The following is a 65,684-nucleotide window of genomic DNA, read 5'->3' on the forward strand; positions in this document are numbered from 1 at the left end:
GGCCAGGTTCTCTGATGACAGAGAGTGGAGTAGTTCCCCTAGAGTCAGTGGACTTACTCTGGCTGACAATCTGACCTATTGAATTTCTAGTTCCTTTTGTGGGAACAACTCAGTGTGTGATTTGATCTGAATTTCTGGGGCAGGGCAAGCCAGGAAGATTTCAGACTTCTAATTGGCATTAGAATGTCTTTAGAAATTCAGCCTTTGCCATTTTACCTTCTGATCATCTTTCAGGCTGTACAGCTGTCTCTTGCTTTGACTCCTGTACAAAATCCACAGCCTCCATTACAGCAGTCCTTCCCTGGTTGACTGTTTAGAGCCCACCCTAGCACCACAAAGGAAGAGCTGGCAATTTCCTTTTGGGACGGGCAGTGTGAGCTCCAGAAGAGGAGGTGGCTCTGCTTGAAAGCAGGGAAGCTTCTTATTGCTGTAGTACTCCCAGAGGAGGAGGGAAAGGGGAAAAGATAGGGACCAGCAACCAGGAACAGCTCCCTGTGTCAGGTTCACATTCAGTGCCAGTATGGACACCGCATATAGTGGCAAAAGAGATTTGGCAAGCATGTGTCATAGGCCACTGTGAAGACTGGGAAAAAAAAAAAAAGAGGCAACCCTACACTTCCCCAAAACAGAGAAAACATTGTGGGTTCATACCAGGTTCCTGTCAGAAGCTGCAGAAAATGAAAGAGGAACTATTGGTGGTAGCTCTGCTACCCATTCCTTTGGGTCACATGGGAAATGTAACCCATTGCCATGGGGCTGGATAAACAGGAAGCCAAAATAAGCCCATTCACACTCCTAGCTGTACCGGGCAACGACTCCCACGTGTTTCTGCAGCATCTGGATGTACACCAACTGCAAACTGGAAGAACCCCATACAAAATCCTAGAAATGTCTCAGAAGCATTTCCAGTCCTCAGAAAAATGACACATAGAGAAGGTGTCTGTCCCACAGTTGTGTAATCAAGAAGCTGGAGAAACAATAGATTGGTATGCTGCCAAACTGTGCAGAAAATGGCTGACTCATGAGAGTATGCAATCTTAAAACCTGAAGTAATTAGTGGTAGATTCATAAGTGGGAAAAAAAAAAAAGTGCAATGAGATTGCTGAAAGAAAAGCTCTCCTCACTGCTAGGAAACTACAAGGCTGTCTAAAGCTGTTGCAAAAGCACCCAGCCAAAAGCAGAGCATAGGTGGGGTGGACCCAGTTAGCTCAGAAGGCAGAGCTGAAAAGCATAAAGTAGCACGAAAAACAAATGCGTAAATATGAATCAGAGAACATTAGGGAAGACCTTTGGTGTTGTGAGAAAAATGTGCACAGGATAGGACAGTTTGCACAGTGATGACGTTAATATGGTGCAAAAGGGCAAAAATAAAACTCTGAGCTATGTGCCAAGAGACAGCAGCAGCACTTAGTCAGGAGAATGAATGCTAGGGAGACAGTAGGACATTACTAAATGTGTTAGGTTGCAAAGGCTTCCTCAGAGCTATGCCAAGGAGGGAAAGGAATTATAACTACGCAAAGCCAAATTAAAGCAATGCAATGACCGCGTGCCATTTGGAAGAGTAAATGGCAAGTCAAATCATTGTTGCTGGCAACACTGAATCCTCTGCTTTCAGCTGAACCCAGTGAATTCACCACCACACACGAGCTCTAAGTTTGAAGCAAACAATCCACGCAGGCAATGCAAGCAGAACAAATTGAAAAAAAAATATTAAATGTGCTGAGCTGGCAATATTCTCTATCATCCCTGCAATGAAGCTGTTAGGAGGCATATCAAGAAGTTTTTGAAGGGGAGGCTGTCTTCCAGGCATACAGTTGCCTTCATCTATTTCCATCTTTACAACTTGTGCCTCCAGGAATGACTACAATATAGAAGGAAAAAAATAATTGGAGCAGTAGAGGGAACGGAAAAGGAAGACATCTTTAACTAATGTTAGGGGCTAGCATAAGTCACATAAGCAGTATGGATGCTGAGAAGCCAGACCCTACCCCTTTCTGAAGACTGAAGTAACTTCAATGAGCACTAAAAGAGTGTTCAACTGAATGGCTACAAGCCAGGAAATATCCAGCTTGGCGAGGACAAACACATTCATGGTACATGGGGTATTGACAAGAACTGTTGGATAAGAAGAGAAACTACCTCACCACATCCAGGAAAAGAGCAGATGAAAAAGCTTGAGAGCACCACTGGGATCAGATGTGAGGTGGGAGAGCATCAGTGCTGTCAGCAAGATGTATTAAAAGGACTCTGAGGATCAGTGTAATGGCTGCTGATGTTCTAGGGATGGAGGCAGAGATCGTGTGGCAGAAGCTGTGATACATCATGATCCCATCTTCATCTGTCAGTTAGAAAGAGCCAGGGAATAGATCTAGAGCGAAATAAAACCATAATGGTGCTAAGATTGTTTGCAATACCCTGCATGAGACATCTATTGATCTCCCAAGGGCTGTGACCGACCTCAGCAATCTAGAGCAATGCAGCAGCTTCCTACTCACCCTCAAATGCACAAACACCATCCAGAGTCTGTTGGGATTTGTAACCTATCCGACAACTTTTCTTCCACAGTTTTCACACATGTGCAAGTCATTGATATAGCTCCTGAATAAAGATGCAATATGGACAATGAATATCATCATAGGATGCAACTATCACACGTGTAAAAGAGCAGACACCTAGTTATCTCACTTTTAATAAAGAGGTAGGTATATAACATATGGCTAATGAGGAGTGCGACCCCTTAGAAAAAGACATGTTCCACTTGATAACCTACAGCTTGATTTTAATATCTCTAGCAGAACAGAGAGAGACATCCAAACAGAAAAGCTAAATCTTTCAATAATATCTACAAGTGGAAGGTATTGTCAGTGTAACCATGAATAGGAAACCACTTGAGCAGCCAGAGACTATAAACTACTGGGAGCATTTTAGATTGCTGCTGGTAGCCCCACATCACCTTCAGCACATGCCTCTGAAGCATTCATGCTAAGTTTGGGAGGGAGAAATGTCCCTGTTTTCAAGAGTACTGGATCTACTGAGACAGGTTGAACGTACAGGAAATCACAATACCTGGATTGTGGGAAATGGACACTTTCTTTGGGAATTGCCCAGCTTTTCTCTGGAGCTGCAGTCTATGCAGAGGAAGCCAGTAATACTGTGTCCTGGCCAAATACAACAGAGGCTAGCCAACATCTGATGGTCTGTTGTGGCATGCATAGATCAACCAGCAAAGAAGAAGTGGAAACACACTGCTCTTCCCACCATCCGCAGGGAGAACAGGAATGCACCTTCCCACCCCAAATCTGGCTATTTGGGCTGCTACTCAGACTTCTGGGCAGTGGAATGAGTTTAAAGCAATGAAGTACTTTAGCAGGCAGAATATCCCATGCAGTGGGAACACAGATCTGTTTGCTTGCAGTCCATCCTCAAATTTACTCGCTTCAATCATCACCAAAGCATCGCCACCAAATGGCAAAGCCAAATTAGCACTTAAAATGCCTGAAATTTTATTAATGCTGAAAAACACAAAGGAAATACGTGGCATCTCTGTTCTTGAGTGGAGAAACAATCTCACAGAAAGCCCGGTTCAATCTGCTTCCATCTTCTGATGCCTTAAGCAGGGGCATCATTGATGTGACTAGCAGCGATGAAAGGAATCACAGACAAACAGAAGAAACATGTGAAAACCAAAGCCTCCCATGAGTGATGAAATAAAGACCTCCCAGAACTACCAGCAGGAGAAGGTATTCCTATCAGACTATTTCCTCTGGACATATCATGTTCTGGGTTGCAAACTATTTTCTTGGGCACATAAGTTCTCACTCATGTAATACAGCATTTGTAAACATACTTCCATGAAGCCTCAAATACATTAACCTGCTGTGTACAGAAGACACAGAGATAGCAGTGAATTACGCACTCTGCAGATCTGATTAACAGGGCACAGGCTGAAGCAGAAGAAAAAAGAGCAGTGACTCTGGGAATAGATGCAATACCCCAGAAAACACAGTGCTGAAGAACTCAAGCAGAATGCAGTCATCTGCACGAAGGAAGAGCCCCTTCAGATACTGAGGAAAATAGCCTTGCTCCCAAAAGAAGTGAACAGAAAAAAGGGGAAAAAAAAGCATAACATTGTCTATAAAATGACACAGATGTTAAGCATGTACAGTGGTACATTAAAGGTTCACCTAAGTTGTGCTATTCTTGTTTAATGCTGTGGTCTCCAATGTGACCAAAGCTGCAAAACTGAAGTGCCCAAGTGGGACTTGTCATGGACTTGGATAGTCGGGCAGAGGATAATGTCACCTTAGCAAGCATTGGAGGAGAAGCACGGGAGGCACAGAGGAAGGGAGAAATCCACAGCGCTAAGAGGCTGAGCTGCAGGTAGCAGGCAGGTGGCAGCCTGCGTGGGAGGCAGAGGGGAGACAGGGAGCGGCAGGACCCCAGTACATCAAGGAACGCAGCTGTAGCCAGTGAGGTTCCCCCACCTGCTGCAAAGGCCAGGAGGAGCGAAGTGCCTGGTGATCCAGGGAGACCTCAGAAGTGCACCTTATAAATCCATCCTTTTAGGGAACTGCACCTTATAAATCCATTTTTTTTTAGGGAACTGCACAGGAATAAGCCGCCACTGTTCATCTCCGAAGGCAGTAAAAGACAGTGTGCCGATGGCAGGGTTTTCAAGCTTGAGCAGTGGGCATCCACCGGCTATGGCCACCAAGTCTGCAAAAACTCCCAACTAAAATAAGCCCTCTTAGAGTCACTGAGCAGGAGATCCATGCCCAGAACAGAAAAATGATAGGAGATCCACTGTTCAAAAAAGAGCCTAAGCTCCCATCAGTTTTATTTTCAGCCTGCTGTAATAAAATAAGCCTAGTTGTTAGAAAACTATTTGGAAAATGTATTTTTATGGGCTTTCTGCTAAGGCCCAGGAGTGTTTGTGGTGCTTGTGGGACAGCAGATTTAGGTGCCAAATGGATGAGTAGGAAGAGGTGTGTCATACTGATACTTCAGACCTACCTCGTGTCACCCAGTCCTTCTGCAGAGCACTGTGAAGCGGGGTTCCCCATTGCCAGCTTTTCTGTCCTGGTATTTCTGAAGCCCATTCTAATTACTGAAAGTGCCACCAAAATTGCAGTAGCACTGATACTGGTTTTTATGTAATAGTTGATCCTTTACAGAGAAAAATCAGGGTGCCTTTGATCTGGATCATCTCTCAGGTGTTTAATGTCTACCTTGATATGGCATAAGCCAGACGTAGAAGTTAGAGAAAGAGAGAATATTTAAAGAATGAACCAGATAAAACAAGATGTCAGCCCCCAGTCGTACATTTCTTAGGATTACAGCAGACATATTGCTGGATTCCAGGTCTTCGCTGGCACTCATGACAGGAAGCTGCTGCAGACAGAGAGCTCTGCAGGGTCTTGTCACTCAGCGAGCAAATACGGTCTGAAAAGCGTAATGTCTTCTCTTCTTGTTACAGCTTTGTGTAATGCAGATATGATCTTCAGCTACCAGCTGAACAATAAATCAAAATGCTTGCAAAATAAAACCACCCCCCCAAAAAAAAGTAAGACAGATAAAATGCACTCCCTCCCCAACCACAATTAGTCACGAAATAAAAGCAGCCACCAGCATTTTTATTAGTTAAGTAATTTTTTTTTACTGTCATTGATGTCAATTGGCTTTAAAACAAAGCCTCAGCTTCACAGTTAAAAAGAATGCATTTGCCATGTTAGTCAAAATCAGTCTCATACGATTTCACCTAAATTTTTGGACACAAAATGCATAGTCGAAACAATTCTGGTCCTATTTTTGTTTTAAACACTTACATTGCGTTACGAGTAATAAGACAGTGACTTCCTTTAAGGGCTAATGTCCATAACTGAAGCAAAATGACAAGAGCACTCCTTTAGCACTGTGGTCTCCTTCCACCATCTGCTGGGTGTCCTCTGTTATTGCAGGAGTTAAAAGTCTGAGGTTCTTTTTTAAGAACATGATTACTTATTTTAATCTTCTCCCTTTCCTGCATCTCTCAGTTACATTTTTTCACTTATGAAATCCTGAGCAAAGAAGTATTGTTAATCCTTACTGAAATGTCATATCTTACCAAATTTATTGCCAGATATGAGAGTATTTTTTAAGAGAAAGGAATGATTTATTTTGGTTTTTTGAGTATAAAAAAAATCATTTTTTGTTTTTTTTTTTTTCCTAAAGTGAAAGAACATTTTACTGACAAAAGTAGGTTGTTTCCTGTCTCTAACTGACTCTTTCTTAACTCTGTATTGCTCCATACTGGCATGAGCAGAATTTTGGCTTCAATTTCATATCATAAGTCATGACTAACAAAGTATCTCTCGCAACATTTTATTAACAGTGATCCACAAATTAGGAGCTACACAAATGTTTCTTTTCTTAGGAGTCCAGGACGAATCTGCCTCAATGCTATTTAGGTGGAGAAAGTATTTATATAATATAAAATGAGTATATTTACATAGAATTATCAAGAGATGAGAAATGCTGAATTCCCCTTCCACACACAAAGTCAAACATGCACACCCCTCAATGCTATTTTTACACTTGTTTTTCCTAGTAGCAGCACATTTTAGGATGCCTTACAGTCCAGAATATGGAACTAGTTAGCATTTATGCATTTAGTGTCAAAAACTGTGTATCAGCATGGATGTTTAGGACCTTTCTGGTATGTGACAGGACCGAATCAGAAAGTAAGGAAGGAACATGCATTTGGGACTGGTAATGCTGGTGAGTCTAGAACAGGCTTTTACAATAGTTCGTCTGCGATCTTCCTCGCAGAGCTAACCAAAAACTGTGAGTTTTCTCTCTGCCTTTTGCTTTCCAAATGTTTTCATGAGGAAAAATCTGCACCACGATCTATAAACACCATTTTTTTTAAAGCACAGATGGACAGAGATCGCTAGACTAGGCTTACAAATGTAACTCCAATACGAGCACATATTATAAAACTGATTTCCCATGAAAAGGATTACAAGATCTCCAAAGAAACAGCTTTGCTCAGTGTTCATATACACATTAATTTCAATGGAAACCAGAAGGGGTCTAGGCTAAGGTCAAATGCTTCTGGAAAGTGCCATCTCTTTTTTTTTTTTGAAGAAAGCAATTTTTTTTTTACAATATAGTGTTATGCCTCTACAGTGGGAAGTTTCAAGAATTATGCAATGCTGAATAAGAAAGAGAACAAATTAGATGCAGTGACAGGAGGTGGAGGTTGAAGAAAACATCTTGATGTCAAGGTTCTTGAAGATGGAGAGTTATTTTGGATGCCTCCATTTCTGGGCAGCTGCTAGAGGATAGCTATACTTTCAGAAAATGAGTCAGCTTCTGAATGCTGGTTCCATCAAAGTGTTTCTATTTCCCCAAACCTGATGACTGGTTATTGTGGTCTTCAAGCTGTGTGATTGTTGTGATACATTTTCCTAAGTGTAAAAATATGGTAATAAATAACTTAGCAGTGTGCTTTGAGGCTTCATACGTTACTGTCTATAAAATGCTTTGAATGGACTTTAATGGAAGACCTCATAAATGTGTAAAAGACTACTATTATCATTTTTTACGAGATTGAGATTTAAGGGGTAAAGCTAAAAAGAAATGTTGTGGCAATATTATAAATGCCCCTTTTTTACTACTCCTGTATGGACAGTAGGAAGAGAACCCAAGGTAGACCCGCAAGGCCAAGGTAAATTTATTAATTAATAATTTTAAAATATTTTTTAAAAACCACCCACTGTATTTATAACTAAATTGTAAAAGCAAGGTATTTCTAAAAATTAGCTGATCCGGGGGTTCGTCCTTTGATCCCACTATCTTTGAACTACACTACAAAAACTGAAGAGATCGTAACCTCTTGGAAAACCTTTCACAGCATCAAACAAGAGCCCTGCTCTGACTTTGAAGATATCCTGCAATCAATTAAGAAGGCTCTAAATGATGTCAGAATGAGTCAGGAGTTTTGCAGAATAATTGGCAGGCTTCCACTTAAAGAGAATCACTGGGAATATGAGAAAACAGGGAAGATAAGCCATCCCCATTAAAGACAACAGCATTAGGAGCTGTTTTCAAAACACTAGAGCTTCTTCTTGCCTAATGCTTTCAAAGCTGCTGCTCTCAGCTAAACTGATGAGTTGTTCTGTGTCTTTTAGTACAGGAAATTCAAAATAAACTTGGAAGAAGTTATTTGAAGTCAAATGCACAGGTCAAAATGTGAAAACTACATCTTGACACAACTGACTCCTGTTTTTTCCCTTGTGGGGTTAGTTAAACCAGCGTAACATAAAGTACCATGGAAGGTGAAGGAGAATATTTTAAACCTGTTTTCCCTTGCTTTATGTTGATGCAAAAAACTACAAGAGATGGAAGGCAGAAGTGATTTGGGCCTTTCATATCCTGACTTCTCACTGAGGAAACAATCTTGCTCTCAACCAGTACCTAACCAGTTCCTCCACTGATCTGAAAACCAAAGATAACTTCTCCCTACCTAGCAGGCTACCTCTATGCTCCCAGAAGGGACAGCAGATTAATTTCAGCTCATCCCTGAAAAGCCACTCACCTATGCTGCATTTTCTGAAGCTGAGGAGCTACAAAGTTCTTCAAAAGATGCTGAGTTGCAAACCTTCACATTTGCAAAGAAAAATACCTAGGAGTTGGAAACAAAGTGAAAGCTTCCTCCATGCCTCCTGCCCTCTCTTCTTTCCTTCTTTCCTCCCTCCCCAAAATAAAGTGGCATTTTGCTCTATTCCCATGGAAGTAAGCGAAAACCGGATTGGCCCTTGTGGTTTGCTTTTGTTATATTTGGGAATTTTTAAAATCTGTCTTCCTGTAGTGTTACTCCCAGTAATAACACCAGGGCTTTAAAAAGACTAAAGGCTCCCAGGATTGCAGCTGGTAAATTTTCATGCAGAAGCTACAGAGTATTTTCTCCACTACAGTAGATCCTCTTATCTGGTTCATTATCAGTAGAATCCCCTGTAGACTAAAATCCAGAGGCAGCAAAATACTCAGGCATGAGCTTAGAGATAAGCTCGTGTTTACATGATTTGCTAGATGAAGACCTATAGACAAAAGCTGTTTCAGAGAAACTGTGATACCATATGGACATTTTCTCATTTGTCACATTTCTTCCAGATCTATATATTCTTTTCAGACTGAAGGTTGGAGAAGCATGGACTACGTACATTTTAACAGCTCTTTCCCTCCCCTGAAGAGCCAATGGTAAAATCTATTTAAGCTTTACCAGCCGGCTCTCAGTCCTAGTGAAGGAGAGAGGTCAAAAGTGAACGATCCAGCCTATGGCTGAATGGAAAGTCCTAAATTTATTTTAAAAAGGTAAGCAAATGGGGTCAACAAATGGGGAAGTCGACTGTTACTGGGAAGCTCTTTAATTCCAGTCTGTACAGCAAATGCCCTTCAGCTACATGAAGCAGATAAAAAATGACTGCAGATTTCAGTAGTGTCCTGTCAAGTAGGTTAGCAAAATAAAGACAGATGGCAAAGGATTATATCTAATTCTTTTTCCTAATTCATCTTTTCCTGACCATTCCACTGCACTAAGTCTCACTAGAGATTTAGCAGCTTAACTTCCCCTCTATAGCTCACAGTGACAAACCGCATAGTGTAGATTTGCGACTTCCCATCATTAGGAATGTTTAATTGGACACAACTGCTTTTCATCAGCTGCCTTTAAATGCTGCTTCTGGACAACGGATGTTTACAGTGTTACAACAGTAGAACTCTAGCTTCATTTTTAAGGCAAACATCCTAAAAAGCCCAGGAATATCAGTGTTTCTGGTGAATGTAGCTGTCTCAGTCAAGGAAGAATTTCAGGCTGGAATCTCTTAACCAGACATGGGTAATCTCACAGCACAACGCTAACAGTGCTGTCCTAAAGTTACCTTACTGTTTCTTTCCTGCACTCATTTTTCCTGTGCAGATAAAGAAAGGAAGCCGTGTAGCACAGCCCTGGTAATGCGGAAAGCATGCAGTCCGTGGTTCAGTGCAAGAGGGCCCATTCTGCAGTCACAGCTTCTCATTGCCTGTCTGATTCTGATTATTTAAAGGTGTTTTTTAAAAAAAACTCCTACTGTTTTTTTTGATGTCTCTGTCCTGGCTTGAGACACACTGAGCCTGATCTTCCCAGGTGCTGATGATCAATAATAGCTCCTTACAGAGTCCATGGGGAACTGATAGTATTCAGCACCTTCCTAAGCCTAGTTTACAGTATCTTCAGGGCAACAGGGAGAAATGCATCCAGCATATGGTCTGTGCTGCCTTTCTGCTTCTCCTCATTGCTTTTGCACCTCTCTCTACTAACACCTCTTGAAACTTCATAATCTGGGCTGTCTTTTGGATAATCCTTTTGGTTTTCTGTGCATTTATCATTCTTCTCCTTGAGTTTCTAAATTTCTCCAGTAAAAAAAAAAAATTGGGAAATGGCAGTTACCTTTCTTCCTGTATCTTTCCTTTCACTTTCCTCTCCTCTCTTTTTCTCCACTATCACTTGCTTTCTTTTCACCAGAAAGAACCTGGAAAGCACATGTCAGTGGCAACAGCACCATCTTCTGTTCTGCAGAGATTACGAAGGCTTCACCCAGGTTTCTGAGAGTCTTTTGGAGACGTGTCTGGTTGAAGAATTTGGAGCTAGAGCTGGATCTGAAGTAACTCATTTGTAAGTTTCAATGTCTGAATAAGTCTGAATGTATGTGGGGAAGTATGGGTGTATAAAAGGCTACAAAATCTTTGGCTGTCACAGCACTTATCTCAGTGAGCCACCTTTACATTTATCTTTTATTCTCCTCCTCATAAAAAGCTCAGTTGCAAAACTTAGGCTACTTTTGTTTTCCTTCCCTGTGGCTTTACACATTGCAAGTTTCTGATTTTACTTATTTATTTGTTTATTTATCACAATTAGTGTTATCCTTATTCCCTACAGATAGTACTGCACTGATTGTCACTGGGGGAAATATGCAGCCGAAACAGATGACGAGATACGCACAGACAGGGGATCAGCTTATCAGTCCACACAGAAGGCCATAGACCACAGAAGATCATAGACCATGTGCTGGCTAAAATTTGTGTCAGTGTGCCAACAAAGGGATGTTTGGGGTACAAAAGAGGAAAACGAGGTGGGAGTTAGCACGAGAAAAAGCATGAAGCTTGAAGTCTTACTTGAAAGTCTAACATATGGACAATTAAGACTGGCAGCCTGGGTAGGTCAGTGTGGAAGTCAATGTCTTGGTATTAAATAAGAGACTGGGGAAGGAAAGACTAATGGGTCTGGAAAGGGAAAGGGAAAAGCAGCAGCATGTGTTTGATGTAGCACAGAGGAGGAAGCCAGCAGAGGGACATAAAGGGAAAGGTGGCAAGGTCAAACCAGCTGGCTAAGAAACAAATCTTCACAAAGGCAAGATCTAATTATGGTAAGATTGCTTTTGTTAAGCCAGGGAAGGGGATGTGGATGTGGCATGATGGCTGCCCAGACAATAATTTTAAGTACGTGGGTAGATAGTAATGGGCCTGGTTTGGGGAAATTCTGCAGAGAGATTGCAAGATACAGGGTCGGATCATATCTCACAATGGAGTTTGGTGACAGAAATGTGGAGCTAGCTACTCAACAGGTAGACTGTGGGCAGTGATAGCTGACATACTGTAACAACAATAGAGATACTGTTAGTCAGGTTGGGATGTAAGAGTCAGATTGGGATGCAAGTGTTGGAATTAACACTGAAATGGAGCCGGAGAGGACAAATTCCAGGCTCACTGTAAGTGGGCAGTAAGTTCAGAAATTAAAGGGAGGAGAGAGAGAAGGTGATAGCTGGAAGTACAAGCTGAACCTCATTTTAAGATTGTAAAGATTAAGACATCCTTGTGTTGTGACATGAAAGAGCCAGAAGAAAGCTCTAGAAACAATGGCGGGGGGGGGGGGGGGGCGCTGAAGGAAACAAGTATAAGAGGATCAGGAGATAACAGCACAGAAATGTTGTGACCAGCTCTCCTGGCTGCCTATTGATTATTTCCTCTTTCACTTTGAACATCTCTGCTTCTATCCCTCTTAGCAAGGGCGTTCAAGGACTTGAGGGCAAACAGAAAAAAATGAGGTGACTTTATTCTTTCCCTTTCTCACTTCTTGTAACTCTCTTTTTCATTATCCCCTGTCAGAGAACAGAAGTTTCTCAGTAACTGCCCCTTTCTAGTCCATCCACTTCCACCTATCTTGTCCAGTTTCATCTGAACCTAGAAGAATCATATGTCTGTACTTGGGTATGAATCTTCACTGTATGACCCAGTCCCCTTTTCCCATGTATGCTCCTTACTGCAAGTGCTCTCGCAAAGTCAGATACATGTAAAAGGCATGAGCACTGATGTTTTTTTTGCACAATAGCACTGAGGAAATCTAAAAGAGGGTGTGAATATACCTAACTATCTGGTAAAGTTTATTGTATGGAGCACATCTGTGCTTTACATTCCATTCTTCCATTTTATTGTGGGATAGGGATGTGGTGGGAAATTTTCTGCATGATTCTTTTTCAGAAGTCTCCCATCTACTTCTTCTGCACACAATGGGAGAGGAGAGAAAAGGCTGTGTTATGTACTTGGTCCTACTAGAGATCTTACACTATACAGACAAGTTTCCATGGACTCCAACAAGGAAAGAAAATCATGCTGCGGGGTCAGCTAAGCCCTCATCCTTCTGAGTTGTGCAGAATTACCTGTAAATGTGCAGGTGGCAGTACGGAACTGTAATAGTTTTCATGAGAAGTAAGGTATTTTGTGTGATCCAAAACCACAATCAACATGAAACTTTTTAAAGACATAAATTTGACCTGGGCTCCAATAATCTATGTGGTGGCTCAGTTCAGCAGTGGCTTTATGGCAATGGCATAATATGTGCTTCCAAAATTGTAAGTGAAGATTTCCAAGATGTATAATTAATTGTCTGTAGTTTATACTGTAGTTTTGTCCATGATCCTTTTCCAATACAACCAACTGCTGGAATGACCATCCACAGATTGTTCCTAGTACAGAATTGCCCTATTGTGTGATCATAGGAGAAAACATCTACATCAGAACAAGTATACATTTCTCCAAAGGAGTATGCAGTTAAACTAAGGCACTGATTTTTTAACTAGAGGTGTGAGGAAGGAACCTCAGTCTTCTTGTATTGCTAAATTGGTGTAGCGTTATGTGTCCTGATGAAAACCAATAAACTATTATTGTTAAGTATCTGAGTTGTAAAATTAGCCCCAACTTGGTGAGTTCGTTATCATGTGCTGGAAATCCAAATAATCAGCAAAGGTGCTGTTATAAAGTTCAGATAAGAATCAACAACGATATTTGCTTCTCATCTCTGTCCTGTTACTGTCCCTTAGGCTCAGTAACAGTATTAAATGGCCCAGAGAGACTCTGGTTAAGGGAGAGGAGTGGGTAGTAGGCCCTACATCTGTTAGAGGGGGTTGATAAGCATTTTGTGGCCCACAGTTAGTAGTGGTCTGTGAAGAGGACATGTCCAGACTGACCACTTATTTCAGCACTGTCTGCAGTTGTGGTGGATTGGTTTTGACGTTTCAGGTAATTCGTCTTAGTAATAGGTTTCTAAAACAGAATAATCTGATTGAGGGACAATATCTCATATGGCAGAAAAAAAAGCAAGCAGCTGCAGGCTGTCCTCTCCAAAAAAAAAAAAAAAAACAAACCCAAACTATTTAAACCTTTGATCTAGGCCATATGCTGAGGTTGGAGGGGACCCGGATAGGTCAGGGAATACAGAATATTTTCTAAACAGGTGTGCAGAGTATACGAGAGATTGGCAGATGTGGAGTGCTCTGGGTGCTGAGGCTGGTGCAGTAGGCCTAGGCCGAAAGCGCTTTGGAAGCCTCGAGGTGGCTGCAGCTGGCAGGCTGGTGGCCTGCAAGCAGGGCTGACTTGGGAAGAAGGCAGGGAAGGACTGGGATGAGCTCAAAAAGTGGAGAAAACAGAACAAGACACGGTCTTTGGTGAGGCAGGGGTATGTGTTGGAAGTGTAGAGCTGGAAAGGACAAATTTGGGTTCTCAGCATAAGGACACTTAATGGGTATGGCAAAAGGGTGTGAATGCTGTGGTTCTTGCCATTTGCAAATTACAAAATGCTGCTTCTTGCTCCTTTTATCTATCTCAACTCCATAACCATCTTTCTAGGTTTTGGTTTGTTTTTTTTTCTGTCGTCTTTCTGCATCACATTCCACTCAGAAGCTCCCCAGCCTAATCTCCTGAGGGCTTAATTTCTCACCCACTTCTTGTCTGAGAGGACGATCTGCAGTGGAACAGTTCAAATTGTAAATGCTGATGTTTAGCTTGATGTAATAAGACTTTCGATTTGACACCCCACTGTGATAAAAATAAAGGCAAAGCAGAATTCAGACAATAATGGAGAAACAGCACAGCACGTAGTATTTTATTCCATTTCGATTATTTACTTCTTGTGCTGGCCTTTAGCACTTCATTTAGTGAAGTCTTATAGGTGCCTGGAAGGGAACAGTAAGATTGTAACAAAGAAGGGCTACCCTGCTTGGCACGTTTTCAAGTGTTTATCAAAAGAAACAGCCACAAGTCATCAGACTGCGTGCTGTAAGTAAGAAATGGAAGAATTACTAAAGACATCAGAGCAAATGGAAAAACAACAAAAAAACCACATTATTGCATAAAAGAGATTTCAACTGTGAACACCTTAACACACATTATACTCATTCCTCCTCTGAAAAAATGTTTTTCTGCATGTGAAACAAAGAAGTAGGTTTTACTTTACAGTTAAGTAAGTGCATCAGTTTGAGCTGTTCTCTTGAGCTTTTTCTAGATTCTGTATTTTATATGTAACTGAACACAGGCTGAGTGGTAAGGCATACAGAAACCGTGTTAGCTAGAGGGTTTAAAATAATTCCTTTCAGCCTTCTTTTTATACACTATATCACATATATAGTCACACTATAAGTCTACTTCTAATAAGAAGTTTCAGCCATTTCGCAATCAGTAGGCCCTCAAAGATAAGAAATTTATTTAAAAGCTTGGGGGAAATGGATAGCCAGGAAAAGGAGAGACTGTACTGATATGGTTTGGAGAAAAAGACTGAGTGGGAGCTCACAATGAAAAATTTCAGTCTTTCTTCTTCATTAGATGCCTTAGCAACTACGGCTTAGCCAAGGAACCTCCCACACCTGTTAGCAACCGTGTTGTGTCTATGCTGCTGTGCAGGGAACCTGCTGCCCATTGCTTCTGCAGGAACAGGAGGTTCCAGGTTTGCCTTTTCCTACTATCACACCTTTCAGGAGAGCGGTGCGCAACCATTTTTGGTGTGCCAATCTCTAGGGTTTTTTTCCGTGGGAATTGTAATCTTGTATAGCGAATTCATAGTTACTGGAAATCTGCTGGCTTTTCCTGGCTACACTTTGGCTGCGCTGGTAGGTTAAACTGCTCGGGAGCTGCTCTCTAGCCGCAGCGCCAGTCGGCTTGATGGTTGTAACAAGCCAACAGCACCGGAGCCAGCGCCCAGGAATGCCTCCTGCTTTTTCAGGCAGACACAGGGCATTCAGGCAGACTTCTGGGATGCTGTGATGGCAACGTAGGCTGCTTTCAACAACGTGTATCGGCATAAATGGTAACGAGCAGCACGGCAAATGGGAAACTGAGCATTCTGTGTATTACTGCTGGCTGACCTTGCCTTGCAATGTGCCTGAAGGACAAAGAGAGTTTCTAAGAGACACAATGTAGAACTTCACCCCCTCACGCACGGCTGTAACACCTGAGATATCTCTCTGAGGCCTTCCTGTGCTCAGCCTGTGAGAAGACAGAAGAGGACCGGGCTTCCCTTAGCAGCCCAGACTGGAAACACTCACACGGGCACACACGGCTGTGCGCGGCCAGGCCTGCGTGGGGCACATGGCGCCACACCACCTCAGAAACCACAGCCTTCCAGGCGCCTTCTCCCCAGCCCTTCCTCGACGCCCACAAACCTCGCCCAGCTTCGTCTACCACCGACCCACGGGATGCTGCCCTCCCTTCACCCGCCGCGCTTCCCGCCTCCCGCCGCCCCTCAGCGCCGCTACGGGCCGGGCCCCGCCCACCCCCGTTTGCGCAGGCGCGGCGCTGCCCGGCCCGCTCGCCCGCCGCGGCAGGATGGAGGTGGTGCTGGCTGACGCGCTGCTGTCCCGCGGCGGGGACCCCTGCGCGCTGCTGCGGGCCGTCAGCACGCCGCTCTCCGCCGAGCGGGCGGAGGCGCTACGCCTCCTGCTCCAGCGCCTGGCCGCGGGCGGGCCGCCGCCGGCGGGCGAGGCGGAGGCGCTGCGGCGGGCCGCCTGGGAGGTGGCGCTGGAGCGGTGCCGGCCGCTGCTGCGCGGAGGAGAGGCGGCGGCGGCGGGGTGCGGGGAGCGGCTGCGGCTGGCGCGGGCGGTGCGGGGGGCGCTGCGCCACTGCGTGCAGCTGTGCGGGGCGCCGCTGGCGGCGCAGCTGGCCCGCGACGCCCTGGCCGAACTGGCGGCGGTGGGCGGCGGGGCGGGCGCGGAGGCGGCGGTGGAGGCGCTGGCGGCGGCGGCGCCGCGGCTGGAGGAGCCGGCGCTGGTGGGGCGGTGCGTGGCGGCGGCGCTGGCGCTGGTGCGGGAGGAAGGCGAGGGAGAGGAGGCGGCGGCGACGGCGGCTTTGGTGGCCGGGCGGCTGCTGCCGGCGCTGGGCGGCAACGAGGCGGCCCTGCGGGGGGTCTGGGACGGGCTGCTGGGCGCCGGGGGGCCGCCGCGGGCCGGGCGGGCGCTGCTGGCGTTGAGCGCCCTGGCCGACGCGCTGCTGCCGCGGGGGCCGCCGGGGTCGGGGTCGGGGTCGGGGCTGGACGCGCGGCTGTGCCCGCGGTTCTGGCGGGTGGTGCAGGAGGGCCTGACGGAGCGGGACGGGCTGTGCCGAAAGCGGGCCCGCTACCTGCTGAAGCGAGCCCTGGACCTCAGCGGCGCGCAGGGTGCCGAGCTGCGCTGCCCCCCGGACGGCGGAGACGGTACGGCGGGGCCGGGGGTGGGGGGGAAAGAGGGGGAGCGGGGGTGCGGGCCCAGCAGCAACCTCTCCTTTTTCTGCTGTAGAGTCGAGCCTGTTTTGGTGGTCCGCGAAGAAGAATGAGAAACTCCTGCAGTTTTGGGAAACTTACCTTTTGATAATGGAAACTCTGGAAGGAAACCAGGTGGGAGCACCGTATGATCTGTGCTCGTCCAAGCTGTGTGCGGTACCTTTCTTCTGGGTCACTGGGTAAAATATTTACAGTTTGGTGACTGAGGGTGCCTAAGAAAGCATTAACAGGAATATTTTGATTTTGAATTTTAAATACTTAAAACACACGTGTAATTCGTTTGGAATAAATTCAGAACTCGCCTCGTCTTTGGAGTAATTCTCGTTAAAGCAGAGGGTTGAACTGAGAAAGAGAACCCTGGCTTGCAGTTTATTGCAAGACCACGTGTAACTTGTTTCTTGGTGAAAATCAAGCTGTTGTGACCTAGTAACCTCCTGCCAGTAGAGGTGACTGTATCTGTATAGAAAAGCACTTGCACCCTTGGATGAAAATTATTGAGTTTGATGCAGCATGCAGGGTGCTTGGCAGAAAGATTCCTGTTGACTCGAGGCTTCTGTAATTGCATGGTATTATGTGGTAGTTGTGTGACTACTTCTTTGTAGTTATTTTATTTGTACATAATTGTCCTGTAACTGAGAGAAATAGTATTTACCAAAATATTTAATTTTAGAGATTTGTGCTGTTTTATTATACTTTTGATTAATGGGATGGTTGGTTATGAGGAAGTATTCTTATGATACAGTAGCACAGAAGTATCAGTTTTTCTTCAATGCTAACCTAGGATTGAGTGTTACATACCAAGTGCCAGGGTCAGTTCCACAGGCATTGCTGGTTTATTTAAACACAGTTATATTGTTAATTACTACATTAATGCTGTTGATAGTAAAATCTTGCCCATGACTAAGTGCCAGTTCTTAAGTTCGAGATATAAATTGACTACTTGTATTATATCTGATTTGTGTTTCAGATCCATGTCATAAAGCCAGTATTGCCAAAACTGAACAGTTTATATGAGCATGCCGTATCAGGGGAAAAAGGTAAGACACAAGTTTTCTAACACATCCTCTAAATAGTACGTCGTTAAGTCACACTTTTTGCTTTACAATTTTAGTAGCAGATTTTTATTATGTTTTGTTTCTCAGATTAGCTGTTTTCTGGGTGTCTATTCCGGTTTTTGTGGGTCTGCTATATGCATAGGTTGCTTGGCGAACGTGCACAGGCAGTGCCACTCAGCTCTGTGTTGCAACAAGAAGACATCCTAGCATATGCTTATTACTTGCTGTGTTACCATGAAATATTTTTTTCTGGCAGCAAACCCAACTAAATGGTCCTTTTACTCTATCTTTTGCTTTACCTAAGCTAATGTGAAAATAAAACAAAGCCAGAGATTCTTGGTGAGTCATGTGAGCCAAGTTACCTGCGCAACTCCCTCACTAGAAGTGAGGAGAGAAGAAATAAGTGCTGAGACAGCATAGTGAAGGATGTAATGTCACCTTGTATAGGGCAAAACAGAACACATCTCATTAGCTAGTTCAAGATGTTAGAAGTTAAAGTTTAGAGATTTGGAAAGTGGGAAGACTGTTAATGTGGAAGTGTTGCAGGTGAATACAATGTTGAGATGAGGAGAGTTTCAGGAACAAGGACATGGTTTTTGCATTTGTTAGTCATTTTAATTTGTCCAAAATGTCAGTATATTGTGTGTTAGTATGTTAATGTGTCACTGTAATTTCTGTGTCAGTTTAGAAAAATTTGCTTTTGTGGCAGGTTGTTGGTTGTTTCACCCATCATGGCACATGTGCATCTATAAACGAATGTTTGAGAGTGAGAATAAAACACTGACAAAGGAAGGTGTTCTTCATTTTCTGGAGCTTTATGAAACAAAGCATCTTCCAAATCCACTTGATTTTTCGGAGGTAAGGGCATTACTGTTACTTGCCAGAACAAACAGATGTTTTAATTTGTCATATGTCTTAATGCTAGTTGCCTCAGTAGTGTTGGAATTAGACGTGTTCTGTAAAAATACCATCTTATTTAGCTGTGCAAGTGATAGCAATATTTGTAAGTAACGTCAAATATATAGTTACTTGGAAAATGTTCTGGCTAGAGGGGAATGCATTTTTGGGTGTCGTGATTCATTCCTATTATTTCAAACTAATGCTCTCTAATTAAAATTGGCTCCCAATTTATTGAAATTTCTTACCAGAAGTGAAATTCTCAGAGGGATGATTGATGCTTCAGACTTTCAGAGCCCCCTGAACCTTTCCAACATTATTCATTAACGTTAATTGATAAACTGGTCAACAGACTTCAAGTCTGTGCATAGTACCTCCTATTCAAGGATGAATTTTGAAGATCCATTGCTAGATAATCTTGTGAGAAGGTGAATGTTTCTGTGGCATAATCAGTATATTACTGTATCCCACTAAAAAACACACTTTAAAATATTCCGTATGTGGGAAGAAATATTTTTTTAAAGTTTTTTTTTTTTTTTGTTAGTATCCTCAACCGGCCTACACCTTAGTAAGGAATGATCTATATTATAGTATTATTTCTTCCTTCTCTTCTTCGCAGAAGGACCGTTGGCCTCAGAGGTTAACATTTCTAATTTATACAAATTAGGTCAGCCTCTTGATGACTAACTTGAAATCCAGTCAATCTTAAAACACATCCTAAATCTTTCTACTTGTCTTGGCCCCTAGTCTTTCTTTTATTTCCTGTTTAAATATCTCTTCTCCATCTGTTTTCCAATAGGATTTCTTATTTCCCTGCACCTTTCACAATGCTTTGTGAAATGTACCTAGTGAAAAAATGGCTTTGCTTGTTTATTCTCTTGCTCCCCCTTCTCTTTAGTTTCCTCCACTTTTTGCTCCTACTAGTTACTACTAGCAAGAGTGTTCTGTATTTTCTGTCTGTCTGTCGTAGATCAGCCCCGATTGGGACCAACTTCTAGCAGTTTCCTACAGAAGCTACCACCTTAGGCCCCCCCTCACTAAACAAAACCACAACACTGTCCTTTTAAAGTCTGGTGAAATAAGTCTAATTAGCCTCTATGTAACAGTGCCTTGCAAGTGTACATTTAGCCGTTGTTCTTGTTTCTTTTTATCAGTTCATTATTGGGCCGTTAATGGATGCCCTCTCAGAAAGTTCCCTCTATAGCAGGTAAGCCGCTGGTTACTTGTTTGTTTATTTAATAAATATATTGATTATTAGAAATGTATTCTAATAGTACTGGTTTGAGTATGTGAGTAAGGTCTTGGATAAAGGAAAACACATTAATAAACAAATGGTGTTTCTGAACTCCCTGACAGGTAAAAGAGTTTTTCAGGTAAGGTGGGTGGCTATGAGTAAGATGTGAGGCTGAGAGCATTGAGAATGGGGAATAAAGTGCTGAATGCACTTCATGCACACAGCGTTATGCCAGATGCAATGACTTGGGTGATTCGGCTAGCAGTCTGAACTGGTTCAGAATGATTTTGGAAAAAAATTTCACTGTTGCTTATTAAACTGCTGATCAGTTTGGATTGGGGGATTCTGGATAAAGTGTAGTCAAAATAGGTTGCTTTATCTAAACATGACAGGACAAATGTAATCTTGGTTAGGCATTTCTCATCTCAGTTTGGCTGCAGTATGCTTTCCATGGGCAAGTCAGAAGTTGAAGCAAGTGCTGACTCTTTCGGTGTGTATGTGAGAGCTGTGCTGGACTGATGCTTCAGAAATCTTCGCTATTAGTATCTGTGTTTCTGGTGAAAGTGTTGGGATATGTAGAGGAGGATGCATGTCTGTGTATACCAAGGATAAACAGAATTGTTGTGGTTAATGTTGGCCTGTATGAGAGAGAACTGTGCTAATCCTTGATAGCCAGGATTCTGAGACTCCTGATACGACACAGGTTGTCTCTGTTGGTCTCAAGGAGCGTTTCTTGCCTCTTTACTTAAAACCTTCTGTGCTGGTCAGTAGTTTTGTTTATACTAACTTTATAATCTTGCTCCCTAGCACACTTGGGTAGGTAATTTGTCTTCACTGTTCTCCAGCTCAGACTGGTTGCATCTCTGCTGTGTACCACTGATCGCATCCCGTGGGCCTTGGCGGCTCGCTCCCAGAGGCCCATGTCATTCTGTGGGTGCAGACGTGGAGTTGAACTGGCAGTGCCTTTTCTTACTGTGGGCTCAATTTAAGATACTCTCAGGTCTGAGTAACTTGATTTGAGGCTGCGCTTGAATGCCAGAGTGTTCTGCTTCCATGTCCATGTAGGTGGCCAGGGAGAGTCATGCTGTTGTGACCATCCCCATCCTCTATATGTTTGCTGGGTGCTGCTGGAATACTGGGATAAGTGGAGGATGCAAGCTGATGCACTCCATCTCTGTGGTCTGTTGGAGCAATCCCTGCAGTGAATTAACCACTGAACTGCACTTTGTTTTTGTGTAGGGGCAATCCTACTTGTAGCTGTTAACATGCCGGTTGTGTATTTGATGTTTTAAAACCCAACAGGACACCAGGGCAGTTAACTGGAGCCTGTCCTCCTTTGGGAATGAGGCTACAGAAGTTTTTGGCTACTTATGTCATGCTTCTTCCAGAGGAAGAAAAAGGTATGTTTCAATTTTTTTTAAATAAAGAAATCAAATAAAAAACATGGACCCATTTTCTAGATCTTGTGTAAACATTTACCACTATTTTCCTACATTACTTGAAAGAAAAAAAATGAGTAGTTCTTCTTGTGGCACTGGAGTTTCCAGAGAAGAGAGAGGTCTTCAGAGGCTTTGAGGGATGCTGCAGGATTAAGCTGCAAAATTGTTTTAGGGGCAAACTGAAGCAGACTTACTTTTTTAATTAAAAAAAACCCAAACTCTTAAGTTCTGAAGGTGAACAGTGTTTGCAGATTCTTTTTTCTTTGTCAGTGTAGATAATACTGTGCTGAGCAAAATCTTGAGAATTATTATTTATTTATTTGTTTTGAGGTTTTGGTGGGAGTTTTTGGTTTGGGTTTGTTCAGGTTTTCTTGGTTTTGTGTTTTTGGTTTTTTTTTTAACCTATTTGCCATACTTTTTTAGTCACAACCTGTGTAGTTAGAGATTCCAAAGGGACAGTCCAAGTCTGAAGCTGAGTAAGAATTCTTTTATTGTGAGGTTGGATGGAGGAAGATTTCTGAGACTGTTCCAAATTTTGGTGTTAGTGTAGGCTGAAAAGAAGGAGCAATCTTTGACAGACCAGAATTTACTATCTAGTATAATTGAGTTAAATAAGGATAGAACCAGCTCTGTTCAATATCCTGTATCTACAGGTACATGTTCTGGTAGGAAACACCTTACATGTTTGTAATGCCATATATCCCCTATTTCTCTGCCCTGTCCCAAGGCATATGTTTTTATCACAAAATGGAGGGTGTGTGATTAGCAACCCTGAGATTGGGTGACCTGCTTTTACAAATTGTAGCTGTGGTGTTTTGTTGAGGCTTACTTTGGCCATGCCAGCATCCATTAAACTGGTTGAATTGCTGTGTACTTTGGTCTGCCACCACACAGACTGAGTAGCAGCTTAAAAAAGGCATTGTCTAGTACTCCAAACAGTCAGAGTTAAAATTCTGTTGTTGAATGTGATGATTAGTGCAGATCACCAAAGCAAAAAATGGGTTTATTTCGGGTTAGCTCCTTATCATAATATCTTACTGACAGACTTCTTCGGAACATGCTTTTTTTTGAAGTAATTCGGAAATTATTCTATTGTCTTTCAATTAATTTTCAGAAATAATCATAACACTCTCCTGGCATTTAAATGCATTGGAGAGCAAGAAATCACTCTGGATTGTTTGTTTTGTTTACTTTTATTTTAAGGTAGTTTCCTGTTAAAGTTTGTTCAGAAGATGACAAGTAGACATTGGTGTGCTGTTCCCATTTTGTTTCTTTCTATGGCCCTGGCATATATCCCTGCCTGTAAAGTACTAGGCACTGAAGGACTTCATGCTTTAAGGTAAAGTGTACGCTGCATTGTGTTCTTACAGACTTTCTTACAGCACTTTCTTAAAGAAATGTGCTGAACATCTGGAGAGCCAGGATTTAACTTGTTTGTTATTTCTGGGAAGATGTGATGGCTATGCATGGGAATGGAGGGTTCTGTCTCCGTTATGTCTAATTCACAGAGGAAAGCAATTTAAGAACCAATGTGTTTATATCGCTGTGTGACTTAAAAAATGATTGTTTTGCACTTCAGTTCTTTGTCATCGCTTCTTTTTTGGCATCATTATTCCCTAGTCTTCCATACTTCCTAACTGATATATGTCAAACTTCTTCCTTTTCTTCTAATTACGTTAAAACCTTATTTAGTGGCAGTTGAGGCTGTATCATGGGACAGCCCATGGAACTGAAAGACTTGTAAATAAAAGGCTACGTAAAAGTTCTTGACACGTATATTGTCCTTGATTGCACTGATGTTTCCTAGATGTCTGCTTTCACTTCCTAGAGCCACTAAAAATCTGTAGTTATTCCAGTTTCATCAAATTTGAGCTTTGAAATAAAATCTTACTGGTGATTGAAGAAATATTGGATGAAAATAGTTTACAGAAAAAAAGAAGTCAGACACACCTCTGCTGATAACAGATCATTGAAGGTTTCTTTCAATTTTGTGCTAGAGTGAGAATTTGGTGGCAAACATATTTTATTACTATATTTGTTACAGATAGAAATGCAAATATTAAATTATCAGTTTGAACTGATGTGATCATGGGGATTGTTCCTTTAGTTTTGGTTTTGGTTTGGGGTTTTTTTTTTTTGTGCTCCCCCTCCCATGCTACTTTTTTGTCTTGTCAGGTGTATACTTAGTGAAGTTTTAATATCAGGTTTTGAAAGTGTATATAGCAGTAGTCTTGGTTCTGGATTGTATGCTGTTTGATCAGGTAGCAATTGTGTTATACTTAGATTGTATTTAACAAACATATTCTACTAATATATTGAAAATTGTTAATAATTAGCAAATATATGAAAACACTTAAACTTCCCAAGTGTGTATTTTCTACAGTGCATCTTTTTCCTCTTTCCAGAGATGTCCTCCAGTGTACTATGATTACACATCAGATTTTGTTGCGTGGAGCTGCTCAGTGCTATCTTCTTCAAACAGCTATGCATTTGACAGATGTGGTGAGTTTGTGTTTGGTGGTTTTTTTGTTTTTTTTTTTTTTCCTTCATGGTGTAATAGAAATACACTAACACTTTTACAGGTAACTGTAACTGTAAACTGATAAGTACAACATGGAACAACTGATTTTGCTGGATATGCAGTTTTTTTAGTGACTACTTAAAAAGAATTGTACTACATAAGTATGGATATGCTTCTGTTAACTTTGGTTTTCATAAGATGTATTTTTTTCATTATCTTTTATTAGTTGGTATTTTCTTGAAGGGTTTTCATGCAGTAGTTATGGAATAGTATCCTACTATGATATCCGCTGTATAAACTCAGCTCTTAACAGATAGAAACTAAATGGACTTGTCTTAATGTTGAAATAGTAAGACTTTAATTATTCAGTAGTCTAAGTATTTGTGTTTTGGTTGTCTTAAAACATACTTGCTTTCTAGATGAGTAGACTATCTTCCATGTTCTGTGTTATGGCTATAAACTTGTCTGAGCAGAATTTTACTCATTTAAAAGGTGTTATCAGTGAATAGCACTATTTTTCTAGTAATTTATTAATTTTCAGATACACTTTAATACTTGGGAAAATAAAATTGTCTTCCTTGGTAATGATAAATTGGTCCAAAAAATGCAAAAAATTAGTCTGTCATGGAAAGGAAAAATTCAATATATTTTTTCTGAAACTTTTGCCAAATGACAGCAAACTTCTTGAGTGGTTATATAGATGTTACCTGTTTTGTATTATGTTGGCAACTATTGTGTCTTGATTAACTTCTTCAGGAGAAAGTGTCCCTCCCAGAAATTTCAAGCTTTCTTCTGTCCCTTAGACAAGAGGAGTCCCTAAGGAGAGATACTATGTTATGGATGGAGGTGAGAAAGGAAGCTGGTTTTATGTTCCTCAAGCATTTAATACCTATGCAAAAACATGGTTTATTATTGCTGATTTAATGTTTAAATAACTATCTAGTTTTTCATTGGTACATTTTGGAATTTCTGGATGTGTAGTCCCAATGGATTTATGTTTCACTTGAAAATTGTGATTTTTTTTTTTTTTTTTTAAATCTCATTTATTTATTTATTTATTTTTAATTCTGTAGATGAGTTAATGTTAACCCTAAACAAATTATTCAACAGATTTAAAGTGGAAGAATTCTAACTGGTTGAAGGTAAGGTGGGCAGGGAGAAAAATAGAACTTTTTCTTTCTTCATGGAGAAGTTGTCAATTCTGCCAAAGAAAATGCTCTTTCTTGAGCCAGAGGTTTTTTGAACTCTTTCAGAGCCTGTATTCATGGAGTTCTCTGGAGTTCCTCTCAGTATTGCAGCTGTTGGGTGTAACCGTATTGAAATGCAAATCAGAATTAGATCTTACTCAGACTTTTCATCCCTGAATACTGGTCCTTTAAGAGACTACTTCTGTGTGTTCATCACCATCCTAGTCTTCTGCATCCTTTGCCAAGATTATAGGAACTAAAATCACTATTGTTAAACCTGTACTAGTATCTGTAATCTCTCCCATCGGGGATCCATGCTCACTTCTCTAGATTGTTGCTATCTTCATGGAGAGAGTGTGAAGCAGGGCATCTTTGGAATCCACAGAGCCATGACTCGGGCTTCTTTCTCTACTTTTATTAAGGATACCAGGTGGATGTAACATCCTCAGCTGAAGCTGCTCTTGCTCATTGGATTCTACAGGCAGTTATTTCTGTATATTTTATGTATTCTCTTTGTGGCTACTTCCTTCTCATTTCCTGTCAACTACCTGTTGTAAAATTTTATTTAATGGAAGAGAACTCTATTTTGTAAGTTTACTATCTCTTTAGAGAGAATAGTCTGCGAGTATGGTGCATGTTTCTCCTTCTTTTAGTTCTGAAATTACTGTCCAAGATAATGTGGATCCTGAGGCTTTCTAAATGGGCCAGTATATGGACTGAAAAATGGTGTAAGAGGTGCCTCTGATTTGCATGTTATTTGGATGAACCCTGCACTGGTAGGAATAACAGGGTAATATCAAAGGGAAAAATGTGCCTACCGTGTAGAGTGAGACTGTAAATTTTAAATATCCAGAGGGTGTATGTTTTATGTCCTTGCAAGATGAAAAATGCTATGAAAAAGCATCAGAAGAAATAATTTTATATTTAGGACATACTGGAGACAACTCAATATGTAGCCATAACTTTGGTTAGTTGTACAGCAATATAACGATAAGGGTTTGTTTTTTTTTTTTTTTTGCATAGTGTCCTCTGGTTATGCATGTTGCGCTTTGCAGCTTATTCTGTTGATTTTTGGCATAAAAGTTGAAAAAAATTCTTGCTAGATAGCACTGGGCTGTGGAAAGTCCTTTTGAAATAAAGCAATTTTTACTAGTCTTCCTTATTTTTAAGAGCTGGGGTTTTTCTTATATTGATACCAATAATCTTTTTTTTTTTTTTGGGTATTCTGAATTACTCTCTGGAAGAACATTTTTCAGTGTTAGAGTGGAATAGTCTGCTAAGCCTCAAGGTAGATACAGTTAATGTCCTTCATGGTGTGATTTTGTTGATGTTACAGCTCATATTTAACAGTGCTTTAGTGTACTGGTATGTTAGGAATGTCAGTACGGAGCTGGCAGGTATGCTTAGGTGGTAACGTACTGGTTTTAATTTAGCTTTGCAGGTGGTTGCAAGCAAATGACGGATGCTTCAGAAAGTCTATAACCTCTGATTTTGAACATGAAGAGACGTCATCGTTATGTCAATATGTACGCAGTCTTGTGAGGGAGTACCTTAAGACACCGGCATCTGAAAGTAAGTTAAATGCTTATTAATATAAAAAGATTTTGAAGAGAATTTAAACAAAAACATTACAAAAATCTCTTGGATTTTAGAAAAGCTGTTTGTTTATTTATATTATACCTGTTCAAATTTACCTAGTTTGTGATATTAATGATTCTTAAGTTTGAATTTATTTTTTAATTCCAGTTTTCCTTCATAAAATATAGTCCTGAAGTATTAATTGAAAGTTAAGCCTTAATATTCAGGTTTAATTCTGCACTGATGCTTGTCCATTAGATTTCTTCTGTTACTTTTCCGGTGACGTGTGAAAATGCTGGAGTATGGGGGCAGAGGAAAGCAGAAGGGAATGTGGATAGATACCGATTGTGTAGCCTTTCTCAGCAGAGCTTTGCAAAAAGACGCAGTGTATTTATGGAGAGAGATGCTGTAGAGCTACACAGCTTGGCAGCTCATTACACGTCTTCCTGCATAACGATGTTATTTTGATCTTGGGCTGCTTGCAGCAAATGAGTTGCCACACATTATAACAAAGGAAGGTATTTTTGTATGCTGTATATGCAGGGAGATAAATTCTGAAGGGACTTTATTCACTGCCACATTTTAAGTTATTGTAACTTTTTACTTTAGAATTTTCTTTCAGATACGTTGAAAGGAATGACAAATTGATTTTTTTTCAATACTTTAACTTTTGTATCGTACTCGCTTATCTGCTACTTAAGTACTTGTAAAATATTATGTAGTTTTATAATGTCAAAAGTCAAAACTTAACACTTTTAAAGTGTTATACCTATAGGAGATATGAAAGCTAGGCCAGAATTTACTAATGATATGTAGGTTCAGAAGGTTCCTGCAGCCTGGGAAACTTTACTTGATTGTCTTTTGGTTAGAAAAGTTGCAAGCAAATTTTGTCTATTGATATTCCAAGGTACTCCTTCCTGAAGTTTTTTTTTTTTTTTTTTTAGTCCTTGGTTTATATTATCTGTAATTCCAAGGCAAACATCTGTGTTTCACTTCTAAAAAGTGATGTTTGTAATTTCCTGGTTTGGTATGAATCTTATCTTGTAAGTAGCTGTGCAGAGGAGAAAAAAGAAAAAAAAAATCAGCCATATCCAGCTGCTTGAACTGGACCTCTAAAATGTGTTTTGCTTTCTAAATTTTCAGAGCCAAAAACATACCAGTCAAAAAACCTTAAATCCACCTTATGTACTACTATTTAAGAAACAATTTTATAAGTATGATGATGTAGTGCTGCATCAAAGATCCATGAAAATAGAAACTTCTGTTAGTTTTGTTTGTTTGTTTGTTTCCTTTTGACAGAATAGTTTTAGTTTTTTGTATAACTTTTAGCTGGTCAAAATTACAGGTGATGTTTCTGATGAAATGTAGGAGAGTTATGTTCTTGGTTAACTCTATTTGAGTATGCTAATATATTTTTAAAAGCAATAGAAAAATCTGTTGGGAACTACTGTGTAATATATGCTACTGTATAATATAACACATTGCCTAAAATTGATTTCAGCATAGAGGCCAATGTGATTAGCCTCTTTCAGGCGTAAAGGAAAAGCCATTATGTTGGAGTTTAGTTTATATCTAGGTAAAAGAATGCAAAAAATTAGTAGTAATATCCCTGTTAACATTAATTGTTGTTATGCTATTAATTTATTTTAATAAGTTATAAAAACAAATGTTTTAAAAATTAACATGAAGTTATTTTATAAATATTGTGGAAACCTTAAAATATCTTTAAGCAGGAGAAAATTGCTTTATGCCTGACTGGTTTGAAGCTAAGCTTGTCGCAACAATGATTTTGTTGGCTGCGGATGTGGAGCAAATGAGGAATAAATACAGGTAAGTATGAAATATTTTACATTTCTCTCTTTTTCAACCCCCTTTTTCCTGAAGGATCCAGTAGAAGCCTGATCAAGTCAGGAAGCTGTCCATTTTCTCTGTAGACTTTTGGTCAGCCTGATCATTCCTTAGACCTTCTCCAGCTGTTGCTGCAAACATACTGGGTAACGTTTCTAAAGATACTTCAGTGACTTGGAAACATGTGTCCTATTTATTTCCGTAAGTGACTTCAGCACTTAAGGCAGATACTCAGAAGAAGACTTTCTTTTTAATTTTTGTTTTTGTGTAGTGGAAAAAGCAACATAGAATGGATTGAACTAGAGGCTTTCTTGAACCCTCTTCTGGATGTCTTGATGAAACTTGGCAGTAATGCTTACATACCAACACTGAAAACAGATAAAAGCCTACAGCTTCTCTTGAAGTTATTGCAGACCCGTTCGTTAAAATGTTCCAATACGCAAGATGGTTAGTGATATCTTCAGTATACTGTGTCTTATATTAATTATAGTCTAACTAAAACTAAGGTACTTACTGTTTTAAGGCTATATTGTCAAATTAATCCTAGTCTAGAAGTGGTAAATGTAAAAGTTGTCAATCTGGCATATCTGTTATAAAATTGAGCCGTGGGTCCAATCCTACAGGAGCTCTTCTGAAGGTGTCCCAAGGGCTGGGAATTGAGAACTTGGAAGGCTTCTGAGAAAGCAATTGTTATCCATTAGGATTAGCTTAGCAGTTAGTTAAAATTTGGAGAGTGTGACCTTATTGCAAATATTTATAGGCCTATTCTTTGCCAATATATGGATTCCATAAATCATTTAGATACTTCAGAAAGAAGTTAGCACAGAAACCCAACCGAACCTGCTTAGTTGCCACAGTTTCAGCCAGAGCCTTCCCTGAGTCCGTAAAGTGGTTCTGCTAGACATACTGTTTTCTGACTTGACTGGTAGATCATTTTGTCTTGACTAACGCTGTTTAGACTGCAAAAGACAGGATGCCTCTGATTATTTCACAGTATTAGGCGTTATTTCAGTAGACATGCTTAACTGACTAGCTTTAATTTGACCTTGGTTAGAAGCAAGGAGGTTAAGAGGTGTACCCCACTTAGGCACAAGCCTACTGATCTGATTGTCTGGGAGTTTTTACCTCTCACAGACTGAGCACTTGAATTTCTAGATCTTTTAGGAAAGTCTGAACAAAAGCTATGGAGCCTTTACTACTGTTTTTGTTAGAACTTGGTCAGTGTGTAACAGGAACAGACCTGTATTTTTTTTCCTGAGAGCAAATAAAAAACTGCAATATTATTTTCATGAATTAGGATACTGAACTGGAACAAGAGGTATTTTGGCATTTGATTTCTGCTTCCCTTGGTTATTTTTCAGTATTTTTATAACATGGAATACAAGAGGAGTTTTGAAGCAGAGGCCACAGATCTAGGCTCTTATATGAAAAAAAAATACTTCAGGTTCTGCATCCATGTCTTATAAAGATGTCTAAACGCAGCCCTGAAGTAGATGCTTACCCTCGTTTTTAAAAATGCTTTTAAAAATGCATTCACCTGCCCTTTTGAATTTTAGCTGTTTGACTGAAATATTGAACACTAGTTATGCAGGCTGTTGAAGTTCATACTGTGTGGGATGATCTGACTACTGAATTGGATTCCTTCAGATGAAACTAAACTGGAAGATGTGCCCCAGCTGCCCGTGTGCATTCAGTCTACAGCACAAGGCTAGAACAAATCCAATGCAGAACTCTGCAAAACAAATCTGAGTGCATGCTAGATTTTCAGTATCAAGAATTTAACTCTGTAAATAATTTCCTTGTGTGCCTTATTTCCTTATGTGCTTGCTAATGTAGATGTACTTGATTGCTCCTGCTTTGGGAATTTTGATGCCTGACCTAGCATGTTAAGTTCTGCTAACAGAGTTCTTAAGGTATGGCATGGCTGAGCATCACAGTGTCTCTGTCCTTTCGAACGCCCCCGTGGGTACTCCAGTACAGCTCATTGTCAGTAGTCTTTCAACAGGCTTTCAGAATTGGACTTGCAATATTATATCTTTTTGTGTTAGGTTAAACAAGGATTGCCTTTCTTTTCTTACATTATTTCTTACAGTGTTTTCACTCTTCTTCCTCCTGCACGGGACAGCCAAGTAATAAGTCTTGTTTCCGCAGCTGTGAATCGACTGTGTTGAGGGATGGGAAGAGTAATGCTGTAAAATACAGAAGTTTTGTTTCAGTATTGATTTAAATAAAAGGTGAAAAGTCCTGTCTGTCAAATGGAAAATGATAAGATGGGAGGGAAGAAGAAAGGAATTTAAGCTTGTAAAACAAAAATAAGAACAATTGGGAAGTGTTTTATTTTAGAATGCTTTAATGGGGATAGACATGTCTGAAATGCATGCTGAAATCAGCAGCGTTTTTCTACGGGTCTTGCTGTCTGTACTGTTGTTAGACTTGACTATTTTAAACAGTAAGTTTTTGCTAATTATTTTTTGACAGTGTTACAGAGCCAGTGGTAGTGAATTGGATTTTATGTCCAATATATTTCTCTGAAGAACTTCGGAATTTTAATTGCAGAATATGTTTTAGTGATTTGAGACTTACAATGAAATATGATAATAATCTGAGATAGTTAAACTGTTCTAAACAAATTAAGCATTAGAGATGCAGTCCAATGAGGCATTTTAACAGAGAACACTGAAAATCAGTACAACAGAGATTGTGAACTTTATATTTCTAACTTTTAAAGGTCTTCCATTTCATAATAATTTCACTACTTGAAGTGTAGCTCAGGGCCAACTACAGAAAAAAAAACCCACCAGATAAAACATCTGGGTAACTCTTCTAAATACTGAAACTAATGCCTGATATTTTTTGAATGAGATGGTCATACAGGGTATTTTAACTCAATTTTCATATCAGTATGTTATTTCTTTGGCTTTCAGCTTAGCCCTTGCCCTTGAAGCACAGCTTTAAGTGTGTTAGTGGTTAAGCATCTTTTACCGGAGTGACCTACCTCCCTTGTGTAATGCTTTTGTGGAATTCTTTTGTGGAATGCTATGCACCTGTGGGATACTTTGTAGCCTAGTCTTCTATTCAGTAAAGTATTGCATTTTGTGTTACAACTTTGCAGTTTTGTTTACAATGTTAAGCCAGTTTACAATGTTTCAGCTTAACTGAAATCTTGTAAGGTTACTCTATATCCAAGGCTGAATTATTTCTAAACAGTAAAAAAACCCCAACCAAACTCCAGTTTTTACCTCCTACATATTTTAAATGGATAATTGCAGTTTTCTCACATACAATTAATTGCTGGATGTGGAAACTTTTGTTCTTTAATAAAGAGTAAGTTTATCAATAATCTGTTTGTGCAGAGGATTGGGAATAGAATGAAAGGATGCATTGGAAAAGTATGCTTTGGTCTTCTGGTTTTGTGTGGTTTTTCATTCAGTAATTAATGATAAATCTCAGGAAAGAATATCATCAGCTTTGATTCTTTCAGCCCTATGGCTTACATTGCTAATGAGTACAGAGCTGTTGTAAGGTATTCAAGTTATTTGAATCAAACTTAACCAAAGTTATACTTATTACTGTATAACTTTGACTCTAACTTAATTAAATCTGCAAGATATAAGATATTTCTTAAGGAAATTGTATTTATGTTAATACACTTATTTTCTTTCTGTTCACACAGATCAGGTATTGTTTTTTATCTGGAAATCTCTAATAACACCTGTGGAGAGTATTCTTGAATTTATTCTCCGACGGCTTACTACAAATGAGTTAAGCACTGTAAGTAATTATTATGAGACCTACTTTAGTATAATTTTGTTTGTTAATTTGATTTACCAGTGTTCCTGATTTTCATATCAAATCTTTAAACATCTAGAAAGTCAATTTGCGTAGCAGCACTTCTGTTAACTTTTTTGAATGGGCACAGTAAGAATACAGAAAAAAAATTTAAAAAAGGTGTTTTGCTAAGTAGTGTTTAGTGTCCCTAGAGTCTGACTTCTTTTAAAAATACTATGTTGAATGTATCAAAGAAATGCACAGGATGTTTCTGGATGGAGAAGGAGGAATTAGGATGTGATGTCGATGAGGAGAATGATGTTATTTTTGGAAGAAAATAGATTTGACAAAGAAGGATTGGTGGAAGTTAAAAAGGAGGCTCATTCTCAAAACCTCAATGAAGTGCGAAGTAGGCACTTTGAAAGTGAGGTAAAAATAGATTAGTACTTTCAAGAGAAGGATATGGAGTAAGAGAAAATGAAAAGTTCTAAGATCTTCACAGTTCTTTTAATTGTGACATTTAATTTTGTCACCCTTAATTTTATATCATAAAAGGCAGAAAACCAAAATAGAGATTTAAAGAGAGGACATCAGTTTAAAAATTGTTAATTTAGTAGACTGTATTTCGATAGACTATTGGGAAGAAAGGAGAAGATCAGAAAGGTTGGAAAGGAAGAGACGACAGTAATGAGAAGATGGACACAATGTAAAGTGGCATTTTTAGAGTTGTTTAGTGAAGGGTGAGTTTAGAAAAGAAAACCAGTTTAGGCTTCATGGAGAAAGTTATATGGACAAGTGTGCAGAAATAATAACGAAAAGAAGTCAGATTTGCTTCTTGTGTTTCGGAGAGTGAAAAAAGTGTGTAAGTTGGAGGGGAAAGGAAAGCGTATCTTTCCGCAAGGGTGGGAACTTGGAGAAGAGCATGGGGCACTGGGGTACTTTCTCAGAAACAGTGTAGAAAGTACAAATTGAAGGCGAAATGAAAAGAAAGAAAGAAAGAAAATTAATCCAGTAGACAGTCTCCAGAACATGAGGGTGATGGAAGACTAATGTGAAAAGTGATCCTGCATCAAAGCAAAAATTAGAGTTGAATTGGGAGAATGGCATATGAAGGTAAGTGAAAATTCAGATGTATTTCCTTTCAAAACTAAAGAAGGAAAAGTTCTTTCCTCATGCAGTTCCTTGAGTGCATGGCGTTATACAAAGGTGGTGTTTACAATAGGTGGAGAAAAGTTGCAAGTGCAACAGGAGAATAAAAAGCCATAAAACAAGCAAGATGTAGCCATGAGATAAAATGTAGTGTGGAAGAAGTGCAAGGCACACTGAGTGTGTACAGGGTGCAGTGCTGTGCTGTGATCTGATAACTGAGTTGGCTTTGAACACTGCTCCTCATACTCAGGCTGGCTCACGTGTTTTTCCTTTGGGCCCAGGAAGGAAAGTTAAGGAAACTTACCAATTAAGAGAAGTGGAGATTTCTTTCAGAATTATGCACTGTCTTATGCACTAAGGCATACTCCAGAACCCTGGATTAGATTAAAAAAATAATTAAAAAAAAGGCCTCTCCAGTTGTTCAACTGCAGACTGCTGTTGTTTTCCTTCTGCTATCATTGTTACTATTAGTTTTCTTTCTTTTCAGTTTAAGTTTCCTCCCCTTAATGACTCAGTTTACCTTGTTTCCTTATTTTTAGGTTGGTGATCTGGATCGTTGTGATCTATACTTAACTTTAATTCCAGAGTTACTGAATTTGTGCTTGCAAGTCAGCTGGAAGAAAGTACCATCTATCAAGAATTTCATTTTGTCCCTGACAAATGCATCTATTCGTAATCTTCAGGAGAGAAAATGTGAAGAGGTAATCTAACAGTTTTTTTACAACAGTAAATATTAATATAAAATAAACCAGTAAATAATTAAATATTTTTTAATTCTTATATAATATTAAAAAAATAATTATGTAAACATACTAGTAAACAATGTACAAATAATGTACAAATATTTATATAATAAACATATATTTATATTAAAATATATAATATATAATACAGAATAATAAAAAGTTTGTGTGAATATGTATGCATGTATATATTCTCTAACACCTATTTTTAGTTGGCAGTGTAGTGTTAATGTAAAATATTTGTGGCTAAGATTTTTAGTACTTTTGTTTTCTTATATTACATTTTTTAGAAATCTATATAGCTAAAGTAAATCTTTAGCTGTAATAATGGACTGTGTGTACTCAAAAGCTTTTTCCTGAAATATGAACCAGTCTTACTAAGGAAGTTATTGTTAAACAAAAATGCCTTTTGTATTAATGATCTGTTGAATTTCCAAGCTGGAACATACAGAGGAAAAAAAATTCTAGAACCCAGCATTGTTTTTGCTTTTTCATATAGTTATGTTGATTGTCCCATAGTTGTATATATTAGGCTGAAATAGACATATTTTCAGAGGTAAAGAAATATTAGTAACTTATATAAAAGAAGGGGATTGAAATTAAAGTTTGGGCAGTATAGTCTTTGGTATTTTCTGGATTGAATTATTGATCAATAACAGTTAATAACACATTTAAAAGATTGCATGTATTTGATTTGGTAGATTTACTTTTCTAAGGAAACAAAGAGCGAGACTTTTTTTTTTTTTTTTTTTTGCCCTTTGGTTATGTGAATTACGTACTTATTCCAGCAATTTTGAAGTAAACATTTAATGGTTCAAACTTAGTGTTCACTGGGGGCCTCTACTGCCTTCTTTTGAATTCAGTGGAATTATATTGTCACGATGATTTCTTCACGTGCACATACAGTACATCTTCTGTTTAAGAAGAAAAAAATAAAATGCTGAGTAATTACAGATGAGAAAAATCTTTTCTGTGCTCTAGACAGCTGAAAGTAACTTGAAAATATTTAAATAACATTGATCTTTTAATACTATTAGGGATCTATATGCTTATTGACTTTTTTATTGAGACTTCTTATTTCATGCCTCTGAATATGTGTTTGTCACACAAAATACTTATAATAGGTCTTGTGACCTTTTAGCCTCTTGGAGCAGTTAGCGTGTGGTATTCTGAATTTCAGCTTTATTGTTGCATGCATTTCTGACAACATGCACCTGCTTTTTTTTTTTTTTTTTTTATTGCTCTCCAGCAATGTGTATAAACTCCTACCTGGCCAGATAGAAGTGTTCCATTATAGTCAAGCTAGGTGCCTGCACTTAATGAATAAGTGACTGTCATTTGCAAGATGTATTCTTTTTTCAATGCTTGCAACTTGTGATTGATTGCACTGACACAGCCAAGCAAAGCTGTGTTAAGCATAGGCAAAGAAAAGAAGAAGTAGGAGGATGCTGAGTTGCCATCTTATGATGTCTGAGGTGATACAAATAGGAGGATTATAAAATGTATCAGAATTTGTATCATATTAGAAGTCGTCGATGCGTGTTTGCTCATGTATGATTTGATTTTAATTAGGAGCTGAAGCTTAAAGAACAAATTAGAAAAGTAGTTAGCATGGCTTCACTTACAGCAGTTTGTGAGATAATGGATCGGAAACCTGAAGTGCACCTTGAATCTCTGTCTTCTGTGGATGCTCTGAAGAGATGTATTTCCTTTTCCCAATTCAATGATGTATTAAAGAAGCCATCTTATACTGAAGAAAAAAGTAGGTATGTCCGTGCTATAGCTTCAGTAATTCTCCAGAATAAATTTCATTAGCATGGAGCAATGATTAAGATGCTGGCTTTTCCTGTTCTTATCTTTGATAACTTTTGCCAAGAGAAAAATGAAGAATTCTGAACACAAACTGTTAATTCAGTTGCTCTTTTGTTTTACTACTCAGGTTTTGTAACATTAAAGCAGCCATAATTGATCAGACCAAAGGTTCTTTTGCTCATTCCTCTAGTGCTATGAAGCCTAGCTTCACAGCTAGCTTTGAACGTTTTTTATCCTTATGCTAGCTTAAATATATATGCACTGCATAAAGCCATACCATGTGTGCAAGCCGCTTTAAATGGAAACTATTTACTGTTGGGGAAGGGAAGCCCAGAGCAAGCCTGATGGCCAAAAACCAAATACCTGGTTAACAAAAAAGACAGCCAGCATACAGTGATGTTTCTACTGAATAATCTCCCAGATGTTTATGACTAATGAGACTGCCTGAGCCCAGAACTGATTCTTCTGTGTTTGAAAAACTTTATTTGTAGATTTCTCTTCAGTGAACTTGTTCAGTCTCCCCTTGAATGTGTGTAAATTTTAGTGTCTTGAAGTATAGTGAGTTTGTGCAGTTAAGCTGTTCCTGGTGGAGTAGGAATGTGCAGGCTAAATAAATACAATATATATTTAAGAATAGTATTCTCCTTACAGTTTATGCGAAGAAACAACGTCTCAAGGATGGGGGAAAATTGTTGCACGCTATGTTTGTGACCAGTGGATTTGCCTTCGTTTCATTTTAACTTCATTTCCAACACTGGCTCAGGACAATGAAGAAGCTTCAGAAATGTCATTATCTACAGTTGAAAGGTCAAGAAAAATTCTGGAGTCTGCATTAGAAGCTCTAACTATTCTTCCTTCAGACCAAGTTTTACCTGTCTTCAACTGCATGAAAGTTGTTGTTCCCAAGGTAAACTGCACAATATTACTAGTTCTGGGGGTGGTTTTTTGTCAAATGTAACAATTCTTTCTTCTCTTTGTTTTTCAGCTTCTGGACTCAGCAGAGCCTCTCTGCATAGAAGCATTTGATTTGGCTTGGAAAATTATATCTTCTTTGAGCAACACACAGCTAATATTTTGGTCCAATCTAAAAGCTTTTGTTCAGTTTGTCTTTGATACTGAAGTTCTAGCTGTTGCTGCAAGTGCAAAGGGTCAAGCATATGCCAAAATAAAAGAGGTCAGTTTAAGAATTCTTTTTTGGGAAGTTAACATAAATTTTATCTGGATCTAAAAATGTATTTTACTTTTTACTTTTCCTTCAACTATTTTAATGAATTTTTCATTTTCAAAAAGGTGCTACTGTGACAGTGTTAAGACAAAAGATCTGGGAATTAGATTGAGGATAAACAAGTATATTGTTTCTTCTTGTAACAGAAAAAAAATGAAAAGTACTGTTTCTTTTGATTTTCAGACTGTTCAGTATCTTTCGCATTCAGTAAATTGGTGTTTTGGTCTTTATTTTAGTTTTACATTATGCACTTCCTCCTGAATATTTTGTTCAGGATTTGCCACCCGAACTGCCACAAACTATTAGTATTCTGGAAAAATTAGACTTTTTTCTAATAGTCTAGTCTTTATGAAAAGACTTTCTTAAATGGCAAGTTAGGACCGTTTGAAACTTTAATAGAGAAGCCAACTTTAACTGCTTCTTTAGACTTTTTTTTTTTTTTTTTTTTTTCTCTCTGAGGGTCTAAGTGTATAAAAAAAAATCATAGTCAGCTTAGTTCAATGTAATACTGCATGGCAGAACTGCCTCCATACTTAAGAAGATACAAAATTAATTAATTTTTTTTTTAAAAAAAGAAATGTATGCAGCTTCCTGTACTCCAAAAGTTCTTGCCTATGTCATAGTGTTCTTTTTTCATTTTGCGTTACTATAACTGTATTCAGTGCTGGGATGTTGGTTCATCTTGGCTTTATACACTGGAAAGTTGTTTACTATATCTTTTCTAAATAATATTTTTTGGATTTTTTGCTTTCCTCCCCTCCTCTGAGCATCAATTAAGTGTTTGTGCAGAACAGTCCACAAGACTTTTACCAGAGCAGTAATACACTATAAGTTAGTTACCAGTATATGTGTTTGCTTAGACTTATGGTCTCATGCACTGCTTTGCAGTTAGCATAGAAGTCACAGTAGGAGGGGTTGCAGCTTTGCTTTGAAATCACCATATGTAGCTCTGTCCTGGTGTCACACGTGACAGTAAATAATAGCAAATGTCTCAGCTTTATTTTCAGCCTAGACACTCCAAAATGATTTTTAATAAAATATAGAAATATGGACGCTTCCGATCTATTTAAAATTGCTGTGATATCTCCATATTAGCCTTAAGTATCTGAAAATATAGTCCCATTTATTTTCTCTTTGTTCTTTTTGAAAACTTGCCTTAAATGAGCGTTACTGTCATCTGTTTTAAATGGTAGATAACATTTCGCATTTGTAGTCATAATGTGGGTCCAAGCCAAAATGAGATACATATGCAAAGATGGTAAAATAGCGAATAGGTCAGCTTTTTCTTGATGAATATCTGTAATGGATAATTGTATTCTCAGTGTTGTAGTAACTGATGAGCTGTAGTTAGCTTATTATTTTCCTCTGATCTTAAAATTTGTTTAAATTCTTAGAATTACTGTCTTAATTTCAGCGTTAGTCTTTCAAGCATTATGTAAGGTGTATTTTTGCCAATGTTGAGAGTCTCGAGTCTCTGTGACAGCTATCCCATTGTCTGCAGTGGGACATACCATGACAGCAGGCATCAAGGAGGTAATGGAGGTCTCCTATACTCAACAAAGGGCATCTGGTCGAGCCACCTTCTGCCCCTTCCTAAGAAAATGAAGATAAAGTTCCCAAGCAAGTGCCTACTTATATATACTCTTATCCCACCCCTCGGCAGTCTCTGTTGTCATTGATTCCTTGTACAATGGCTATATAGTTTTTGGCTAAAGAGAGAGAAAAAATGGAACTGCCTGATACTGATTTGTCACAGAAGCAGAATTTTAATTTATCTACCACAGTGCACTCTGTCTTTTTAATAGTAGTTGGGAGGAGTGGAACAAAGGGATATTTTAAAGCCAAAAATGGAATATTGCTATGGTAAAATCCAGTAGGGCTTCCACAGTGATGCCTAGAGCACTGTGTTCTTAGGCTTCATTTCTTCTGCTGCTTTTTTCCTTTTTCTTTGTGACTTATTCAGATGTCAATTGTGCTAGAACTTATATGTCTTTTTGTGCCATTTTTCTTGTTTTGTTTTATTTTTCTCCTTTTTGAAGAAGTTCTGGATAGCTGTTTTGTATATTTTAAATATGCCCCCCTCAAAACAAAAAAAAAAGTAAATGGTACAAAGACACTTTTCCACTTTAATGCAAATACGAACTTTAACTTCAACATAAATATAGTCTTAATTAAAGAAGAGAATTACTGTTATGGCTACTGTTGGAAGAAATTTTGTTTAATGTTTAATTTTTTTCTAAATTGGTAAGGATTGATTAAAAACACCAGGTTTCTTCTCACTGAAGTAAGCCCAGGTGTATTTGTTCCAGTTATCAGGAGATTAATGTAAAGCATCTGGTGTTGTGTCTGTTTAAGCAATGATCAGTTCTGTCTTTTGTTAACATAAACACATACTGGGCCAGTTGTTGCCCATTCACCTGCTGTTATAATCAGGAAATGGTAAATAGATTGAAGACAGTGTTAAACTGAGTGGATCTAGGATGCAGAAGGAGGTCACACCTGCTGAAATATTATTCTAGTAATTCTAACACTTCTGAAAACTAGATTTTGGATCCTCTGTTTCTTCTTCTTTTCAGATAATTTTCAAGCTCGTAGATATGTCCACTACAAAGACTGGAGTCTTCAATGTGGTCCTTAGTCATTGTTGTCGATCTTGGATATTTCCCACTGCTGGTGAGAGGAGTGCCTTGACAAATGCTTTCTTAAATGCTGGAAATTATTGTGAACTTATCACTGAGGCTTGTGTCTTTGGAACTGTATTTAGGAGAGATCAAAGGTATAAAAAAAATCTTCATGATTATATTTGTGATAATTTTGTGTGCTTTGTTTTCTTTCAGACTTTGAGATAATTATTAAAAACAATTTTTGTATGTTATCCTGCTAATTTTGTTGCTTTGTCTTTCATCTGCGTAGACTTATTCAAGATGTGCATGCCTTCATAGAAAATCTTGGAGAAAAATGTGCAGCAAATGTTGTTACAGAAAGGTAATGATTTTGAGGATGCATGTTACAATATTTGGTCTGAATTTTGTCTTCATTGATGGTGATTGATTCTACAATAGGAAACATGCTGGTTTTGAAGTTAGCTTCTTATGAATATACTTAGAACCTGGTAAAAGGGGTATACCTCACACTAGATTCATAATTCAAAAACAAAATGTAGAAAAAAAGTTGAAGTATTTTCAGGAAAATACACCCCATTTGTTGACCTGAATGCAACTGAAATAACTACTTCCTCATGGTTTCACCCCATAAAAGTAATACTTATTAGGATGCAGATATGTTACCAAGTGCTGATATATACCTCATGATTGTAGACAAGCCAGTTAAGAAACTCAGGCTTTAATGCAACCAGATTTGGAGCTTGGCCTTTTGAGATTGGTTGTAGGCTTTTTTAGCTTGCATGCTGGCAATAGGTTCTGCCTGTGGTTTTGAAGTGGATTATTGATTTTTTTATTATTATTATTTTTTGTTTTTTTATTTTTTTTAGAGCTTCACTCTCACCTGTGCTCAATGGAAGAAAGTCAGAGAAACAGTCTGACATAGTGCTTTGGGAAGGGCTAGTAGTTGCTAAAACCTGAGTTTCTAAAAATCTTCTACTATTTCTAATTCAATACTCCTGTATTTTCTCCCAAAAGCTCTTTGGTTTCCAAATGTCTGCTTCTCACAGTCTGCAGCTGTGTGATGTTTTGTTACCTATAATGTCGTCAATTCTTCTCTTGGCATTAATTGTTCCAGATGTCCCTGAGTAACTAATAGGAGTCAAGTGTTGATATGGACTAGAATATTTGACCAAAACTGTAAGCATAAATTAGTTGTGTTAAGATTACAGTTTACAGGCACAGAACTTCAAAAACTGTTTATGATACAGCTGTTTCTGTAGAAAATTATTTTAAACACTTAGATGCTATTAAAAACCTGTAGATAAAAACAGGGGCAGGTTATCTGGAATTCATTAATCTTCTTCATCAGCAACGATGAACAGACATTAAAATTCTGGTTCTGGGTATTTGCATATTGTTTCACTACAGACAACTTGATGGCAGTATGTTCAAGATGATGTTTTGTGCTTTTTCATAATTTAGGAATTATCTTTATATCTGAACAAGTAGAGTTTAATTTTTTTTATTAATATTTTGCAGTACAAATCGAGATGATCACTATGTTCGAGTTTGTGCTATTAAATTTCTGTGCGTGTTGGATGGATCAAATATCTTGCATAAGATGTTTATGGAAGACATTTTCATCAAACTACTTCATAAAGTAAATTTCATTTCTTTTGGTATATAAATGTAATGTTAGAACATTTATAAAAATGCAAAGTATTTACAGTTAACAGGATGTATTTGCAGTTGTTGGTGTAGCCTATCTAGATTTGCCCAGTAATACCCTTTTTTTTTTTTTTTGTTACGAGACAGGAGTTAACTCAGCCAAACTAAAATAGTAAAAACTGACTTTTGGGTTTATTTATTTATTTTCAGTGGATTTTCTAACTCCAGGGAACATTATCCAAATTGTAACCGTTGTTCCATTAAGAATCTTCCTTTAGGCTGTGTTTTGAAGCGCCATATTTCACTTAAACAATTGCAGGCTACCTTTTGAATTGAGAGCGCTATTGTCTCCTTAGAAGACCTTTATAAATAGGTACTTTATAATAGAGAAGTTTGGGGTCTGATTTTCATTTATATCATAGCTGCTTATGCTTTGGCAGTGGTGTAAAATCAGTGGTAAATTACTACAGCTGCTACGAGAACATTACCCATGCATTCTGGTACTATAGAATTCTGCTTTTGTATGAAGAACAAGAAATGAATGGTCCTTCATTCATTTCCTCCTGTCAGTTAACTACTGGAGAAAAATTAATGTTTGTGTTGTAAGATTGATCAGATGGGAAAAGTGAGCTTTAAAATGAATTTCCTTACTTGCTTAAACATGTAATAATGAAGTGTATTTGCATTTTAATATTAAATATAGGACTTGGATCATGGATCATCAAATTATTTTCTTTTTTAAAAAGTTAAGGAAATAGTTTTGAGTATCATGTATTTCGAAGACCAAAACAGAGTACGTAGGGGAAGAATCTGAGCTATATGAGGACATGAATTTCAAATCTTTTTAAAGCTCCATTTATTTAATCTATTTCTTTTCACATAAAACATCTTATTGCAGAATATCAATTTCTGTCTCAAAACTAGAGCTGTAGTTACAAGCTGATATAACTGATAGCATGACTAAACCTATTTTTAAAATGCAGAAGCTAAAGAAGAAATGTTTTCATTTATATACTCATCTCTTCACTTAGGATCTTTAGTTCTTATATAACTAAATGACAGCTTGAGTCTTTGTGCTCCGATTTATGTAGCACTTTATGTATGTATGTTTTAATTGTTCATATACAGTAGGTGCTGTAAATTCCTCAACTTTCTGCTGTTTCAAGAGTCTTAATACCAAACATTTCTGTGCTCTTTTTGTGCTACCAAGTGGAATTGTGGGGTTGTGGTTTTTTTTTTTTTTGTTGTGTTGTTTTGTTTTGTTTTAAACTTTCTGAAGTTCTGGACAAGCTTCAAAATTTAATTCTAAATAAATGAAATAAATATATTTTTCCTGACTTTACATTTAGCACTGATACTAGCTGTGCAGTAGATGCTGCTTTCTCAGTACAGTAAAGTATATTGCTATGTATTCAGTTTTAAAGGAAGATTAGGAAATAAACCTATAAACCTTTTAATTTGCTTTTAGGATGAACTGGTATCCCGATCTAGAACACGCTATTATGCAAACTCTTTACAGCATAGAATAAAAAACCGGGTATGGCAGACACTCTTAATTCTTCTTCCAAAGCTTGACCAGGTATTGCTCTTCACTTTGAATTCTTAAATTAATAAATATCTACTTTCAAGAATTATTTGGTGTTATGCAAACTGCATATGTGGAATTACAGCAGGGTATAAAAGGCAATGTAAACTCTGTGGATGATGTAGAAGTTTTGTGTAGTTTCATTCATTCAGTCTGAAGTCATGGATTTAGGACACATTTCTAGGGGCCACTGAAAACTGATTCTTGGATTTCTGAACTATAGGAGATTAGATTGTTCCTGTTAAAGCTAGCTAAAACTCTGTACTGTCTAGCTGATCTAAAGCTTTTAATTTAGTAAAAAAGCTGCCAATTTAAAATTTCTCAGTTTTCTGACTCTTTGTAGTTTCATCTAATGCCTCTTCATAATAAAATATTAGAAAAGTATAATACAGAAATTAGATGGTTTTAGAATGTTTTCATTTGAGTATTAAAAATATTTCTAATATTATGACAAAGCTGAGCATGTTCTTTTATTTAGAACTTTTTTCTTCATGGAAATAACTCTAACAATATACTAAATGATTATCTGATTTTGTTTACTCAGAAATTTTTGTGTGGAACCCTTGACCAAGTTTTCCAGGCTGGATTTGGTAACAATCAGGCATCCGTGAAATACTTCATAGAATGGATTGTTATCTTGACTCTACATAAATACCCCCAGTTCCTTAATAAATTCTGGGATTGCTTTTGCTTTGTAAGTAAGAACTGTGGCATTCACTCGAAGAGTAATTTGAACAAAGAGGGTACAGTTTGTTTTCCTGTACATTATTTTCTGTGTATTCAAACTTCTGTCTAGAAGCGATGGGTTGTTGAGCAGGTTAAATTAGCTTGGAAGTGAGTCTGGACTATAGTCTGAGACATTTAGAAATTTGTGATATAGAATTGGCTGAAGGTAAGTGAATTCTTCCAGTTGAGAGATTTCCTTTTGTAATGTACTGCTTTGGTCAGAGCAGAGCTGGCGTCGTGGGTCAGACTGCTCCTTGCCGTCGCTAGTAGAAGAGCCATCAGGAACACGTGGATGCCCTAGATTCGGAGTTTGGGAAGATACTGCAGAGTCACTTGTGGTTTCTACACCCAGCTTTTGTCTTCTGCATAATGTGTTTGTCAGTGGGAACATGACTTGCATAACACACATTCAATTTGCAATATGGACTTCTCTCACAGCGGAGTTCTGTAACATGGTTCCAAAACTGAAGGCAGGGTTTGAATGATGATGCCCGAAAGTTGTGAAAGATGAGGCTGAGGAGAGAACTGACTTACTAGCATTTGATTTCTTTATCTTTGATTCTTCTTTAAGTAATTACCTGTAAGAGTTGACCTGTAGAAATAGCAATTGTCTGTATTGATAACGTTGAATTTCTTAGCGTTGTACATCTGGGCTGCCTAGAAAATGTATGCACTCGCATCTCCTCTAGTATATAGGAAGACACGACATGCAGTGGTACCTCTGGCTGAAGCTCACCACTCATAATAGTTAAATGTGGATGTCGTCTTGCTTATCAAATAACCTAGTTGCTACTGTAGTTTTTTTAAAAGCCAAACAATAGGACAAAAATTAAAATTAAATTTAAAAAATGGAAAACTGTACATATACATTTTTGCCCAGAACCAGGCAGCTTTTTAATGCTACTCTGAGACAACTTTTATACTTTTTTTTTTTTTCTTAAGTGCATAAAGATGGCTTGTGATGCCTATCTGAATTGATGACAAGTGCTGGAAGGGATGTAACCTTTTCCTATTTTGGGATTCCTTCCAAGAGCTCAAGCAGTTGGAACTGCTATCATCTTAGTAGATGATAATCTATTGGATCAAAGCAATCTCATGCCGATAACAAATGTACTGAATCATAGTGGGCCCGTTCAAACAAACAGAGCAAGCAGAAAAGTGGATTTATGAAAAAGGAATACAGATTGTATTTTAGAGGCTGTCCTGGAAAACAGTGACTTTGAAAATTATTCGCAGGGTCATATTGAAAAATAGGCTGATTTTGAGCACCCAGTGCAATGCTGTAACAAAATGGAATAATAGGAACTGTATCTGTAAAGAGAAGTGGTAAATAGAAGTGTGGAAAGTAATTTCTTCCAGTACAGACCGTGGGTGAGGCTGATGCTAGGCTATTTGTTCTGCATCCAATACCCACTATTGTGATGACATGGAAAAGTGTGAGCACTGAAAAGAATCCCCAAAGTTTTTATTGGGTTTAGAGCTTTTTGAGGCTGGGGGGCACAGAATATAGAGTGACTTTGGGTTGAATTTTAGCTCGTTTACACTGCTGTATACTTTGTTCTGATGGATGTGTTGGTAAAAAGCAAATAACATGTTAGGAAAAATTAAATCTTAATAATGTGAACATTGTATTTTAGTACATTTTGCTGTGGAAACACATAGTTTTTTAATAGTGTTGATATTATTTCATCTGCAGAACATGCTGTGAAAGCTTACAGGCTCTAAAAACATTTTATATGTGCATATCTCTTGTTACATTCTGTTTTACTTTAGGATGAAGAAAAGCTTAAGACAAGCATCTGCACATTTTTATCAGTGTTATCACACTTTGACATCGTTCTTCAAAATAACTCAGAGAAGGTAAGTTTGACTAAGTGTTCTTTCTTTTTTCAGTTGCACTGTGTATAGATTTCTCAAATAAGAACACATTTTGCAGTCTATTTTCAAAACCTTTTTAATACCTACTTCCCACTAAGATATTCTATGATATGGAAAACACAAACTCTTCCTGTCACCTCTGTAACATACTGAACTTAGGAAAATTAGCTAAATGGCACATGTTCTGGGTACATAGGGCCTGATTACCTGTTTTTCTAAAATAGCTACTCCAGTCTTAATTAAACATGTGGATAGACCTGAGGTTTTTTTTCTTGCTGCTCTTGTTTAATCTGCATGAAACTGGGCAGACGTAATGTAGAAGGTGGTCATCTTTCCATAGAATAACAACACTAAAATATGGAGTTTGTTGGCAATAGCTAGTTCGTATTACATTTAGAATTCTTTATTTGGAATTTTCATTTTTTTTTTAATTGATCTTTAAAATAGAGGATGAAATACAGTCAGATCTTACATTAGATCAACTATTTCACATCTGTAGCAATCCAGGCATTTCTGTTGGTGGCTTTTTTTTTTACTGTTCGCATACATTTGCAAGATCAGCTTGCTAAGTGCTAGAAAGTCAGAAGTTAATAGAGGTTTCTTGTAAGCAGAAATATAATTTTTAAAGAAAATGAATACATTTTCAAGACAGAAGTGGGACTGTAGGTCTGTTCCCTAGTGAGAAGGAAGGAAGGAAATCAGGACCATGTTCTGAAGCCTGTATGTATGTACTGTTAAAGCTTTGGACTTTCTGAAAGGCTGGTTTTTTTGAGGAAGCCACTGTTTCTTGAGCCACTCTTACTTTTCTACTTCTAAATGGTACATTAAGACTTAAGATAAATGAAAGAAACTTCTTTATCTTTGCTTTTTTCAGAAGCCAGCGTTAAGGAAAGCTGTCATAGTTATTCTACAGTGGTGTTTCAACCATAATTTCAGTGTTCGACTTTATGCATTAGTGGCCCTTAAAAAAATCTGGGGTATGTGCAGAATGTTGCATGTGGAAGAATTTGAAGCTCTGACACCAGTTATTGAATCTAGCCTTCAACAAGTGGAACACATGCATGGCACAGGGTTAGTAACTTTTTTTTTTTCCTGACTTACAGCTTAATATTGTTCTTCTGAGCCGTTTGCAGCAAGTCTAATTTTCTAAAATAGCACTTGATAATTTCTCAGGGTTTTTAGTGGGGTGGAATATTGTGTTTAAAAAGAAACCAAGATTTGGAAATTGAAATCTAAAATCAGCAAATAAAAGGAAGTGATAATTCAGTGTAGAGCATTAACGTTTGAAAGCACAACAGGAAAAACTCAAGGCATGTTTGAACAGTGCTTATAGTTTAGGGGTGGAGTAAAAAGAAAGACAGTTAGGAGTGCTTAGTTTTCTTACCTGATGGATTTTGAAGCAACGCAAATCATTCTTCCAAACTTCCTGGTACCAGTAAGTTCTCAAATACGAAATCTGAAATGTTTTCAATGTTAATATTTGAAAAAACTTCTGTGGGAGAAAAATAGATAGGGAAACTAATTTGGGGTGATGATTAAATGAGCTTTACAGAAATGCTTTTCTGCTTACTGATTTGGAAACACAACAGTTCAGTTAAATTTTGTACTATCTGTGTGTTTGTATCCTTTTTTATTTAGCCCTGTTTTTAGGAGTTATTTAAAATTATTTAAAATTTCTGACAGTGTTGTCAGCAAGCATAAAATTGGGACTGCTGTTTTTTGGTTTTGTTTTTTTTGGGGGGAACATTAGTATTCATTGCTGTGATCAGAGTCACTGTTAAAACATCCATGTCAAGACATGGGATGGAAAAAAAGCAGCAGAGGAGTTGTCTGCCTTTTTTTTTTTTTGACAGCTAAAAGTTGTTACTGAACCCTAGGCTAGTATTCAGTTTCCTTTAGAGGCCTAGATGGGATACCCTTTCTGTGAAACTTGTTTCTTTCAGTAATAGAATTTGGAGACACGTTACGGGCCTTTCTTGAAATAAATAAAACTTATTTCCTGAATGCTGGGGGTTTTGTTTGTTTGTTTTTCAAATGAGTCCTTACTTGATTGTTATTTTTCTTTCCCATATGGTAAATACAATCAGGTTGTCTTATTCCAATTTGACAATTTAAAAAAAAAATCCAGGACGTTGCCTTTTTTTTTTCGTGCATCTTACGTTAGTTTCTGCAATTGCAGGAATGCTAAAAGGAACTGGCAGCGGATCCAAGATCACTTCTTCTTTGCAACATTTCATCCGCTCGAGGATTATAGTCTAGAGGCAAGTCCGAGACTATCGCTGATCATTGTACTTGCATAGTTTTACAACTATATTTTTAACTTTCTTTGTGTGTCCTAATGTAGGATGAATAATGATCGACTATTATTAATTTAAAACTCTGATAAATTACTTCACCTAAATTTTGATGGATTTTTAGACTAAGACTACAGCATAATTCTCTAATTAATATTGTATTAAAAACCTAGGTCAGTTAAGAAGAAGTATGTGTGATGAATGTGCCCATTTGTGTGGGTGTTAATCAGGTTTTACACTAGTGACTGGAAGAGTTACTTCTAATAACTGAAGAGCATCTACTTAATCGCATGTAGTTTGTTAGGATTTTTGAGACCTCTCCTGTTCTTAGAAGTGACTTAAGGTTGCTTAACTAAATTGTTGTTTAATGTGAACGGGATACAGATATGTAACTTGTAGAGCACCTTTTCCAGCTATCCTTTTTGCCTTAGCTTAAGTAACTGAGAGCTGAATAAACACTGAGGGAAGGCAGGCAAAAATAAGGGTGCACATAAAAACAAGAGATAGAGGAACTAAGCTGAAAATAGAAGACAAACATGAATGTGAAAAGGGCTACATGTCTTCTGGCACAAAGAGTGCCATATTTTAGAAAAGGAACTTTTTTTTTTAAATTAACTGATATTCTGTGATATTTTTCTGAACACGTAGATGGTGGATAGGATTTAGCAAAATTCAGAAGTGAAAATCTTGAACAAAACAAACAAACAAACAAAAGGCAAGGCTAATACCTGTTAAGTATTTCAATGTATTCAGGGTGCATTTTCATCTTCATCTTGAGGGTGCGTTGGGATAAACAAAATGTTTGGATTTTAAACTCTTCATCTTATTCAGCCTTTTTCCCTTAAGAAGTGTTTGTGTTCCTCCTTGATAGATTGTGGTTAGCTGTATTGGTAGTGCTGAGTTGGATTTTGCCACTAGATTTTAATGCTTTTGACTATATTCCTTTTGACATTAAATCAATCTGCATTCTTTACTAGAAGTCCATACGGGCATCTGAACACTCTTCAGCGTTACATGTAAAACATTTTCACAAGACCTCTGTGCTGAGAAGCACAGCAGTAATTCTTTGGTGTTCTAAAATTTCAGAACAGGAATCAATGCAGATCCTTAAAAAAGGTCTAATCAGACAGAGAAAGAGACTAGGTTTATGAAAGTTTGGGATAGCACTGTATGTAAAGTGATGAATATTGAGAGAGATATTAGTAAGTTATATCAAGTACCAAGAAAAACAAGTACTAAAATCATACAATGCTAGATAAAAGATGTGTGATAAAATTAAGAGATTAATTTATTATCTGTTTTGCTTGCTTTAGTGGTGCTTTGCTAATAACACCATGTTACATTGCAGACGATATTTTACACTCTTCCTCGCCTTTCGGAACTTGCTGAGGACGAATGGATCTCGCTCTCTAAATTTGACAGATTCACTGACGTTCCTTTGCCACCAGCATTTCAGCAGTATCGTTCTCGAACAGAACTTCTTGATCTGAAACCAAGTGACTGGTCTCAGCAAGACATGGGTAAAATATAGCTGGTCTATATTAAATATAATTATTTGTATGTAGTAGCTGTATACATCTGTATTCAATCTGATCTCCATGGTTTTTGGCTGAAGTAGCTTTGTGTCTATGTGACATGGGCCTGTTGTGATAGGATGAGGGGTAATGGTTTTAAAATAGAGGGAGGTAGATTTAGAGTGGATATAAGGAAAAAAATTTTTACACTGGGGGTGGTGGAACACTGGAACAGGTTGCCCAGGGAGGTGCTGGATGCCCCATCCGTGGAAACATTCAAGGCCAGGTTGGACGGGGCTCTGAGCAACCTGATCTGGTTGGAGATGTCCCTGCTCCTTGCAGGGGGGTTGGACTAGATGACCTTTGAAGGTCCCTTCCAACCCAAACTAATCTATGATTTTATGATTCCATACCATTAAATAATAGTAAATGACTAATGGTCTCTACAGTATTACCACTTAGATAATTTTCTGTACTGAAGCAGTAGTTTCATTACTGCTTGTATATCCATATGACTAATGTTTGCTATTTTTTTTTTTTTAATAGGTTCAAATTTGGTTGAAACAGATAGCCAGACAGAATGGACTGATGTTCAGAAAAAGATTATACCCTGGAAGAACAGTACTCCTAGTTTGGACTTGGAAATGGTATTTCAGAATCGTGCTGCTAAACTTGGTAAATCAAACAGCAGGCTGATTGTGGTGGCTTCACTTATTGATAAACCTACCAATTTAGGAGGTAAGGTTAATTGCACGTTTTAAAACTTTTATTTTAGATCTTAGAGCCAACTTGGATAATACAAGTGAATTTCATCTTAATGTTGATAATTAGAAAATTATTTAAGTATTGCCAAGATAAATCATTATTCTGCAAAAATTTGGTAACCAAAAGAAATCCTACCTGCTTCAGAAGAAGGAGTCTTCTATAGTTGTATTTTAAAAAAAAAAAAAACCACCAAACAGTAGTTACACATAGAATGAATGAATGAAGTATAACTTTGCTGTAAATCATGCTCAGTTTCTTACTGTTTTTATATTCTTTGTTACAGTTGAGTTTTTCAACTGTGTATGCAGTTAAAGGAAATAATTTGCTTTTATGTTTTGTTTTTTTTTTCCTGTAACAATTAAACCAAATCTTGCTGACCTACTAGTTTCTCATGACTGTTGGACAGGAAAGTGCCCGTTCCTGATTAAGTATGCCTTCACAGTATTATGCAAGCTGTGATATAATAAATCTTGTGAATACTTTATTGCATTGTGCTTGCTGTTGTCAGCAGTTTAAATAACTGCAGTGAGACTGTCAATGAAAAATAAGCCCACAAGCTGGTGCTGTCTGCAGTGCAATGGTTGTACTGTGTCATTCTCTCAAGCCTTTCATGGATTTAGAGCTTAAGTGTGTGTGTCCATCCATCCCTGCCAAGGCTTTGACACCGACCCATTATTTTGTGTAATTAGTATTCTAGAAGTGCATTGTCAGACATAGTGCTTTTCTAATTTTTATCTTTCTGATAAGTTAGAAAAAAAATTTTCTTTTTTTTTTTTCCTGGTAAGTTATATGGAACAAGATCTGACTTGGAACAGACGAGAAGCACCTGAAACTGCTTAAAAATAGGGGACTAAAGTAACTGTTTCTCCTTTTGGATTCTTTGACCTTTTTCATTTGCTAAAATATTCTGGCTTGATGTTTATTTTCTACACAAAAATTACTTTAATTCTTCTCTTTGTAGGTTTATGTCGTACAAGTGAAATATTTGGGGCATCTGCACTAGTTGTCAGCAGTCTTCATTATATACAGGACAAGCAATTTCAGCATCTCAGTGTTTCTGCAGAGCAGTGGCTCCCCCTTGTTGAGGTGAATGGAAACATTTTAATAGCTAAAAAGTGTACTGTACGTCTGCAGTTCATCAGATGCATAGTTCAGAGCCTTACTTTTTGTTCGGTTGCAAAAATTAACTTCTTATTTAACGGATAACAGCTCCCATTGTGATCTCTGAAACTTAATCCTGAATATTTTGAAATAAACTTTGGGTCAACCTCATGAAAAAGAATTTTTTAAAACCTTTAAATTTCTTATTGCTAAACTGATTATGTGAGCTATTGTTATATCTTAGTCTGTGTTTTATAGGAGCGCGTTGGAATTTAGTGTTTATTTCTAAAAGTTGAACAACTCTTCATTTATCTTGGTCCACTGCTTTTAGTAACTTCATGGGGCTAATCTTTGAGTTTGCCTGAAGCTAACTTGTGCCAAGCTTTTGGAACCTATTATATCACTTATAAAAATGAGGGCTTCAACCTATATGTTTAGTATTTGGTAGAAGGTGTTTGTGATATTTTAGAATCTGTTTTTCAAGATCAGCTGTAAGTCATTTGAAAAATTCAGTGCAGATTTTTTATATGCCACCCCCCCCACCCCATGTTTATTTTCAGCCTATTAAGATTTTTCTTCATAAGGAGATAGCTGTAGGGTGTTTTGCCTAAAACAGAATGCTGATGGGACACGTCGTGCCTCGTGTCTGTACAGAATCGTACTGATGATAGAGTTTCTGCTGCAAAAAGAAATTGGCATTTAACACAAATAAGCAGTTTAAAGAGTAGGGTGAAGACAACTAAGGAATCTTCACTGCAAGCTGTAATGCAGGCATGTAAGGCAACTCGGCTTCGATACTGGCTGTTGCGTTGTTTTGGGAAGGGGTTCCAGGTTAAATAACAACTATGTACCTTGTGCCTATGCAAGAGTGATTCTTACATTCACGTGTAAGACTTGTAGCTGTCAGAAGGATAGAAAAGCCTTTGTTGATTGTGTTCATGAAGTACGTTTTTGTGGCATTACTTAACCTTTTGTGCTGTTGCTGAAGAGCTTTTAAAATGGTAAGCTATGTATATGGACAGAATCTTTGGGGATAAAAAAAAATCATTCATCTTTAAAACTGTCCAAGTAAATTGATTTTTTTTTTTTTACAGTAACTTCAGAAGTTTATAAATGGTGATATTTAAATATTTGTGTATTTCTCCCTACTTCTTGGTGGACAGGTGAAACCATCTCAGCTTGTTGATTATTTACAGCAGAAAAAAACGGAAGGCTACACTATTATTGGAGTGGAGCAGACAGCTAAAAGTTTTGATCTTACAGAATATTGTTTCCCAGAGAAGTCGCTATTATTGCTGGGGTAAGAACACAAACTTTGTTTGTTGTAAATCTACCTCTTGAAGTCCATGCCTTCTACTAGTCAGAGTCTGGTCATATGAAAACCAAGTGACACTGGTGAAGGTGGAGTTAGAATGAGAAGTGATTATGGAAACGGCAGAGCTTGGCGTTAAGGATGAGGCACAGGACAAAGTAGCAAGTTTTTGCAGTATAAGCAGAGGCTGGGACAACTTCAGAGAAAAGCAATAATCAGTTCCTAAAAGCAGGCAAGCCTCAGATGTGACAAAGGGGAGGCTACTTCAAGAAATCTAGAGGAAAGTGCCTGCAAGTTAGAAAGCTACTGGAACTGCTGAGTGAGACCAGGAGGAAGGGCCTGTCTGTCCTTTAAGGACAAAGTGGGCAGAAATACCTGGTTTTCAAACCCTTTTATATGTAGCCTGTCTTCAGAGTGTAGTTCTCATAATCACTTTGTTATCTTCTAATTAAAAAGTTTTAATTACTGATAACCTTTAGTATCATCTGGTGTGCTCATTCTGAAGAGGTGACACGTTTCCAATTCAAGGCTTCGATCAGTCTTAACATTCCCTCATACCAAGGCCTCACTGAATATAAAGTAGGCAGTTGAGCTTCCCTGCTGTGCCAGCAGCTTCCTGCCCTGGACATTTAATCTATAGCTCTCTATTTCGCTGTATATGGATAGTTTCAAAATAAAGGCAGAGGAGGAGTCCTTATGTTGGGTGTTCAGCTATAGCTGGACCAGTGAATTAAAAATGAAGTGCTCTACCAGTTTTCTTACATCAAAGCTTAGTCATGTCTCCCATGCTTTCTTTGCATCTGTAATGTATTACTGCTTTAAAAAAAAAAATAAATAAATTCTTGTCCTCAGTTACATTGAGGGCAGATGCACCATTTGGTAAAGGGTGTTTTGATGCTGTTGTGACTTTTGCATCTTCTGCTTTCTGGAACGCCTCTTTTCTCAGATGTAAGTTACTGTTTCTTCTTTACTAGAAATGAACATGAAGGCATCCCAGCAAACCTGATTCACCATCTGGATGTCTGTGTGGAAATTCCTCAGCAGGGAATTATTCGATCACTCAATGTTCATGTAAGTGGAGCTCTGCTGATTTGGGAGTATACAAGGCAACAAGTGATCAAGCAAAAACAACAAAAATAACTGCCAAGACTTTTGTGCCTTATAGTACAGCTGGGTGACTTCTTATGGTGCTACAACATGACATTCTGAACAGATGAGATACAAACTCAGGGTGAAGGAGGATTCTTAAGTTTTGCATGTTTTGTTTTCTTGTACTTCAAACTGACTTTTAAATGCCTTATTAATACTTTACCTCCTTAAATAAAACTGTTGCATTGGAAATAAATACTATTTATATTGCATGTTAGTGTGTGCTTTTTTTTTTTCCTACTCTTAGAACATCGCATAGTATCTGAACAATCCCAACCACAAAACATGGGCCTTTTACTGCAGTTACTTTGGTTGGGATAACCATGCTTGAAAATGAAGTGGTGCCTTCCTACAACCACAATCAAAACTTACTTTAGCCAAAGTATTTAATGCTTCCAGCATCTAGACAGACTAGACTATATAATTTTTCTGGAGAAGAGAAGGCTCCAGGGAGACCATACAGCAGTCTTCCAGTACCTAAGGGGCAGGAAAGATGGGCAGGAACTCTTTAGCAGGGCCTGTTGTGACAGGATGAGGGGTAATGGTTTTAAAATAGAAGGAAGCAGATTCAGACTTCGTATCAGGAAATTTTTTTTTTACAATGAGGGTGTTGGAACACTGGAACAGGTTGTCCGGAGAGGTGGAAATGTTCAGGGTCAGGTTGGACCTGATCTGGCTGGAGCTGTCCCTGCTCCTTGCAGGGGGATTGGACTAGATGACCTTTGAAGGTCCCTTCCAACCCCAACTGTTCTATGATTATGCCACTCCCTCCTTTTGACAAGGAGAGGAAGGTGGAATGAGTTTTTTTCTTTTTAAGGAAAAACTGATTCACTTACTGAAAACCAATTTTATTGTTCTCTTTAGAGCATGTACATTACACAATTAAATAATCACTTATTCCTCTGAAACAATGACCAATTATACATTCAAAACCTTACATTTGTGAACAGCCCTGCACCACATTTCTTTGACTTATGAAAAAGCTGTCCATGAACATCTTTCAGGAGACACATGAGACCTTGCAACAAGAACAGCAGCCTGCATTTCAGGGAGACACCTCAGGTTACGAATTCTTGAGCTCAAGCAGCTCCTGTCGCTTTCTCATGCTTCTTCCTTCCATATTTATTCTCACTAGATTTCTTTTGAAAGTAGAATACCTAAGACTTTCCAGCAGCTTCTGGAGGATGATATCCTTCTGTTTCAAGCTTTTTTTTATATATTAAAAAGTCTCTTCTCCTGTCAAAGTATTTAACCTGTTAAAAAAGAGAAAAGATGTTCATCAGAAGAAACTACCAGAGGAAAGGGCTTTGTGCATCACAACAGTCTTTGATCACTGACCTTAAGCAGGGTTTTAACTCAATACACCAGTTAGGAGTTTCTTGCTCTGCTGAAGCAGAAGACTAAAGGGTGGAGTGGGTTTGCTTTTTGTGGGCTTTTTTACCATTCTGAAGTTGAACTTCAGCTTTCTGTCATAACCACCCCATTACTTCCACAGACATCTAACAAAAGTAGTCTACTGCTTTGCTCTTTTCTTTGCATGAACAACAATTATTTGTAACACAAAGATAAATCCAGCAGCTTTTCTATGGTATCGCAGACTACGTGACCTCTGAATTCACTGTGTAGAGCTACTGATGTGCATGGTGCAAAGCACTGGCAGATGAAACCACCGTCACTACAGATGACATACGACAGAACTGCAGTGTTCAAAGTATAAGCTGGTACAGCAACTGTGAATGTACCTGTTTTTTTAACTGACTTCAGTCTACTAGCTCCCACAGGAACTGTTCAGCCCCTCAGATGCTACTATTATTAAAAGCCAACGCCTACTGAAAGATTTAAGAATTGTAGCTTGATCTTAGGAAACCAAAAAGCATGAGATGAACACGTCATGTGTAAGCAGATGGCCTACTGTGAAATTACACTGCATGAAGCAGGATATTTTTATGTACAAGAAGGAATCAGATGCTAGTCTTAAGATGCCGTGCAACTGCAAGCCCTGCGTGTCACCTCCCTCCTGCATTAGCCTTTCCTCTTTAGCAACAGTGCTCTCTGCGTGCTTCTAAAAGTTTCCGAGTGTCTTTCAGAACTTTTAATTGCCTTAAACAATAAACCTGTATGCTTCTGTAGCTGCGTATTTATCTGAAAGTTTGAGATTGTATTTTATTTTCCCTTCACAGTATCTAGTACTGTCCATAGTTCCCGGGCCAGTCAGTGATCTGCTCAGGAGTTTTAATTTCCCAGCAAGACCCAAAGCCTGCAAAGCAAGCTGTTAGACAAGGGTGCAGACTTATCTGTGAGACAGTGTAAGACCGCACACGTTCTGCAATGCAGGAGGCGAGAGCTGCCATCATCAAGGCGGTAAATGTAATTATTTGCCGAGGGTGTTATCAAGGCGCAAAAAAAAAGTTCGGGAGGCCGGGTGCTCACCCACTGCTGAGGGCACCGGGACTCGAAAGACCGCCGCAGGGTCTCGCAGGTGGACGCATCGTCCGGGTGCCTATCCAGGCACTGCCAGAACTCGTCCCGGGCGTCCCAGCAGGCCTTCCTCTCCTCCATCGTCGGCGCCGCCATCGTCACCACCGACCTGCACGCAGACGGTGGCTGTCCCTGAGCGCCTCGTCCCCGGCGCCGGCCCGCGCCTCGCCGCTTACCGCAGCGGGGCCCGAGGCCCTGCCCCCCGGAGGAAGGGGTGCCTGAGCGGCGGCAAGGCCCCGGGATGCGGGCCCCGCACCGCACTCACCCGCCTGCCCCGGCCTGGCGCGGCGAAGGTCACGATCCCGGAAGCGCTACCGCGCTGGAGAGGAAGGGCGCGGCGCTTTTCCTAGTGCGCAGGCGCAGCCCGGGCGGCCTCGGGTGAGATTGGCAGGTGGGCCGCTTGTCCCGCCCCCGCGGTCGCCATGGCGATGGAGCTGCCGGTGCCCCGGTGGCCCAGGCAGCCGAGGCTCCCCAAATCCTGCGGGTTCCCCCCGCAGGCCCTTCCCGGGTGCTTTGGCCTCTCAGTCGGAGGAGGGAGAGCCGTGGCTGTGCGAAAGGCGTACCTGAAACCCCCGCGATAGTCGTGTTTGCTGCCTGGTAATGCACCCTATAGAAACCACTCCGGACATGTTTGTCTTGACAGACTCTGTTGCTAAGTCAAGCTGATAATAAAAACATACAAGAAGAACTGATTTAGCCAAGTGGAAGAAAAATTTACCTGTAATAAGGGTGATAAAATAACACCAGGAGCCTGGGGGTTGGCCAGGTGGGTGCCTACTGGGCCCTGCCCAGCAGCTACACCAGGCGCAGAGCCTACACTCCTGGTAAAAAACATCCAGGAGCAAAGTCTGTGCCATTATTTTATTTGGGATTCGGTGGTGTTTCCTTGTGCCAATCAGTCCCTGTAGCCAGGGGATCGATAGTCTTCCACAGCAGCTGCCTGGAAACGCGGAGTGGTTTTGCAGTTTTGAACCTACGGCATGTTTCCCTAAGAACACACTGCAGTTTGGGGAAGGGTGACATTTTGGCAGCTGGAAAGAGCAGAACTTTGTGAGGTGCTGAGCCCCTGGCAGCACCCAGACCGGTGGTTTTATCAGGAGCTTGTCAATAGCCGGTGCTCCTGGTGCGTGAGGCCGCTTGGCAGCCGGGTCAGGGAGCAGGAGTAGCTGCTGGCCTACCTTGAGCTGGTTTTCTTCCTCAGCAAGGGATAAATGATTCTGGCTGGTGGAGGTGGGCACGCTTTCCTGGTTCTCCTTGCAGGTGGCTCACTTGTATCGATACTAGGAAAGGTGTTTTAAGAGAAGACCAAGGATTTGCACTTGTTCAGCAGAGCCCCCTGGAAGCCAGCCAGATCTGGAGGGGATTTTGTTTGTCAAAATACCTAACCAGCCTCTTGGAAGGGATACTTTTTTGGAGCAAAGTGAATGTGACTGCTGCTGTACATTGTACGATATATAACACAGTCCCTGTTCTCATCCCTGCCTCCTATTTGCTTAACCACCTTCTATTTGCTAGACAACGATAGGTAAGAGACAGAAATGCAGTAATTTACTTTCTTATAGAACTGAGGTTTTAATGTGAGTGGAAGTCACTAGAAAAGTGGAATTTCAATTTTGGTTTTCTGTTGAAAGGAATTAATGTTGAAAATAATTAATATAGAAGTAAATTTATATTACAGCTTACTTATGACTTTTTTGTGCTCAAGCTTTTACAAGCATGAATATTGAAAAGAAAATGAGTGTTAAGTTTCAAGACCGAAACATGTGATAACAGGAAATGGCAGTTGTGGTTTGGATTTCAAAATTTATGGTGCGTGTAATGTTGTTTAGTTACTGCGTTCACGAAACAGAGGGGATAATGTGATTACATATAATTAATCACAAAGCCCAAATTGCACATCTGGGATATTTGTGATAAATAGTTTATTCTTTAATGACCTGTAGCCCAAGAAATATTCACTGGAGACAATTGTAAATAACTCTGTGTAATGGATATTATTGAAATTTAGTGATCTGGTTTTAGAAAGTGCATTAATAGAAAAAAAGGCAGATTTATCTAACACATTTTTAATGGCAATATTTCCATTTGGTTAAACTGCTGTCATGAGGAGGTGAATTTTTTTTTGTTGTTAGTTAGCCAATTCTAAGTATCTGTCTTTAGTCTTTTACTTTTGGGAAATGTGCCCGGTAAGTAATAAATGGGATATTTATAGTAGCCAGGCAGAGGCAAATGTTCTAGAAAGATGAGAGGCTAAAAAAATTCCAGATTTGTTAGGTTGCCACAGTTGAAGCCTTTGAATTACATTTCCATTTAGCAGTTAGTGAGATAGATGCTAAAGAAATAGGTGCCTGTCTCCCACTGAACCTCTAGCCAGCAGAACATTAAAGTGAATCATGTGGAGTTTATACAGTGGTTCAGTTCTCAGACTCTTTTGTGCCTGTTCTTCCTAACTGGGATACAGCAGTGCATGTGCTTTGCCTTCCAGTTAACATCTAACAGATCTCTCCTCACCTACAGCCTTACTTACCCCATATTTTACTGACATTTGCCCAGCAGATTCTGGATTGGCAACCATAATGATTTCTCCTTTCACTTTGGAAGCATTTAGCGTATTGCAGGTGTCCCTAGGAAAAGTCATGTAAGCACTCTGAGTGTGTAGCTGTGTTCAGCTTTGTGCTTATACCAGAAGCTAAATTAATTTGTTTTTCTTGCATTGAAAGACTCTGATATATGATCCTTATACACAGTAGATTTTCAGGGAACTGAATTTAAAAAGGAATTCTTTAAGCAATATAGCCTTGTGTCCAACTATTTATTTTGCTGGAAATAACAAAATTTTACCTGAAGTAGCCTGGGACATTTTCTTCCATTGTTGAACGTCAAGGGATTCTTTTAATAAAAATTAAAAAAATACATAGTGTGCGAGAACCATATGTTAAGATTTTCTCTTTCTTGCTTCTCAGATGTCCATTAAGGATGTAACTCTGACTCCTTTGGTCTTACAGTGTTCCTTGCTATACCTGGTGAATGAAAATAATGAAATAAGAAAAAGCAAAACAATCACAATGATTAATTGTGCCTGGTTAATTAATGATTAATTAAGCACAGAAACCTCGGTAACTGCGAACAGTAACCACCTCTTTCTGCCTCTCCTTGAAAATATTTTAACAGGGATTACTTAAATGGTTGAACATCAAGCATCTGTCTGAGTGGATCTCTTGAGATCCTGCGTGACCAAATTTCAGATTCTGCTTTCATTCTTTTGCTGGCTGAAGACCCTCATGGGTTACTCTTGGCAGTAGCATCACCTTTGAAGATGCAGTTTGCAAAGGTGAGTATGGAAACACTTTTTGTTCTTGTGGAGGGGAAGCATTTATACATCTTTATTGTTTAAAGTCTTCCTTACATTCCTTTCTGAGGTTATTTTTGTCGTTTATTAGGGTTCAGTGAGACTTAAGTTCGCTTTCAAATAGATCCTTCTTTATCAGAACAGGTAATTTTTATCTTTAAAATAACTTTTCAAAAATCTTTTAAAAACTAAATATCCTTCTGGAAGAATCAAGCTTCACAGAAGTCCACTGATTTTTTGAGCAATAATTTTCTGAGCTTTGTAAGAGAATTGCTTAAGAACTGGCAAACAATTCCTTAATTCCTTAGTTAATAATTAATGAGTTCATTATTTAGTAGCCACTGATAATACTAAATGATATGGCTATGTTTATAAATAAAACTTCTTTCTCTTTATATAACCTTGCATTTAATACCAAACATTTGCAAATAAAGATCTAAAAGAAATGTATGAGATTCTAAAAGTTTAAGAAATGTGTACTGTACTTTCTATGACCTTGTGCAAAGCACTCCTCTTCATTATTTCATAAAGACTTCACGTTGAGTTCAACTTTTATGAATTTCCTTTTAACAATAACATGCTTAAACTTCTTTGGATGAGTTAGCTAAATTGTTGGGTTTTGAATGAATAAAGAAAGAGGAGTGTATGAGGAAAAGTAATACTGTAGCTTTTGTTTGGTGGCCTTAGCAAATTAATTTTCTGAATCCCTAAGAAAATGTGCATTATCACATTATTTTTCAACTGAATACGTGTTGGAGCTTTTGCCTTGATTTCCTCATAATGCTGTCTTTGCAGCGTGCTGTGATGAGGATCCCTGCACTAGGGAGTGCCAATGTGACATGAACGCAGAGAGCTGAGCACATGGCTCGGGACACTGAGGGAGAGACAGATGTAGAGGCTGCCACAGCTTTCTGCAGTAGCTCTGCACGTATGAAAGGGCCGAGTGTGTGGGTTCATCAGGTGGCGCTGGAGGGCGTTTGACTAGGAAGGAGTAAGGCATCTGTGCAGGCTGGTATGGAGACAGAAGGAGAAAGAATAGAAAGAACAGTGATTTTTCACCTTCTCCAGATCTCTGTTGAGTGATCTGTTGAGCCTGCTGAGAAAAGGCTTGTTTGTCTTTATGACCTCTCATGGACATTAGTGGAGTACTCCGTGGAGTGCAGTCTGAAAATCACTATGCTACCTAGAAGGAGTGGTGGTTATGATGAAGAAAAAACCCAGCAACTGGTAGTGTAGGATTTTTTTAAGGCGATGAAGTAATTTCATTACAGGCATTTATTTTTAATGCCAATATTCAATTTTTGTTCAGTTGTTAGGAAGGAAGAAAACAGAAAAAGGAATATTTTGGGAAAAGCAGGCGATGGAAAGGTGGGCAGACTGACTAATTCTTGCTCTTCTGTTGGCTCCTGATTAGCAATTCTCCAGGCGCACCAAGGATGAGACAAGCTTGCTTTGCAGCAATGTTAATGCTCAGCTTTTTGCAAGACAGCTAGATGGAAACTGGGAATCTGCCTGTTCTACAAGCAGAGTCCAATTTTCAAAGCTACGTAGATGGAAGAAGAAAATTCATCTTTTTGAGTTTCATTTGGATGCCTTCAAATTTCTGTGGCATGTTATGCACTAAAAGCAAAGAAGTGATTCCTGGTTCTCTCTGAGACTGAAACACATCCTAAAATTCTTTACAAAAAAAAACAACTGCATGCTTGCATTCAGGTATTGTATTGAATAATCTGTCAGCTGCACCAATTACCTTATGGTCACTATAAACATTGTCTGTGTACTGTACAAGATGAGATTGCTTACACATGCACAGAGGCAACATCATTCTCAAACATGGTATTTGTTCCCAAGATCAATAACAAATTTCTTAGCAGCCAAGCTAGCGAATGACATCATAGAATCATAGAATGGTTAGGGTTGGAAGGGACCTTCAAAGGTCATCTAGTCCAACCCCCCTGCAAGGAGCAGGGATGCCTTTGACCAAATCCAAAACCACACAATGAAAGAGAGATGTTTTTGTTTACAAGTCAAGAAGGCATTTTAAATGTGTAATTGGCCAAAAATCACAAGGAGAGTATGATGCAACTTACTTTACTTACTAGGCTGCAGTCATTAAAGACTTGGCAGCTCCAGAAGCCAGAAGGACAGTGTGACCTATTGCTGGGAGACAGCAAAGCTATGTTCACTGGTCCATGATATATGCTTATAGCCAGCAGGGCGGGAAATCTGAGCTGAAGTTCACATTTTGTACGTCCTTACAAATCCTACTTTTGAACCTCACTTGAATCCAGCTTTTAGGATTCTTTTAAAAGTCCTATAAGAATCTTTTAATTGTCTATGTCAGCCATGGGTATGTGCAGAAGCTGGAGTTCCGTGTAAATAATCTGCAGAACTTAGCAAAGGCAACCCACCCCTAAAGAAAGGCAAAGCAGAAGTCTCAGTTTCTCCATAGTCTTGTTCTTTCATGTTAAAAGGAGTCTGAAGGATGGATGACTTTCCACAGTCTCATCTTGGCCCTTTTTTTTGAGAGAATAGGAAGCACTGCACTTAGATTTCTAAAGAGTTTCTAATGATGCTTCGTACCAAAGAATTAAAGCTACTGTGGATCACAACAGAGGGTTTTCTTGTGGACTGATAACTCGTTAGTGAGACAGACAGCAGTTACAAATTATTGCTGTTCAGAAGGGGAGAGATTACCAAAGGAGCTGTGCTACGGCCAGTCTTCTTGTATGGACTCATAAACGGTTGGTCAAAAACCCCCATTTACTGATCATGCTTTTCTACTGATTCAGGAGAGTGAAGACTAAAACTGAGAGAAGATCTCTTGCCGTCATGTGCCCAGGCAGCAAAATAGCTGGTGGCATTCAGCATTAGTAGACACGAGGTATTGGATATGGTGAAAAAGTCTAACATACATGGTGAGGGGCTCTAAATTTACTGTTGTCACTCATCAGAAAGATTCTTAATTTATAGTGGGTAACTCTGGTAAAGCACATCTCCTTTAGTTCTCTTCATCTGGGTGAAAGATGCTCTGCAGGTTGATCGCTGTTGTTTCCAATCAGTGCACTGATGGCTGTCTTGAGATGTTAGGTGGACTGAATCTAGAACCGGGGGGAAATATGGAGATGAAAAGCTGGAAAGATCTTTTGAGTTCTCTTCTGAAGAGATCATCTAGTTCAGCAGTAGGATTAAAGAAATGTGTCTAGATCACTGCAAAGAAATTGCATATAACAGGTTCTTAAATACACTACCATCGTGAGTTCCACAGCCTCCCTTGTTTAAGCCTTTTCCAGAATTGTAACTCTCCTTGTAAGTTCCTCTCTTTGTTACTGAGAAGTAAGTGTAATCCTAGTGTATCTGTAATGTGCATGGAGAAATACTGATTGCTGCCTTCTTTAGAATGATTTTATGCATGTATAAAGATCCCTCTAACAGAGTTTCAGGTAGGAGAGAGAAATATGAGGCTTTTTATTTTCAGAAACATTAGTTTGAGCTACTGGACCTGACCATAGGAATGTGATTTCCTCTTAAAAGAAGATTTTTAGGCTGCAGGTGGGCATCTGCTCATTTGATTTCCCTTTTGCTTTCACAAGATCTTTCAGCTCCTTTTTTTATTTCCCTTTTTAATGTTCAGGAGTTTCAGATAAGGTGCAGGTTATTATGGAAATGCCTTAGACCATGCCAGCTAAAGAAGAAAATCTAATTGCTTCTCTTTTAGTAACTATGAGCTAATTAAACTAATCCATCAAAATCCATTACTGCTGACGGTTTCTGTAAAAAGAAGCTTGCATGAGGACTGGACTGTGAAAGAAGCTTCTCAGCCTTGGTCTTTGCCAAGGAGTAGCTCAGGTTTGGAGGCTTTGAAGGACTCTGTCCTTTCTGCAGCACAAATAAGGGACGTTTATGACATGGAGCCAAACTCCCCATAGTTTGTGACTTTACAGCATGTGCACAGGCCTCATTTCTTCAAACTGGAGTTGTGGCAAGGAGCAGGTGGGCATCTCCCCTGGGAAGTGTTTCCCAAAAGGCATTTCTATCCTGATTCCATCAGCAGCTCTCCTATGCTCCTGCTTCACACCTCCTGCATTGCTTCACACCTCCTGCATTGTTTATGGCTTCTCTTCTTTCCCCATTCCTTGAAGGAGCCCCTAATCCCAGCCTAATTTCTGAGTCTGTGTAGCCCAGGTGAGTGACTGGTGCTATTCCTAGGGCTTCTGGAGTGCTGGAGACCTATGACATCCTTTTCAGGAGGGGTGTTTCACATATGTTTCTGTTGTGCAGATCTGTGAATTTATTCGGAATATCATCCAGAGCTACGCAAGTTGATTCAGACTTCTATATTCACTGCGCAGGGGAGCCTTCACTTCCCAATGGGTTTGCAGGCCTGCCAGGCACAGAGGCAGAAAGGTTTTTGCCCAGAAATGATGTCAACCTGGTGATGTTACCTTCCGTATAGGTTGAAGATACTGTCTGTGTTAACCCTGACCAACTCAATACTACGCTAGTTTTGTTACAGAGCACTCTGGAGAGCTGGGGATGAGTGACTTGTCCCTGAGCTTACAGGAGACATTAATTCAGCCCTAGAACTTGGAGATCTACAGGTCCTGCTAGTCTACCCTCAACCCCCAAAACAGCTAAGCTACATGTTGGTTTCAGTGTCTTCTGTTCATCTATTGAGTATTTTGGTTGGATTTCTGCCTTTCATAGCTGTGTTCTGGTGACTACTGATACAAAAACAACCATCCTAGACAAAAGAACGGGAGCAACTTTTTCAAATAAGCCCAGCTCTGACTCATGTGCTGATGAAAGGCTCATGCAGTCTCTGTGGAGAGGTGCCATAAAAAATTACCATAAAGGTAGCAGCAGGAGACAACTGCAGACAACAGGCCAAGGAAAAAGATGTGCAAGGGAGGGGGAGAACTGCTGTTCCTTCCTCAGGTTCCTCACTGCTGTATTTTGTGGCAGTGAAAGCCAGCAGCTGCAGTGGGGCCTGGTGATGCTATTTACTTTCCTGAGATCTTTTTTGACTTGCTATTTTAACAAGCCCACTGGATCAATACTGCTTTCCCCCTTTGCTGGAGGAGCCAAGACACTTTGTGAGGGCTAAGCTGGGGCAGAAGGCTGAGGATCCAGGTCAGTTCTTTAACAAAAGTTCACACTGGTGGCTGGCAGTGCTCTGTGAGGGCAGGAGACCAACTTCAAAGACACTAGGCAGAAAAGCCTGATGGTGCAGGGACCTGCAGGTCCGCCTCAGGAGGAGATTTGAGGTGGCCAGAGGTGGGTTAAAAGTGTTGGGTTTGGGTTTATGTTGATCGCTTCTGCAGCCCTGCAGAGCTGTGTGGTGTCCATACAGGCCAGCAGTGGGTCTGACTCGCAGGGTGCTGCAGACATTGCACGCAGTGCTTTGCCCTATGAAGGCAAGCAAATGACTCAGCCCTCACCTCCAAGGCACTGAATTTCTCCTGGAAGTCCTTTAGCAGTCCAAGATCAGGAGGGTTCAATCTTGCCCTCACCTGAAGGGTTACATCTAATGTCTTCTCAGAAGGGTTTGCTCTCTGCCTTTCCCTTCTGGTGGGAGTGATAACTCCAGTTTGTTTCATTCCTCAGCTTCAGATCTGAGCAGCTCTGGCACTTATAGATGCACGCATGCACCCATATGCATATGCTGCTTTCTTGACATTCTCCTAGTCACATCCTGGGCTTCAGTG

General features: G+C 39.1%; 2 protein-coding genes across 5 annotated transcripts; one reads left to right on the forward strand and one right to left on the reverse strand.

Moving 5' to 3' along the window:
• The first annotated feature begins 16,150 nt into the window (after positions 1-16,150).
• Positions 16,151-54,361, forward strand: TARBP1 (tRNA guanosine 2 -O-methyltransferase TARBP1). Of its 3 annotated transcripts, none has more exons than XM_086744173.1 (30): positions 16,151-17,032; positions 17,115-17,212; positions 18,066-18,135; positions 18,863-19,011; positions 20,205-20,257; positions 21,587-21,684; positions 22,927-23,062; positions 24,129-24,225; positions 25,001-25,090; positions 26,865-27,003; positions 28,740-28,839; positions 29,129-29,304; positions 32,531-32,628; positions 34,314-34,475; positions 36,090-36,283; positions 36,981-37,236; positions 37,315-37,503; positions 40,131-40,330; positions 40,468-40,539; positions 41,697-41,817; positions 43,294-43,404; positions 43,955-44,104; positions 45,910-45,996; positions 46,889-47,085; positions 48,194-48,275; positions 49,657-49,828; positions 50,369-50,560; positions 51,549-51,673; positions 52,852-52,988; positions 53,975-54,361. In XM_086744173.1, exons 1-30 carry the CDS (start codon positions 16,171-16,173, stop codon positions 54,138-54,140), a joined length of 4,779 nt encoding a protein of 1,592 aa, XP_086600299.1. In that variant the 5' UTR covers positions 16,151-16,170; the 3' UTR covers positions 54,141-54,361. The 3 variants fall into 3 exon arrangements, with proteins under 3 accessions (XP_086600299.1, XP_086600301.1, XP_086600302.1); XM_086744175.1 differs by having other exon boundaries at positions 28,743-28,839; XM_086744176.1 differs by lacking the exon at positions 53,975-54,361 and having other exon boundaries at positions 52,783-52,905.
• Positions 54,362-54,976: 615 nt separating this feature from the next.
• Positions 54,977-56,962, reverse strand: COA6 (cytochrome c oxidase assembly factor 6). 2 transcript variants are annotated; one of them, XM_086744485.1, is made up of 3 exons: positions 56,893-56,962; positions 56,580-56,736; positions 54,977-55,402 (listed from the first exon to the last, which is right to left on the reverse strand). In XM_086744485.1, the coding sequence occupies exons 2-3, from the start codon at positions 56,721-56,723 to the stop codon at positions 55,307-55,309; spliced, it is 240 nt and encodes a 79-aa protein (XP_086600611.1). In that variant the 5' UTR covers positions 56,724-56,736; positions 56,893-56,962; the 3' UTR covers positions 54,977-55,306. The 2 variants fall into 2 exon arrangements, with proteins under 2 accessions (XP_086600611.1, XP_086600610.1); XM_086744484.1 differs by lacking the exon at positions 56,893-56,962 and having other exon boundaries at positions 56,580-56,886.
• Between the last annotated feature and the right edge of the window lie 8,722 nt (positions 56,963-65,684).

The sequence above is a fragment of the Chlamydotis macqueenii genome, chromosome 3, assembly GCF_036417535.1.
Source record: "Chlamydotis macqueenii isolate bChlMac1 chromosome 3, bChlMac1.mat, whole genome shotgun sequence".
Classification (NCBI taxonomy): domain Eukaryota; kingdom Metazoa; phylum Chordata; class Aves; order Otidiformes; family Otididae; genus Chlamydotis; species Chlamydotis macqueenii.

Coding starts and splice junctions, on each gene's coding strand:
- TARBP1 (XM_086744173.1), top strand. CDS start 16,171: ATGGAGGTGGTGCTGGCTGACGCGCTGCTGTCCCGCGGCGGGGACCCC. Junction 37,504..40,130: donor CATATGCCAAAATAAAAGAG/GTCAGTTTAAGA, acceptor TCTTCTTTTCAG/ATAATTTTCAAGCTCGTAGA. Junction 40,540..41,696: donor GCAAATGTTGTTACAGAAAG/GTAATGATTTTG, acceptor AATATTTTGCAG/TACAAATCGAGATGATCACT.
- COA6 (XM_086744485.1), bottom strand. CDS start 56,723: ATGGCGGCGCCGACGATGGAGGAGAGGAAGGCCTGCTGGGACGCCCGG. Junction 55,403..56,579: donor CCCGGTGCCCTCAGCAGTGG/GTGAGCACCCGG, acceptor CTTTTTTAACAG/GTTAAATACTTTGACAGGAG.